This window comes from Dipodomys merriami, unplaced genomic scaffold, assembly GCF_024711535.1.
Source record: "Dipodomys merriami isolate MVZ:Mamm:240054 unplaced genomic scaffold, mDipMer1.0.p SCAF_7, whole genome shotgun sequence".
NCBI lineage: Eukaryota > Metazoa > Chordata > Mammalia > Rodentia > Heteromyidae > Dipodomys > Dipodomys merriami.
In genome coordinates, this window is record NW_027206290.1 from 60182757 (window position 1) to 60254845 (window position 72089).

The following is a 72089-nucleotide window of genomic DNA, read 5'->3' on the forward strand; positions in this document are numbered from 1 at the left end:
TTGGCTACTGGTTAGCCCTGGGACCAACAGTTTTAATCACCTAGACAACTTGGTTCCAGAGTACTGGAGGTAGCCCTCTAGAGAAGAAAATAGTTGAGATCTGTTGATATCCAATACGCACAGCAGCTACAATGCCCCAAGCCACATTTCTGGAAAAAGGATCTAGGTAGAATCCTAAAAGTACCCACTAAATTTTTTGACAAGATGTAAACTTTTTGAAGATCCATTTACAGAACCATCTAAAAGTAAAATTCATATACAGTAAGTAAATCCACTTTTACTAAAATATAAACAATTGATATCAGATCTCAGGAAAAACTGAGTTCTATCATAGTTTAGATAGAAATGACAGAAACACCAATAGCCCCATGAATGACACGCAAAATGTCTAGGATGATGTCTTACACACTTAATTAGAATGAGAATTCAGACATAGGCATTTCCTCCTGTCTGGAGATCTTTGTGTTCTTTTTTTTTAAAGCATTTTTGAATTTTATTTTATTTTGTTGTACAGGTGCTATACAGAGGGGTTACAGCTACATAAATAAGGTAATGAGTACATTTCTTTTTTTTGTTCTATATATATATATATATATATTATTGTGAAGATACTGTACAGAGGGGTTACGTTACATGAGCAAGGTAATGATTCCATTTCCTATCCAGAATTGTTACACCCTTCTTTGATTTTCCCCTACCATCCATTTCCTCCCCATCTCCCCAACTCCTCCCTCTCCTCCTCCACTCCCCCCCCCACAAATTTGTGAAGTTCGTTTTCAACATACTCTCTTGTACATCTTATTGTTACAATGGGTCATCCTGTATCCTTATTTCAACATTTTGTTATTTCCCTTCCCCTCCCCAAATTAGAAAAATGTATATACATGATGCAAGACACTGGAATCAAATACTGTGACATTCACTTGGAAAAGATCACTTCTAATCAGGAAGTCAGATTTGAGATTTGGGAACACAAAGTACTATTCACTTTGGCATTTTTCTAGAGTTGCTAGCTGCATAGTTAGAAGGCTATGAGAAAGACCAAGAGCATGTGGAGAACTTGGATGATGCCGCTGGGGCTGCTGTGTTCACAGGAAGTGCTCAGGAGACATCACTGTGTCTCACCAACTTTGACTTGTGCTTTTGAGTTTGGTGGAGGCAGCTGTGCAACACTTAATCACATCCTTTCCTCTTTGATATACAACCAGATACCATTTCTCAGTCTCCCTTCCAGTCAGATGAGGTCATGTGTTCAGTTATCTCTTTCTATATAATTAATTATCCCAAACCATAGCAACTTAAATCACCACCCAGTCATTATCTCACACAGTTCCTAAGGATCAGGAATCAAACATGGATTAGCTCAGTGGTTCTGGCTCCCAGTCTCCTAACGAATTGTAGTCAGGCTGTTGGCTGGGGCCATTGGCAGCCCTCTCAAGGTTCCCCTGGGATTGGAGAATTGACTTCTAAGATCATTCACTCTCATGGAGTTTGTTATTCTTTTGCTGAATGTGACTGTAATGTCCTCAACTTGTGGGTTGTCTTCACACAATTGCTCACAACAGCTGGCTTTTCACAGGATGCCTGTCCAGGAGAGCAAGGCCAAGATGGAAAGAGAAATATTTTATAACCTACTCAGAAATTGTACCATCACATCTGTTATATGCATTGTGAAAGGGGACTAAACAAGGATACAAACATAGGAGGCAAAGATCATTGGTGTGATATTGGCACTAGGTGCTGGCCAGTGCAACCTGGAAGAAAAGATTTGTGTTATATCCCCAGTAGGACACATGGAAAACACTTTCTAGGATCTTGCATTCCCTCTCTCTTTCCCAATTATTCATGTGAATGGTAAAATCTTCAAGACTTCAAAGGGGAACATAAACAAAATAGGCAGTAAGAACCTGAATCCATGATTGACTACGTGGAGTAAAGCAACTGTGACACAGAAATAGCCTATTATTTGTAAGACAACTGACGGTCCTTCTTTCCTTCCTTCCTTCCTTCCTTTCTTCCTTTCTTCCTTCCTTCCTTCCTTCCTTCCTTCCTTCCTTCCTTCCTTCCTTCCTTCCTTCCTTCCCTTTCTTTATTTCCTTCCTCTTCCTTCCTTCCTTCTTTCCTTCTCTCCCTCTTTCCCTCCCTTCTTTTTTGTTCCTTTACAAGATGTAGCTTATCCTGTTGCATTTATCTTCATGTACATGTGCATGTATGTTTTTCCAGAAACCATACATTTTTTATTTCTCAAAAATTTTTAATAGGTGGCCTTTAATGTATTTGATTTGTTTAATTGTTTTCTACTGGTGCTTTAGTACTACTATTTTGTTTAATATGATTTTTGAGGTCAAGAACCCTTTGTTTCTGGTCTCTGTCTCCCTATAGCAGTCAAGTATTTATTCTGTACCTAGAACTACTGTTAAGCACTCGTTGACTGTGTGAAGCCACGTTTCAAGATCAGATGTTCCACAGAATGTTAGCATCCTCACCTACAAATTCTCATGTCAGGTCTTAATCTAAATTAAAGGTAAGACAAAGCCTTATAAACTTGGCCTGGAGGATAGAGCTTAATGTTAGAGTGCCTGTTTAGTGCTCAAGAGACACTGGGTTTGATTCCCAATACCATAAAACAACCAAGAGAAACATAACAACTAAATTTGCTTTACCCAAAACTCCAAATTTTAGAAAAACTGAAATGAGAATTTGTAGATGAGGATGCTAACATTGTGTGGAACATCTTCTCTTGAGTTGAAATGTGGCTTTACACAGTCAACCTGTACTAGTTCTAGGTGCAGAATAAATAGTTGACTACTATAAAGAGACAGGGACCAGAAACACAGGATTCTTGAGTATTTATTGCTATGAATGATGTAAATAAATTCATATTTGCAAACCAATCTATCTGTGGAGAGGAACACTAACTATTGGCCCTTTTTATACTTCAACCACCAATCATATTCAATTAGTACATCTGGTGCTGTCTTTTACACAATGCCATATCCTGAAAAAGTAATATATTAAAATTAGGATATATGCATATGTATGAACATATTATTATATATAGAGATTACATATTTATGAATATATCAGAATCTGTATATCCAGTCACTGGAGTTTTATTTTGTTAAAAATAATTTATACAGTAACCTTTCATGATGTAAGCAGTTAACAACATTGACATGTTCTTCATCCTTTAGTTGCTGGAAAAATAATGTAGAATACTTTTCCCATTTCCTTTATCATTTTTTCAGGCTAAGGACATAAATGAATTATAGTACCTAAGAGAAATGTTAACATCACTTACAAAATACTTTTCCTTGGAAAGGTTACCCTGATTTCAAAAATTTTGAAAGTTATGAATATAAACCTGCATGGGGATCTATTGAGCGCTGAGAGTTCACTTTTCAGCACTGTCTAGAAGACAGATGTGGCCAAGCATGAATACATGAAATTCCTGACAATTTAACTCCTGGGAAGACTTAGAACAAAAAAGAAACTACTGTTTCATTACCACAAAAGTGAAGAAATACATTTCTTTTTTTTTTACATATCACTAAAAATTATTTTTTTAAAAAAGAAAATGAAATTCACATTATATTTGGCTTGATCCAACAAAAACTCTGGGACGTTTGATAGAGTTCATTTGTAGCTTCTATTTAAATACCAAATTCAATTAAAACGAAGTATGTGAAGACGCCACTTTTGATTGGGTCCTATAATAAGAAATAGATGTAAGCCGGGCGCTGGTGGCTCATGCCTGTAATCCTAGCTACTCAGGAGGCTGAGATCTGAGGATCGCGGTTCAAAGCCAGCCCGGGCAGGAGAGACCGTGAGACTCCTATCTCCAATAAACCACCAGAAAACCGGAAGTGGCGCTGTAGCTCAAGTGGTAGAGTGCTCGCCTTGAGCTGAAGAGCTGAGGGACAGCACCCAGGCCCAGAGTTCAAGCCCCACGACCGACAAAATAAATAAATAAATAAATAAATAAGAAATAGATGTAAAACTTTTCAAGTATCAAACCATAAATAATAACCTCAACTGTAAGACACATTAGTTTGCCCTTGTCATTTTACCAATGACAAAACTTCTCAATTCTAATTACTACAAAAGCAGATAATAAGTTCTCCTTCCAATATTTATTGATTTCCTCTTTGTTCTATAGAGAACTCTTGCCCTCTTTTTCCTTGTTCAGCTACTAGTTTGATTTTATCCTTCATTTAATTTTGCTTAGTGAAACTTTTTCTGACTCTAACACAACAGAAACTTATGAAATAGAAAATGTAAGAGACACTATAACTCATGAATTTCAGACGATCTCTGAATTATCTATAACGATCTATCATGAGAAATCTAATAGAATAATGAATGTCATTCTTAACACCTCTACCCTCAACCCACTATTCTGAACCATTATTATTAGTTACTTTCAGAAAAACATCTGTGTTTCAATCAACATAGAATCAAGGATTGGAAGACAGAAGTTAAACTAATGGTGAGAAAATAAGGCTTGCTACCACAAAAACAGTAAACAAAAACCAAATGCTGAAGTTGCAGAGCTTCTGCAGGGCAAATGACATAGCTAGCAAGGTCAATAGAAAGCCCACGGATTGGGAGAAGATCTTTACTAGCCATACAACGGACAAGGGTCTCATATCTAAAATATACTTGGAACTCAAAAAATTAAACCCCCAACAACAAATCCTCAAAGAAACAACTGCCCAATAAATAAGTGGGTGAAAGACTTAAAGAGAAACTTCTCTGAAGAAGAAAGAAGGATGGCCAATAGACACATGAAGAAATGTTCAACATCCCTAGCCATAAAAGAAATGCAAATCAAAACAACATTGAGATATCACCTCACCCCAGTTAGAACGGCAAAAATCAAGAACTCTAACAACAACAGATGCTGGAGGGGATGTGGACAGAAAAGAACCTTACTTCATTGTTGGTGGGAATGTAAACTTGTTCAACCACTTTGGAAAGCAGTATGGAGGTTCCTCAAAAGACTTCACATAGAACTCTCCTATGACCCAGCAATCCCACTTTTGGGCATTTACCCAAATGTTTACAAACAAGACCACACTAAAGGTACCAGCACAACAATGTTTATTGCATCATTATTTACCATAGCTAAGATATGGAACCAACCCAGATGCCCCTCAGTAGATGAATGGATCAAGAAAATGTGGTATATATACACAATGGAATTCTATGCCTCCATCAGAAAGAATGACATTGCCCCATTTGTTAGGAAATGGAAAAACTTGGAAAAAATTATATTAAGTGAAGTAAGCCAGGCCCAAAGAAACACAGGTCCCATGGTTTCCCTTATTTGCAATATCTAGTATATGTATGAGTCAAGCGGAAAAGGTCAGATAATGTGATGTCAGGAAAATGAACCCTTAGATATGTATTTTAATGTTTTTTTCTTTCATGCATGTGTTTCTAACGCATTTATAAGATTATCTCTTTGTTGCTTTGTATGTCCCTCCCCCACAGTATAACCCCTGCTTTCACTATATTTGATGTCAGTATAACTTGTGGAGGAGATGGGGAAAAACCAGTTGTTTAAGGATACAGGTGGACCTGTTGGAACAATAGAAGTACAAGTTGTCATGTCCAAAACGAGCTTTACAACTTCGGTGCGGGGGTGGGGGGGGGAGAGGGAAGGGGGGGGAAGGAGAAGGATTGGGATTGGGGGGGAGGGGGGAAGCTGGGAAGGGATGTGAAGGGTAAACAAAGGAGGAGGCTGCAATGCTTGATAAGAAATGTATGCATTATCCTGCCTATGTAATTGTAACCCCTTTGTACAGTATGTTCACAAATTAAATTAAATTAAATTAAAAAAAAACACCAAATGCTGAACTCCACACATAAGTCACTTACATTCCTCAATGAGATGTATCAGTGAGGACTACAGGAAGCTGACGATGACTTAGTTGTGATAGAGATAGTCAGATCATAATCATCAATGTGGTACTACTCATATGGCTAATTACAGATTTTATGAAAAGAATCCCAAATGAATTTCAATTCCCACTATGATTTCAAAATGAATGACCGCTTTCAATAATCTGTTGAAACTCTATCCCCTACACTAATAACATTAAAAGGTGAGGATGGTGTTATATCATTTGTATGCTATAGTCCTCGCAGACAGTATTTGTGCCTTTATAAAGGAAAGTTTAGGAAGCTAATTAGCTCATCTAATTATTTGGAAATGTAGAGAGAATATACTCTCTATTAACTGTGGCCTTCATCAATTACCTAGTTCTCCAAAACTTTGAAGACCAAATATATAGAATAAATGTTGCTTATATAATATCTATGTCATATGTGAAGGGTAAACAAAGGAGGAGGCTGCAATGTTGGATAAGAAATGTACGCATTATCCTGCCCATGTAATTGTAACCCCTCTGTACAGCATGTTCACAAAAAAAATTAAAAATAATATCTATGTCATGCTATTTTGTTGTAGTAGCTCAATCAAACTATTACACTTACCGAGGTCCACATTCCTTTGTAATAAGTGTCTGTTAGTCCTCCTCTCAATAACTGGCTTTTCCCCTTATCTTTTAAATGTGTTATAGCTCTAGCATTTGTTTTTTCTCTACATGGAATCAAGTAGGACTGATATTGTACAATAGATAAGACAGATATTTAAGGTTTCCAGCTTGTGTTTTTACCTTTTGGACCTCTTTTGTGAGACTATCTTATGTAGAGGAAACCCAGAATAGAAAGCCTAGCCAGAGACATTTCCAGTGGTCCCATGTTCCAGCCAAACCAATAACTGAACAACCCACTGTGGAAATGGCACTGAAAATGGCATGTAAATGCCCAGGTGAAACACAGAAGAGTTAATAAGGGATGGCATAGAAGCGTGAAAAATAATGAATTATCATAGGTCTTTAAAGTTTCCCCTTGAACATAATTTTAGATTTCCCTAAAGTTTAAAAGAAGTTCTTATATATCACATACTGATACAATGCTAGTAGCTAAAATCTCTCCAAATCAGACTTGTTTCTCATTTATTTTATGTATATATGTTTTTATATTATTGTCTTCTTTCCTGTTCCAGGATCCAGTCCAGGGTTCTACATTATATTTGATTTTTGTTCTTTAATCTCCTTCAATCTATGAAATATTTGCAGTCCTTACTTTTTATGACTGACACTTTTGAGCAATAGCAGACAGGTATTTTAAAATGTTTGAGGTTTTGCTTGTTAGGAATCATGTAGTATCCTCCCCAGTGCATTGTATGTTTAGCCCATTGTTTTAAGATAATTAAACTAGGAGTGATGTATAATTGTGGAGATGATAGATTAGATAGATAGATAGATAGATAGATAGATAGATAGATAGATAGATAGATAGATAGATAGATAGATAAAATAATATAAAGCATGGACACTGAAATGCTAACTTTTGATGGGAAAGTAGCAATATGATAAAGGGAATGGAAGGATCTATCTCCATTCAGTATATGCCAATAGTTGCAGTGATATATTTGTGGTGGAAGAATTTAGAATTCTGGTGCAACAATGTATTTATCTGAAACCTAAAGAAGACTGGGAAAAAGGGTGTTTTGTGTTGTTTTTTGTTTTTATTGAAATAAAGATATAGTGAGGGTTTTGACCTAAGCTTTTTATAAAGAATAGAAATATTTTTCTATTCTTTTGGTTGTCATAACACAAACTCAAATTGGGACATGTAGCAACTCAGGATTTCTGAAGGATTTCAAATATGAGGGTTTTTTTCTTGATGAGCAGCAATAGAGTACTGAGGTAACAGGCAGAGCAAAATAGTCTTAAACAAATGGTTTTCCCCTTTTTGTGTAAGGTGATGAATTAAATCTACTTACTGGAAAGAGTTCTCTATAATATGATTAAAAAGAACATTGGGATATGTCAGTGTGTCCTTTCTGAAAAATGGAGACAGAAAGAGAGAGAGAGAGACAGAGGCAGAGACTAATCTTATTGGGTTTGTGATGGGCCTTGCTTGAGAGGTACCTGGATATGATATGGAAGTTCAGCTACTCTCTTTGCAACTAATGATAGGATGAACAGGCATCTAGGAAGTTGTAAAGCAGACCATATTTTCATTTTGTTTTGCTTTGTTTGCTTTTCTTTCAGTACAATTATTAGTTGATGTTACAGTTGCAGTAGTAATATAGGAGAAAGAAAGATAAACAAGGTCCTTTTGTTTATACATTTATTTTTCTAGTGAAATAATCAACACATACCTAATAGTAAATAGCTCCATACAGTTGCAAAGATCAAGCTGGGAAAACTGAAATATAGTGAGAGGAACAGGGCAGAGGGTGCTGTGGAAAGGATGCTGTGAGATTGACTTCATATATGAATGAAAGTCATCAGGACAGAACAGGGTACTAAGTCGATGGCTGTGACTCAACAGACAATTGGCGTCCTGCAAAAACAAGCAGACACATTAGCAATGCATAAAATGGCAACATAGAGAGTTACAAGGCAGATAACTCATGAAGGGGAAGACGTGGAAGATTATGGAGCTAGCTATGCGGATAAGACAAGTTGTCACAAATCTGAGTGCAAATCTATAGATTTGCACATAGACTTAGACCAGGTCATCAGTTTGGGAAAAAGCTTAAATTGAGTTAGATGTCAATTTGGTATAGTATAGAAAGGGATCAGACATATAATTTCACCAGAAGCATGTTTTCAGTTTGTTGAAACAGAAATCTTCTGAACAACTATTAATACTTTAAATATGGTGACTTCCTGATTGACGTGTCATGATTTCAATTGTGCTCCCTGTTGATTATACTTTGAAAGTCCAGTTCTTCGTACGGAACAATTTTCAACCACAAGATGATTGTTTCTTCCATTCATCTAAATAGTGGCCTTTTCCACAAGCCAGAACAGGAATACTTAAAACACTGGCCAGGTCATGCAGTTTGGTATCTTAACAGGTTTAGAGCTTTAAATACTGATTCTGATTGTTTCTCCCAAAATTTTTAGGTAATATGACCAATATCTCAACCTCATGATGATGATTTCTTCCATTTGTCTAAATAGTGGACGTTTCCACAAGTCAGAAAGAAAGAAAGAAAAGAAAAGAAAAGAAAAGCAGGAAGGAAAAGAGGGAGAAAGGGAATTGGGAAAGAAGGAATGAATGAAAGAAGGAAGGGAGGCAGGAAGAGAAAGACAGAAGAGGAGAGGAAAGAAGGAAGGAAGGAAAGAATTACTGATTTTGTAGCATAGCAAAATTTATTTAACTTAAATACGGTCTCAGACGACTATAAAATTATATTTCCCAGCTCTTTATGTAGTATGTTTCAGAAATGGTGATGGAGGAAAAAGTTAGTAGAGATGTCAAATACTTTTTTACTAGTGTTTGACTGCTATGATTTGCTTACTTAATTTACACTGAACTCAAATAATATTTTAGAACAGTGTCACCCAAAATCAGAATTTTCATAATATATTCCATTACTAGACATCACCTTTTGTCCCAAATGTTTTATTATCAACTTGAGATCTTTAAAAAGCCATCTCTATTTTTCAAATATATTACAGCAGCCATAAGTCACCTTCCTCTTTAGGTTTTTCAAGCAAAGAATTATTGAATCTGTATTTCTGAAAAGGGCATAAGTCATTACAGATCATTCAAGAAACTACAATAAGTTTTCCAATGGTAACTTTTAAAACAAGATGGGATTTAGCCAACCCCAGGAGAACTTTCTGACATGGTCAGACAGGCTAGTCGGTTTTAACACTGGTTTTGGAAAGTGGGAACTGAGGCTATTAAGAATTTATGACGTGAGGCTACAATGCTTGATAAGAAATGTACCCACTATCTTGCCCATGTAATTGTAACCCCTCTGTACAGTATTTTCACAATAAAAAAAGAATTTATGGCGTGATTTGGGGTTACTAAGAAATACAAGTGAAAATATTTCAAGCAAATTAGTAAGCAATCTCTCGGTTATAATATTTAAGTGATTTCCATTACTTACAATCTGATCTCCATGGGAAAAGTAGGTTCAGGAATAAGTAGCTCTTATTGTGCTGCTTTCCAAATACTATTTAATTCAAAAATTATATCTGACACAGGGAAAGGAAATAGTGTGGTTTCAGTTCTCATTTCCAACACGGTAATTCTGTATTTCTTTTCTTTGGTATCGTAACGTTTTCAGGAAGAATCGTAATGAGGATTGGTTTCCCTGTTGGGAAACCAACATCAAATGCACCTGTTGATTACTAATGGACAGTCAGTTAAACAAAACCGAAAGTTTTCCCTGGTTCTTTGTACCTGATTTTACGTACCTGTAAAACTCAACACAGATAAACATCCCAAGGAGACACTTATCATCTAGGAAAGCTGAGCAAGTCTCTCATTTGTATATTTCTTACAAGTACTATAAGCTGAGACTTAGGAAAACACCAAAATCTGGATACTCACACCTGCATATTTGATCCTCAGTTGGGAAGGATGTGGGGAAAATATCCAACCAGACATCTCACCAAAGATGATGTATCGGTCACAAATGATGGCCTTCAAAGAAAGATCTTTAGCATCAGTGATTATTACAGAATTTCAAAGTGAAAATGACACACACAAAATGAAACTGGATACAATGACATACCTCTCAAATTCCAGCCCTCAGGAAACTGAGGCAGAAAGATTACAAGTTTAATGTCAGCCTAGACTCGGGAGGATAGTCTGAGGTGGGCCACACAATTGCGGAAGGAAAAATAAAATGGCTACTATTGTTCAGGAAGGCTGAGCACATTCTATGATGTCAAGCCACTAGGATATTTGTTCTAAAATCTAGTGGGTCTCAGGTCATACCAAAGTACAGATACACACACTCACACATATATGTATATACACATATATACATACATATTTATACACATATATATGCATATACACATATATATATACATATATTTGTATATATTTGGCTTTCAGCTTGGTCACTTGATCACAGAGCAAATCTTTCGAAGTTTTTAATCCTGGATCTTCAGTTAAAAAGTAGGAATGAACTTCAAATAACCTTGAAACAGTGCTACCTGCTCATTTAGAGTGGATGTCTATTAATGCTGACATTTTCCTTTGAAAGTCCATTGTCATGCTTTGAAGAATAGGCTACAAAAAAAAAGACAAGAAAAAAGAGGCAGCTTTAAATTTATGACCTTATTGTGCTTATGAAATTACAAAAAGGAGCCAGCCTTGTCCACACTGGCCAGAGACAAGTGTAGCTATAACTAAAATTTACAGGGTGCATAAAAAGAATCACATCAGCTGAATGCTGTAAATCCTGGCTTCCCAGCCGCCCCAGCAAATTCCTAATGGATCATCATGCCTCTGAGTTTAAATGGTTGTTCCTAAGAAGCAAAGGTATGTGACAGGTTAGACACATAAGCAAACAATGATACCATTTCATTTCCTGAGTTTAGACGAGGTGGGAGGGAGAAATAGCCAACTCTGGGGAACTGAGTAGATGTCTGCAGGGAACTTTCCTTCTAGTCCTAAGTAAATGCCACACCATGAGCAAGGCTATAGGGATTCTGAGATAAAAAGGTATATCTATGGCACCAGAGAGGCTTACTCCATGTAAGGTGAACAGCTGATAACCTCTGGCAACACAATGAAATGACTCTTGAAGGATGAAAGTTGGTACTGAGTGAGTCAGGTAAGTGTCTAAAGGAATTTGAATGTTGTGCTGAAAGGCAGGCTTACAGGAGAGACTCTAAAGGATACATCTCAGTTTTCAATTTTAGAGTCTTATTATTAAGGTTGCCATCCAGGCACAAATAAGGAGACTGTTGTCATCCAGCTGAGAGATGGAAAGATGATGATGAAGTTGGAGATGAGAAATGAATGGAATCTTGTCATTCTAATATGTAAGCTAAAACTGGAGGGAAGAGTTTTAAAAATTCCTAATTGTCTAAGGAACTAGGGTAATACTGATACATTAAATAAGAAAGGAATAATAAAGACACGATCTTAAGTCATATTCCCTAGAAATAAGCTCTGAGATGGAGAGCTGCCTACAGGAGTTATATCTAGAAGTCATCTCAGGAGACAGGTGCGTGGGTAAAATGAAGAAGGCAGAATTGGGTACAGTGCATCTGATCCACAGTGGATTGAAACTGAAGCCTCAGCTGGTTCTGCAGGAGCTCTGAATCTGGAATGACCCCTTCAGAGAGGTCCCACATTGAAATAGGCATTAAGCACATTGTGGCTCAATGATGAGCTATAGCATGTTATAGCCATTAGTTTTACGCAGCTTAGGAGAATTCCCAGAGAGAAATGCAGCTGCAGATATACCCAGGAACATAGTATCTACAATAACATCCTATTTTCTGGTAGGAATGAGAGTTATAGGAGTTATTAATATGAGGAAATAGAAAAGGCCACAGAGTTCATATTGAAGAAAAAGTGAGAGTGATTATTGAAGAAAGAGTGAGTTTTATTTGACTATAGTGATCAGCAGCTACCTAAACTGATTGTGAGGTTCTACATTATAGAAAGGAACACTAGGTGTTACAAATTCCACTGATACACTGACACTTACTGTTACTGACCCATGTGTTATTTTTACTACAAAAGTTGAGAAAATGGAGAAAAGAGAAAATGAAATATGAAGAAAGAAAATGTAAGAACCCTGGAAGAATAAGACCGTGGTGACATTTGAAAGCTAAGATGATTCAGGTTCAGGGTGGAAGCAGTAGTTGGTCTGTCTTCAAAAACTCAGTTCTAAATAAAGAAGGTCCTAGTTATTTACACGTTTCTGATTAAACTACCCTCTTACCTTCTCAGGGGAATATGAAATACTTACTATGTTCTCCGTGTGATGTGAAAGCATGCGAGCCCTTTGACACACTACTTTACTAGTTAACAAAAGCCTTGTTATTGTGTGGAGGGAAAAGGCCTTTGACAGAGTAGGGAGCTGGTGATAGAGAGTTTATGCTGGTATGGGAGAAAAGAAAGGAAAATGCTGAAAGCAGAAAAATGGCATTAGCATGAAGAAGTCAGAACTAGAGCGAGGAATACATGATGAAACTCCAAGAAAAGAACATTACTCAGAAGAGAAAGCCTTCTGTAATGACAGAAAGGAAAAAGCAAAGACATTGCCCATAAGGTAGGTACTCCTGCCAAAGGAGTCCTAAATCCAAGAAGAACAGGAAAGCAGTGCATTTATGCAGAACAAGTGAATAACGAAAACTAGCTAACATCTCAAGTACACACATCCATGTATGTAGTGGTTGAGATAGGTAGGTGCTATTTTATTTGCAAGGTGCTACTATGCAGCAAAAAGAGTTAGACAGCAAACTAGAAAAGGCCCAAACAAGATCACAGCTATTGGCCATGGACTTCCTGGGTGTTCATCAACATGTCCACCAGTTCCTGGTGGGGGAGATCAGTTTTCTAAAGATATCAATCAATATGCTGTTGGCTTATATTTGCTGTGAGTTCAGAGATGGCCCTGATAAAACCAGGAAGCAAATACTATCATTCCTTGTTGGGCATTAGATGTCACTACCATAGATGACCTACTTTATCTAGAAATGTATATTATAAGCCTGTATGAAAACAGGCTTCATACATATACATGTATGAAGATATCATAATGAAACTTTTTGTAAGTTAATAAAAATAAATATAAGAGGTGATATGAGGGACTTGAAGCAAGTTGCTAAAGGGATGGTCCACGCAAAGATAAGGTTGCTAATGTGCTTGCAATTTTTTGACCCAGGCCAATTTTCAACTTTCAAGTCCAGAACGCTAACAGGAAGTAGTGTTAACTGTAGTTGCAGGGTAAGAACTGAGCAATCTAGAAGCTACAATCAGCTTGTTATCTCCATGCAAATAGATGGCTTGGTAAATACTTCCTTGGCAACGATGTTCTTCCTAATTAATCGGCCAAACTAAACCTTTATATGCAGCAGTACAAAAGGTAAGCTTCAGCTTAGTTCCTGCCAAAATCATCACAAATCCTGAATTAGTGGGATGTGAATTAATGAGCTTTTAGGGGAACTTGGTTTTTGTCAGACATATTGATCCTGGAGTGAAACAGCCCATTAGAGGTTATAATTAAGATGCAGTTTCTGTTTGAAGATGAAGTGCCTGGGCAAGGACAAATTGTAAGTTGCACCTTCCTGTGAGGCTGACAGGTGATCAGAGGGATGAGCTTGAATTTGGAGTTTCTCTTGTTTTCTGCCCGACAGGAAATGACAGGTACATTTTAGATGTAGCAAATGGGAGTTTACACAATTATTTAGGCCCTAAAAGTGAGAGGAGCTATGCATCACAAATTACTGGGAGAAAGTGAGTTTTTATTCCAAGCAAAAGGATCTTTTTTGTATGAAACTCGCCCTGACTTCTTCTAGTCTGCTTTCTGACAGTAATGGAGGTAAGTGGTATTAATCAGATCTCCTTTTAGTAGAGGATTGCATTTGTAGTAATAATAATATTTTTTAATGAGGGTAATAATGTGTTTGGAGTGTTAGCATAACAGAGACCACATGCCCACTCTTGGCTCTGGCTGGGAGGAGACTTTGAAAATCCCTGGTAGGGGATAGGGGTTAGAAGTAGGGAGTAGAAACACAAAGTAGACGGGGCTGTGTTTTCATTTTGGAGGATTCAGAAGTACCTACCTTCCCATGCACCACATATGGCTTAGGTGGAATGTCATTTTTGTTTGTGAGGAACATGAGAGGAGCCAGAGTTTACAAACTCTTTGAAGCAACCCTGATCTTCTAAGAGCTTCAACCTGCCCACTATCTCCTAGTCACAGTCCGAGAACTTACGATGCTATGCTAGATGGCTACTGGGGTCCTGTCATTCCTCCACAAATTATTATTATCAAACAAGTATAAAAAAGCATCATACAGGGGGCACTTCTTCAGACTTTACTCTTTTGTGAAGATCTCTGTGTAGATGTAGAACTAACACAACACAATGTTTATGCTTTTTTCTTGTTAATTAGCTCTCATATTAATAGAATTTCTAGACCCAGCCTGAGTTCACATAAAAACAAAAAGCCAAAAGGTGCTCTCTTCCCCCCCCTCCCCCCCCCCCCCCCCCCCGCTGTGTGACTCTCTGCCTCTCTTGCAGCTGGAGGTAATTGTTCTTTATGGCCAACCTCCAATCTTGCTATACTGAGAGCAGCCTATAGGAGATGCATGCCTAAAGTGTTGGTAACAAAAGCTCAACCTCCTTGTCTTACAGAAACTGCTTTGGTGTCAAATTCCCAGCTCAGCGCTGCACAGAAGTTAAACCCATGTCTTCCCTGGCCACTTTCCTTTCCTTGCTGTATTCATAACTCTCTTGAAAATGTTTTTCAGAGACCTCATCCTCTGAAAGTGCCATGGGCAACTGTCTCTGTCTCCACATCCTCCTACTTGGAACATGGACCAAAATAAGCATCCTGGTACTTGCTTCATAGATTGACAGAGAACCCCATGGACTTCAAAAAATATTTTAATAGCATAGTAGCATAAAATTATTTTAAAGAGAAATAAAGCCCTTCATTCTGAATTTAGATTTACAATTTTTAAAATTTTTTGGTCAAACTAGGATTTAAATTCAGAGCTTTGTACTAGATACATGGGATCTCTGCCACTTGAACTAAATCCTCAACTTCCTTTTTCCTGATTTAGTTTATTTTTCAGGTAGAGTCTATAAGTTTTTACCCAGACTAGTCTCCGATCACAATCCTAATTCTGCCTCTATATAGCTGGGATATTGTATAAAACAGTTCTTGATGTCAAACTTCTTTGTCTTGGGATGTCTTAGAATTATGTATCTGTTTTCTGCATAGCTGGTTTTACTGGCATGTGTTACTATGCCTGGCCCAAATTTAAGATTTAAATGTAAAAAGTTCAAGGATATATAGTATTTTTAAAGGAATGCACTCCTGTGAAATCAAATGAGTTTGGAAAGAGAAAAGTGGCAGAATGTATGAAAGTTTTGGGTTACAGGATATTTGAAGTGGTAACTCTGATGTAGCCATCTGGAAATGGGGGCTTTCATGTGGCTATTTTGTAATCCAGATCCTTTGGAGTCTGATAAGTCAAGAATACTCCCCTCATCACTGCCTCATCGTTTTGTTGTCATCCCTCACTACAGTGGGGAAAAATTGCTTATGGTGTTTATCTATATCTGCCCCTTCACAGCTTTGATTCCATTACATAAAAACATCCTTCTCATTCTCCAATTTTAAATGAAATTCCCTTTTGATATCTACTTCTTCCTTCAATTATTCCTTTGCTTTTTGCTCACCATCAGCACAACTTGCGTTGTACCTGTCCCTAGTAACCCACACCATAGCCTTCGACATTTCTTTTAGAGCACTCCAGTCAGACATTTCTGTCAAGATCAGCATTCATTTTAAATACTTCTACCCATTCCCTGAATTAAGTCAGGTTCAAAAAGACAAATAGTACATGTTTTCTCCCACATATGGGAGCTACACATAAAATACAAACATACATGATAACATACATAGAATATTATGCATATAGATACAAATACACGGTATAAAGAATGGCATATTTAGAGGAGCAGCTCAAAGCTGTAACTCCTCTGAACAACTGATGAATTGATTAACAGAATAAATATCAGGGAACAGAAACTTGTTTTTGAGAAGAGGGCACTGAGAGAGGACCCACAAACAGAGGGAATAGGGTGAGTAAATTGCAGTCATTAAATTCCATGTGCATTGTGTATAAAATGAACTATGTAATTATTTTGCCAGTCCTGCTGCTTGAACTCAAGGCCTAGGCACTGTCCCTGAGCTTCGTTTTCTCAAGACAAGCATTCTACTACTCTACACTGCCACTTCTGGCTTTTTCTGTTTATGTGGTACTAAGGAATTCAACCCAGACCTTCATGCACACTAGGTAAGCTCTCTACCACTAAATCACATTCCCAGCCCCTCAACTACATAATTTGAGAGTAGGAATGGAAGGGGCAAAGTAGGGTAGAGTAATGGAAACAGTGATGCTGATCAAATACATCATATACATAATCTGACTTTTGGGATTCTAACATCCTTGTTCAATTATTTAATAATAAAAAATTTAAGATGGGCTGGGAATATGGCTTAATGGTAGAGTGCTTGTCTAGCATTCATGAAGCCCTAGATTGAATCCCTTAGTACCATATAAACAGAAAAGGCCAGAAGTGGTGTTGTAGCTCAAGTGGTAGAGTGCCTGAGCAAAATAGCTCAAGGATAATGACTAGGCCCTGAGTTCAAGCCCCAGGACAGAAGAGAGAGAGAGAGAGAGAGAGAGAGAGAGAGAGAGAGAGAGAGAGAGAGAGAGAGAGAGAGAGAGAGAGAGAGAGAGAGAGAGAGAGAGAGAGAGAGAGAGAGAGAGAGAGAGAGAGAGAACGCTGGGCACAGTGGCTCACACCTGTAATCCTAGCTACTCAGAAGACAGATCTGAGGATCATGGCTAAAGCCCAGCCCAGGCAAGAAAGTCCATGAGACTCTCATCTTCAATTAACCACCAGAAAACCAGAAGTGGTTCTGTGGCTCAAGTGGTAGAACATTAGTCTTGAGCTGAAGAGCCGAGGGAACAGAGCCCAGGCCCAGAGTTCAAGACCCATGACTGACAAGAAAGGAAGGAAGGAAGGAAGGAAGGAAGGAAGGAAGGAAGGAAGGAAGGAAGGAAGGAAGGAAGGAAGAAAGGGAGGAAGGGAGGAAGGAAAGAAGGAAGGAAAAGAGTCTGAGATTGGAAAGAGTCTGAGATTTAATTCACTGAGCTTTCCTTTGAGTTACTTTGATGAATAGATTTGAGTACTTAAAATATATTTTCCATTTCTGAATGGTGATAATTAGTACAGTCAGTTATTCTGACTGTTCATTAAATCTTCTTCATTGTGTTTATTTTTGATTTGATTGGATCTTATTTGTTAGAATGTCATCACCAATGTTTTTGACATTGATAGACCATTTAATGATTGTTCTGAGTTTATATGACCATGAATCTTGAGTAGGATTTTATAAATCCTAATAAGTTTAGCATAAAGAAAGCACATTTATAAATGAAACTCACTGGAAATGAATATTTTTCAATTTGAAAACAATTGTTTCATATTGTTCAGGGTAAAACAATTATTGTTAGACTTATACCAGAGTTTTATAATTGGCTTACTGTGCAAAACTTGCATTATCTTAGACAATCAACTGTGAAAAAAATTGTCATCATACTTGATATAGTTAAAAGAGCACATAGAATGGCATAGACAGCAATGAACAATAAAATACACCAAGAGGATCAGTGCTTCAGGAACATTCTAAAACAAACAGACATAGCTGAGTGAAGAAAATTGCCATTTGCTTAAAATTCAGAATATAAGCACAAAGGACAAGAAAGGTCAGCTTATCTTGGAGATAAACGTTTTAAAGAAAAGAAGCATATACATTTCCATAGTTTTTATCACAAACATCTAATCTGATTTAAATTTACTTGAAAAAAATCTACTAACATTTACTCTAGCTCCAAAGAATGATTCAATTGGTGAAAACAAATTTATCCAGGAAAATTCATCACCTGTTTCCTATAGGATAGTGACTTCATGGTGCCAGGAGAGAAATGAGTATGGAAAATGTGCTGTAGATGTCATCCATGAGGATAGGACTCATTTTAGTCAGCTTTCTGCTTCTGTAGAACAACTCTAGAGTCAATCAACTTATGATGAGAAAATGTCTCACTCGAACTCACAACCTTAGAGATGTTCATTCATTTTTAGTTGGTGCTATTGCTTTCTTAATATGGTACACACTACAGTGAAACCATGCAGTCAAGCAAAACTTTACTACATGGCTACGGAAAGGAAAAACAGAGGAAGGAGCTTTCAAGATCTTACAAAGCCCTTCCACAGATCAGATAAATTTATATACAAGATAAAGGGTATGGAAAACAAAAACAGAAAGAAAATAATAGAAATAACTCACACAGGACATAAAAAGAACCTCTTGTTTCCAATTCTTGGAGTTCATTTTGATATACTTCATTATATATGGTCCTATGCACTTAGCAATTGGGCTATTGTGATTACTTGCTAAGGATATCATAGACCTATTCTAGTTATTACAAATGAGGGAAATCATGCAAAACCTATATTCCTTTCGGTCTGGCTTGCTTTGTTTAATATAAATTTTTCCAGATCTTTCCATTTCCTTATGAATGGGACAATTTCATTTTTTTCTGATGGAGGCATAGAACTCCATTATGTATATATACCACATATTCTTGTTCCATTCATCTACTGAGGAGCATCTGCACTGGTTCCATATCTTAGCTATGGTAAATAACACTGCAATGAGCATGGTTGTTCTGGTATCTTTAGTATGGCTTTGTTTGTTGGATTGCTGGGTCATAGAGGAGTTCTATGTTTAGTCTTTTGCGGAACCTCTATATTTCTTTCCAGAGTAGTTGAACAAGTTTACACTCCCACCAACAGTGTAGTAGTTTCCCCTTTTGGCCACATCACCACTAGCATCTATCGTTATTAGGTTTCTTGATAGTGGCCATTCTAACTGGAGTAAGGTGGAATCTCCATGTTGTTTTGATTTGCATTTCTTTTATGGCCACAGATGTTGAATATTTCTTCATGTATCTATTGGCCATTCTTATTAACTCTTCAGAGAAGTTTCTCTTTAAGTCTTTAGCTCATTTGTTAATTTTAAGTTATTTTATTTGGTCAAATTTTTGAGACAAGTTCTTCTTATATAGCCCAGGCTATTGTTGAACTCACAATCCTCCAACCTCAGCTTTGAGTGCTGGGATTATAGACCTGTGCCATAGGATTCCTTTGACAGTAACTTGGAGTAATTTGAGACTATTAATAATAGCATCCTATTGCTCTAAAGAAATATTCAACAATAATAGGGATGATACCTTTTTGGTGATAGCTTGCTCAGAATTCTCTCTGTGTATTGTACTTGTCATTAATTTTATTGGTGATTTTATAACCATTTTGGCAAAAATATATTAATTTTTACTATAAAGGGAAAACTTTTAATTATACTGCTCTCATTTTTAAATCTTCCCTTCCTTTAAAGATAATTTCATTTGGTTATGGCCCATCAATTTACATTTGTTATAAAAATACTTGCAGGTTTCATTTATATATTTTAAAATACTATTTAAAGATTACAAGGTTTTGGCTGGCCACAAGTGACTTACACATGGAATCTTAGCTATTCAGGAGACTGAGATCTGAAGATCACAGTTCAAAGCCAGCTTGAACAGGAAAGTCTGTGAGTCTTATCTTCAATTAACCACCAAAAAGCTAGCAGTGGGTCTAGTTCAAGGGGTAGAGCTGTAGTCTTGAGCAAAAACACTCAGATACAGCACCCAAGCCCTGAGATCAAGCACCAGGAATAGAATAAACAACAAGATTACAAAGCATGAATATTCATGCTTTGAAAGCCTCAGCAATCCAATAAAAACTTATTTATGAGGTTTGTATTTCTACTTTATCTTTTTAACTTTTAGCAATAATAAATAAAACTGTCAGAACATATAGATTCACATTTTACTTTCACACTGGAAACCTGCTACTTATGTCATGATATTATCTGAAACTAATCCTCTTATTTATTTTACTAATACTTTCACCTTCAATGGAATATTTCTGAATCATTCATCCATTTTCTCAATTGAAAATGTAATGGTATACATTAGGAAGAAATTATATACATTAGTAAGAGACAATTTTACAAGTGAAAACAATTCATAAATAAGTAACTGAATTTATTGTTCAAATATTGAAAATAGCATTGGAACACAACCCACTCCTATTAGTATAGCATTATTCACATTGAAGAGAACCACCTAATCTTCAAAAATATGCAAAAACATTGTGAAAAATATTAAACACATAGGATTTCTGTAAAAATCAAAAACATTTTTATGTAGGAGCTTTACAGGTACTAAGCAACTATGTCACTTTTGTCTTGTGACTTTAATAAAGTTCCTTTGGATCATTTGTTAGGTGCTCTATTTTCTTTGTTTCCTTCCCTCCCTCATTCCATCCTTTCTCTCCTTCCCTCATTCCTACCTTCTTTCCACCCTTCCTCCCTCCCTCCCTCCCTCCCTCCCTCCCTCCCTCCCTTACTCCCTCCCTTCCTTCCTTCCTTCCTTCCTTCCTTCCTTCCTTCCTTCCTTCCTTCCTTCCTTCCTTCCTTCCTTCCTTCCTTCCATCCTTTCTTTCTCCCTCCCTTGTTCCCTCCCTCCTTCTTTCCCTCCCTCCCTTTTTCCCTTCCCTCTCCCTCTTTTTTCCATTCTGTTTGCACCCAAACACATATAAACAACAAGAAAAGAAATTAAACGGAGGTCTTAATATTTCTTTTCTCCATTGCTTTAATATATACTACAGACAAGCAGCAGCTATACTTTTTATTGATAAGTAAACATTTTCAAAAATATTTCTATAATGCTTAGCAAAGAGAAGCCCTGCTTCTTTGTTTTTTACCAAAGGTTGTTTGGTTCTTCTGACCTTCTTAAGAGGTCTCAGTGATGAACTTGACAACAGAGCAATTCTACCTCACCTAAGTCTCAGTATTTCCTTCAGGCAGGTCTAATCATATAGATGGAGGCTTGTTACAAGCCAATCACAATATATTACCATAGTTCATTATCCTAAGCCAAATAATACATTATCCTGATTCAATGTGGGTTTTTAGTGTTAAATAAAATTTGGGGCTTTTTTCAAAAAACATACTTTTTTCCTCCTCTCAATGATGTTACATCCCTCTGATGATGTTTAAAGAAGAAAGAAATTACTAATGTTTTTTGGAACATGCTCTTGGCATCACTGGCCTCCTGTGAACTCAGTAACTAATGCATTCAGGAGGCTCCAAATTTATGTGAGAGGTCTTCTCCCTTCTTAGCTCACCCTAAACAATAACAATACCATCATTTTAATGGTCCTTTTAGTTTGTCTAATGGCTATTCTTCTCTGAATTAGGGTAACAAAGAGAATATAATTCACTTTTGTAGTAGTGAAAAATTATTTAAGTGTCCACAAAACACATGCGTATGTTCTCAGTCATTTTAACACAGTTGAGAATGAGGTTGTCTGCAATTTTCTAAGCTTCTCTTATTTTCTTCTTTCTTCCTCCCTGTCTGTGTCTCTGCTTCTCTCCCACACCCCCTCCCTGTTTTTGTTTTTTTTTTCCCAAAGTAGTTCTGTTTTTGTTTTGGGAACATTAGAATTAGTGGTTTCAAATACCTACAGGAAGTTAGCATATGCTTTTATTCCAAACAAACCTCAGTGGATGAATAATAGATATTACATAAGAAAATGGCTCCAGGAAAGGTTTTCATAAATCAGGAAAACCAGGTATGAAATTATGAATCCCCTCACTTCCTGACACTACGGGCTGTTAGTCATAGAGCTGGATGGGGGCAGATTTTCCTGATCTGCCTTCTCCCAGGATACTGGCATAGCTACTGTTAGTATCAGGACCTGCATACCACATGGTTTCTTGCTAGGATCCAGGGATCTGAAGAAAGTGTCTACCCTTTACCCTTTCACAGGAAGAATGCTCATGTACTGAGCTAAAGCAGGCTTGCCTATAGTGCTCAACACACATTATTTCCCTACATTTTCTTCAGAGGCATTAGAATCTTCGTATAAAAGGTAGTGAGTAGTAGTAATGTTCAGAGTGGTAAAATCATTTTCCAAAAGCATGCTGCAACACTAAGGAGCAGAGACAGAATTTGAGCCTCTGACTTTCGGATAACAAATCCAAGGCTCATTCTACTATTAAAAAATTGTTTTAGAACACTACAAATGTTCTAACAAGAAAAACTTTCTCGTTTTAAAATTTATTCTACCATTACCACTTTTCCTGTAGCAAATAGTAATTGATTTTTTAGAAATCTGTTCTTATTTGACTTGATTCTTCAGGATCCTGGGCATTCTTTGAAGACCTAAGAGCTTATGTTTAAAGATAATTTTGTTGGGCACAAACAGTAATTCATGCTAGTAAAAATTTTTTATTGTGAATATACATTATATGACAGCAGAGAATTTGGTTTTTTTTCCAATATATTCCCAGTATTTAGAAAGGTGCCTGGCATGTAGAAGTTGGATAATTAATGGTTACTTAATGAATTAATGGTTAGCAGAGATCATGCTATCATGATGATGATATCAGTGTGGTATGAGAATGACAGGAGAAGTTTCTATTTCTCTGTGCTGTCAGTGATACTGAATATAAACCATGCAGGGATAGTGTTAAGAAACCTATTACAAGATTTAGTCATCCCATGCTTCCTGAGTGCCTTCACTTCTCACACAGCCCCTCTCAAATCTAACCCTCCAAAGGCAGAGGTTCTAACCCAGGAGCTTGCTGGAAATGCACACTCTCAGGCCCTGCCCAGGCCTCTGGCACTCTATAGTATGGGATGATTCTGTGGCAGCTGCCCAGGCTGCTGACAAGTCTGGGAGAGGGGTTGTCATCTGGGAGCTGAAAAAGTGCTACTGGCTGTGTACTATTCCTATTCATAAGGATTCCCAAATTGTTTGGTCTGGGAAGAGGCAGGGCTAAAGGAGAATCAAAATCTCTCCAGTGATTCTACAGGGAGTAGAATTCCTTGTGCTTTTAACAGGGCAGGGGCCAGCCACTTGTTTATAAGATCCAATAAAAATTGCTGCCAGACACTGATGGTTCTTGTATGTAATCCTAGCTACTTAAGAGGCTGAGATTTGAGGATCACAGTTCAAAGCCAGCCCAGGCAGGAAAGTTCCTGAGACTAATATCAATTAACCACCAAGAAAGCTGGAAGTGGAGCTGTGGCTCAAAGGATAGAGCACCAGACTGATTTTTAAAAACACAAAATCCAACCAAAAAAACCCTCAGAGACAGTACCCATGCCCTGAGTTCAAGCTCCAGGTTGGATGAAATAATACTAGTAATAATAAAAAGAAAAAAAGAAATGAACCTACTACAGATACAGCTACAGAAAGCAAAACAAAACAAAAATGTAAGAGATTCAAGGCTACTTTAGAATAAGTACTGGGCAGTACAAGAAGAAATTCAAAGGCTGGGAACAGAAAATGGGACTGAAATTCTTCGCTGGAATTTCAATGAAAAAAAATCACCTTCAAGCAACACTGTGACTAGCCATGTTTCAGGATTCCTCAAATGGAAACAGAGTTTCAAGGACAACTACCCCATGATATTGGATCATGGGTATATCTTTGGTTGCAATTGCTGAAGAAAAATGTCACAATGGAGCCTGGTTTAGACAACAAAATGTTTTTCCTTATCCCAAACTACGTGAAACATATGAGCACATATGAGCTTCTCTCAAATTGCCCCAAATTTGGATGCGTCAGTGCAAGCTATCTGCCTAGGCTACAGACTTCTTTGAAATTCTAGCTCATCTTCCCAGCATATGTTTACAAAGCAAATACTTAAAGTAGATGCAAGCAAATCCATCCTTTCTGGAGTCAATAGCTAAACTAGAAACCACCAAGTGAGGCGACTGAAAGTTTATTCTTTTGATGCTGTGTGGTATGGTAAAAGGATTGTCATAGAAGACACAAGTAGCATTATGATATATGAAGTAAAGTCCAGCTCACATTTAAATCTTTCATCACAGTCCAGCTTTGCAATAGAGAATATAAGGATGGGTAGTCACATCAGTTAGTAGAACTCATTACAGAGATACTAAATTATGCATTGGAGAGCTGCTTTAGAATGCAGAGGGGCATTAAGTTGTTTGATGAAACCTGAGTTCTGTCTGGGCCTTTGCTGACATCAGGGTATTCCTTTCTATAATGCTGCATGAGTATAATTGGTCAAAGGTCAAAATGTTCATCCAATTAACGACTTCCCTTCCACATCTTCTCTTCCTCCATCTCATTATTATTAATATCATTATAAAAGTAATATATGCACATTATAAAAGATTAAAATAGTATTAAAGGACACAAAACAAAAAGCTAAAGACCCTCTCACTTCACCAGCTTCTACATCCAATTGGATTTCACTATTACTCATTTTCTGTGTTTCTATAATTATAAAGTGAGAGAAAAGGAAAACCTCAAAGTAAATCCTATATTTACAATATTCTTCAGAATGTTAGAAGGAAGAAAGGCATCACAAAAGGAGGAACAAAATACTATTTAAGAAGAAAAGTCAAGACAGGTACTGGTGGCCCATGCCTGTAATTCTCACTATAAAAAGGCTAATATCTGAGAATCCCTGTTTGGAGCCAGCCTAGAAATGAAAGTCTGTGAGACTCTGAACTCCCATTAACCACTAAAAAGCCAGAAGCATATTTGTAGCTCACGTAGTAGAGTGCTATCTTTGAGCAAAAAACTAAGGTACAATTTCAAGGCTCTCTGCTCAAGTTCCAAAACCAACACACACACACACACACACACACACACACACACACACACACACACACACACACACACACACACAACACACACACACACACACACACACACACACACACAAAGATGTTATAGAATTCTTGAAAATTAAAAAAATTATTGCAGAAAAACTGAAACTCAAAGACTATGGGAGGAAGTTGTTCCAGGATAATTCTGGAAAGTAAAACACAAAGAAAAGTATGAAAAATACGTTTTTACAATACAAAGGTTTGAATTCAGGGCCTTGCATGTGCCTTGCAATCACTCTACCACTTGAGTCTACTCTGCTTCCTCCTCCAGTTATTTTTAAAATTGGGTCAAACATTTATGTCCAGCTGGTCTGAGCTGCAGTTTACCTATTTGTATTTTCCACATTGCTAGGATGAAAGGCCTCCCTGCCACACTCCTCTGGCTTTATTGGTTGAGCTAGGTGCTCACAAACTTTTTGCCAGGCTGAGATCAGACTCTAATTCTCTGGATCTCCACTTTTCAAATAGCTAGGGTTACACACATGATCCATCACACCTGGCCACAAAAATTGTTTTGTTAAGAAAATTACTGGATCACACTAGAAAGTGGAAAAACTAAACAGAAACGGTGGGACAAAGGGTGAACCAATTCAACAGTGAAACCCACTAGACCTTATTGTGATACATACAATTTTGCAGAGAAGAAAGTCAGGAGGGGAAAAACTGGGAAAAGAATGAAGAAGGGGGTAACACTGTTCAAAAGGAAATATACTCATTACCTGACTCATGTAACTGTAACACCTCTGTACATCACCTTTACAATAAAATTAAACAAAAAAACTAGCTTTAACAAAGGAGGAGGCAACAATGCTTGATAAGAAATGTACACATTATCTTGCCCATGTAATTGTAACCCCTCTGTACAGTATTTTCACAATAAAAAATAAAAGAACAAACAATATAAGAAAAAATTTAAAGAAATAATCAACTAATTAAAAATGGGTACAGTCATGAGCTGCATAACAAGGTTAGGTCAATAATGATCAGATAAGAAGTTGGTATCACAAGATTGTATTGATGTTGATGCCATAGTCATCTTGCCTTCGTAAGTACAACCTACAATTTTTATACAATAAAAAAAATCAGGAAAGTATACATTTCTCAGAAAATATTCCTGATAAAATGACACATGAACATCTTGAGAGCTTACCATGCACTAGACATTATTTCTTGGTACTTGGAATATATCAGCAAGTAAAACTGATCAAAATGACTGTTTTTCCAGCTATTTCAATTCTTGTAGATGAAAACAAACCATAAGTCATTTACTTATGGTAAAAGTTGCCAAACACTACCTGACTTTGTGATGTATATGTGTTAAAAATAAAAGGGCGAGGGATATATCTCAAGTTGCAGGCCAGTGAGGCTTGGGTTCCATCCTTTGTACCAGAAAAAAATAATTCAATGCAGTGGATGTGAAATCCAGAAAATGTGTAAATGCTTGATAGCATAGAGCAGGGATGATTATTTCATGCCTCATTGACAAATCCTGAGATTTGACAGATTTGAAGGAGAACATTATCCTTTCGGATATCTGTAGGGAATAAAATCTTCCATTTTTTTACAAAGAAAACAATGGAGGGTGAAAAGTCCTAAGATCTGAGGATATGTTCATTTAGCTATAAGGGGGTTAGCAGATCACAGGAGTCACTGTAACACTTTGGATTTCATAGTAATAATTTGGGAGAACTGGGAAGGTTTATAGGATGTAACCTGTGATCTGCTTATACAAAATATATTAAAATTATGAAATTTAGCCATTGACTACTGAACTATTTGAGTTTTCAGTTTCTATTTTCTGTTTATCATGAGTCTTTTTTGCGGAGGGGCTGGAGGTGAGGCTTGAACTGTCACTACCAATGCTCTACCACTTGAGACATAGATCCACTCTTTGATTTTTTGGTAGTTAATTGAAAATAAGGGTCTCATTAAATTTCCTACCTGGGCTAGCTTCACACCATGATCTTCAGATCTCGGTCTCTTGAGTAGATAGGATTACAGGCATGAGTTACCAGTGTCTCAATTTGTAATAATTCTTATTTCCCATTTCAACTACACTTTCAAATTCATTTGTATATTTCAGAAAGATATTCTTTTATAATCTTCTCAATGTCTTCTGATTTTGGTCAGTTCCTTTTCTATTTTTAATGTGAGTTACATTTGTTTGGTTTGGTGTTTTATTTCCCCCCAATTTATGGATTAGTATTTCATATATTGAGTGGATCTGTCAAAAACAACATAATCGCTGGGTGCTGGTGGTTCATGCCTGTAATCTTAGCTACTCAGGAGGCTGAGATCTAAGGATCAAGGTTCAGAGAGAGCACAGGTTGAAAAGTCCCAATGAGACTCTTATCTCCAATTAACCACTAGAAAACCAGAAGTGGTGCTATCGCTCAAAGTGGTAGAGCACTAGTCTTGAGCAAGAGTTCAAGGATAGCTCTCAGACCCTGCGTTCAATCCCCATGACTGACCAAAAAACCCCATATATATATTTCCTCCCTTTGGATATATAACTACACCTCAAGAATCATAAAGGATTGGCTCCAATATCCCTTGCAGATAGCAAACTGTACCAATTCTTATACATTTAAATATTTAACAATGTATTTACATATAAAATAGGCATATTTTCCCATGTATGTTAAATCATCTCTATTTTACATATAATACCTAACATTATGTAGATATTATATGAATAACTATTATATTGCTTTATTTAGAGAATAACACAAAGACAAATTCTCCATATATTTAGTCTAGACATTTCTTTTCCAAATATTTTTCTTCTGATAAGACATAGAGAAATGCAGAGGGCCAACTATGTAGATTTTGTACGCTTTCTATTTCTTCATACATTCATTTACTGTCTTGTTTCAGCCTCCTATTTTTTGAATTTTATTTAGGAGGTTTACATGATCAAGGAAATCATAGACTTTAAAGTTTAGCAGCCTAGAGTCAAATATTGTTTTATCCTACTAATAAGCATGTTATTTTAAATGCATAAATATTTATCATATTTTTCCTGATTGCCAAATTAATTATTCCTTTGATGTACATTCTTAGAGTTGCTTCTTTTTTCTTTTTTCATCACCTATTTTCTTTTTCAATGTATTCATTTTTTGTTACCATGGTTGTCCTTATTTATAGATACCCTTTTCGGAAACATCACTTGCTTCAACACAATTTTGAGAATGTTTGAAATATGAAGTTGGTAATACAACAATGACACTCTTCAACATTCATCAACACCCTCTTCTGGGCAAGAAAACCACAAAGCTCCATACCTCAACAAAAAGTTCCATCGCTTAGAATGTTGAATCACTAATTGATTTTTGTTCAATATCCTCTCTTAAATAGGTAGAGAGGAGGTTTTTTGGCATGTTTTTGGTTGTTCTTTTTGTTTTTTCTCTGTTTTGGCCATTCTATATTGAATCTAGGGGTTCTTATTAGGAACTTTTTTAAAGGTACTGGCAATCTAGTAGAAATCTTCACATTAGCATCTGCCATTGTGGGGTTTTTGTTTCTGTTTTTAACAAATTGCACTCTTTATGTGAATTCTATTTTCTCCAGTATTCTTAGATGATCTCTATCCCTTCTCCTCTGTCTCTTTGACTCTGTCTCTGTCTCTCAATCTCTTCTCTGTCTCTCTCTTTTATCTTCTCTCTTCTTCCCCTTTCTTGTCTACAATGGACTAAACAGCTCTTTTCCATTGCCATGATATTCTACCAAGAGCACGAGGCCAACCTACCACAGACTGAAACCTCTAAACCATGAACCAAAATAAATTCTTTACTTTTTACTTGATTCTGTCTGCCATTTTGACACATAAATGAGAGGGAAAAAAAACCCAACTCCTAGAGACTAATTTGAGCCACTTGTAACTTCTCAAATATCAGAAGAAGGAATGAAACAAACTTCTTGAATGGTTTATTTTCTTTTTCCTCACACTCGAGTAACAGTGAACACATCAAGGAGAAGTTGACCTGCAAGGCCACCAGAGCATAAGGCTCTGTCAGCCATTTTACACTCGAGGAGATTTTGTTTATCATTCCTACTCAATGGAAGAATGAGGCAAGCACATCACTCAGTGGTTTTGACTTTGAAATTCTTTTTTAACAGAGGGTTTTTTTTCTTATAAAAATCTGATGACTTTGTGACTCTTATAAGACACAATTTCTACTGGTCAAAATATAAATTAATCTGTATGACAGGAAGCAATTAAAACATAAGCCTGTCTCTATCTAGGCCCTCTGCATTTCTTTTCCATGTTTAGAATGAGTATTCTTTCTTTGGTCAATGGGGAAAAACATGCCTTTCTGGATAAATACAGATCTTCGTTGTCTATTTATAGTAGGTGTTCCATATTTTCTTATACTCACCCAGTCTGCCCAACGGTGCCTTGCAACCTACTTTGTGATTTGAAAACAAACAAACAAACAAACAATGTTAGCATCCCAAATTTAGGTATACATCCCAGGAAAATGTTTTTGGCTTTTCTTTCAATCTCAAGACTTGCAGTATTGCAAACCTGATGGTTTTATAATTCTCTGGACAATTTCTCTTGTTTGATTTCTTTCCATTTTCCATTTATCTTATATGTTAATGCTGTTCATATTTACTTCCATTCTTAGATATAGGCATCTATATCTTCCCAGATTGCCTCCTGAGTCATACGCCATAAAGGTCATATCTACCAGGTGTGCATTTTCCTACCTCATTTTCAACTACTACTAGCAGAATTGGAAACCACATCTGTGAATCTAAAAGATAAAGCACACTTTTGAGTGCAACTTATAAATTTATTTATTTATGGCTACATCTTTTAAATCTTCAAAATCATTTTCCACAGTGTTTCCCTGTGTTTTTATTAGTCAATGAAAATTATATAATATGTGCACTCCTATTGTTCCCCTGGGTTCCAGCTTAGAGCTAATTTAATGTTCTACCACAATTAATATTTCATCCAAGAAGAATGTTGTATTTCCTTCATCTCCTATCTATAATTCCTTTCACTTTTTCTAACTTTAATTTTTAATTTTATTTTAAGGTTTTTTTGTACCTCACCTCCAATGCCATTCAAAATATTAAGAATCTAAATATATTTTAAATATATTTTGGTGGAGAGTGACTTTCCATGCAAGGCTCTTTGTGAAGCTTCAATTTAGAGTCCAGGGATGAATGGCACCAGATCTATGGCTAACCCAGAAATGGGCCCACCTAACTTAGCATTACCCCCTGTTTACCACATTCTGCTTTTTATTAAGAAGTTTCTCACTTCTCACAAATCACAGGTCGCAAATGCAATCACAATCTGTGGCTGGCTGGACTGTTGGCTCCTGTTCCTGTGACCCAGCAATCCTACTCTTGGGCACTTACCTAAATGACCACAAACCAGCCTCACTAAAGCCTCCAGCACAACCATGTTCACTGCAGCATTATTTACCATAGCTAAGATATAATCAACCCAGATGCCCCTCAGTGAATGAATAGATTGAGAAAATATGGTATGTATATATATATATATATATATATAAATATATAAATATATAAATACACACACACACACACACACACACACACACACACACACACACACACACACACACACAAAATGGAATTCTACCCAATCATCAGAAAGAATGATACTGTACCATTCATAAGGAAATGGAAAGACTTGGAAAAAATTGTATCAAACAAAGTAAGCTAGACCCAAAGAAACAGGATGTGTGGTTTCCCTCATTTGTAGTAACTAGAATATGTCTATAAATCTACAAGTTAATCCAACAGATAGTAAACTACAAATAACTACACTTGGACATGATTAATTAAACAGCACTCTAACAACCATTTGCACAGTGAGAACAAAGGAGGATATTCTTAGAGAGGATCACAATGGCTCAGTAGCTATGTGCATATGACCATATAAAATGAGCTCCAAGAAATGGAAACAAGAGGTTTTTTTATTGCACTGTTTTCAGTTATTTATTTTTTCTTTCTTGGTTTCCTTTGGTTTAGTCCCTTTTGCCACTGTTTATTTATTTCTGAACCTTTGTCTTGTATATAAGTTTATCTGACTTGTGGAGGGAAAGGAATCTCAGAAATGGTGAGAGAAAGAGTAAACCATTTCAGCAGTCATACTCACTAGATATTATGTTGGAAATGAACTTTACAACTGGGGATAGGGGCTCAGAAGAGGGAAAAGTCAGGAAAAATAGGAGGGAGTAACTGTTCAAAATAAATGTACTCATTACCTAACTTTTGTAATCATAACCCCTCTGTACATCACATTTACAATAAAATTTAAATTAAAAATGCTATCCAAGGAGTCTGATACATGTCAGTATTTAAGAAAATCCATCCAATCTGCTCACACATTTGAGTCTTTGCCTTTACAGTGTGTGTGGCCTTAGGAATGAAGAACAATAATGAATAAGTAACAAGTCATCTGAGTACTTACTGCATGGGAGATATTGTATACATATCACTTCTCACTTTCTAGACTGTAGACAGACATCTTGTTGGATTTCTCACAGAGGGTCTTGACTCACTGATTCCATCCCATGTGTACTAAGAGGCCAAGAAAAAGACAGAGGCTAGAACTAAGATTGCCTGGATCAGGTTCAGTTTTCTTAAAATTTACCAGATCATCTTTTCACATTGTCCTCACTTCATCTCTCAAACCATCCTACATTTTATTTAAAAAAATTAACTAGGAAGCTTTAATGGCTGAACTTTTGTTTAACTTTTTTAAAAAGTTTTATTTTATTATAAAGATGCTGTACAGAAGGGTTACAGTTACATGAGAAAGGCAATGAGTACATTTCTTGTCAACAATTGTTACCTTTTTAATAAAAGAAACCTTTTATTTTGTTGTAGATTGTATATTGAAGGAAATGGAAACCTGTGTCACACTTTCCTAAGTCTTTCAAATTATATGTCTCTCTAGGTAAATGACGAATCAATAATTCAGAGGTAAACACCAAATGGTTTTATGTTTTGTTTGTTTGATAATTGAAAGGGTACTGGGATTGAACCTAAGGCCTTAAACATGGTAAGTATGTAGTCTACCAATGATCTACACTCTTAATCTCTGTACAGATGTTTAAAAAGTTATTGAGAATGTGACTCTCTCTTCAAAATTGCTATTCTTCCCAGGCTGGCTCTGTTCAGAGAGCATAACAATGGCATTCAATCCTGAAATATCTCCATGTAAGTCTGCCTGACTGCAGACTAGTTCTAGCTTTTTAGAGGATTTCTTTCAAATGAGAACAAAACAGAAGGACAGGATGAAATTATCTATTGGTGCCATTTTCCTCATCAGTAGATTCTAGGAGTCTGGATAGCAATGAGCATTTACAATAAATCATATAAATGCAGAATTTCCTGAGATAATTAAAAACCTGTTTTCCTGCTGCTGTGACCAGAGCCTGGTCCACAGAAGAGGACAGGTTTTACAACACCAGAGCATTCCCCTGGAATTTTACGTCATCTAATCTTAAGCTGCAGCCTTTGGATCCTGTAAGAACTTAAAGTAGAGTTGGATTGTGTTCCAAAAGAAATGACTGAGGAAATTGGCCCTCTTGCTGTATTCTATATGATTTTTGTAGCTCTTGCCAGGATGCTGTCTTGCACTGACATGGTTGTCCATGATGGGCAATGATATTCAAAGAAGAGAGAACAAAATCAAATAGTAGCTCACAAAACAGTGTTGCTGGCTTGGCATATTTTGTTTTCTTGAAAGAGCATCCACACCTTGATGAATGTTTCTTTTAGTGGCTTTGCCTCTACCTAGCAACCCTGTTTTATTACTGAAGGGTGAGAGGGAATCTTTTCTCTAGCAAATCTAAAGCTGAATTACCACAAGACAACAGCCTTTCATCAGTCTTTAGAGAAATAAACAACTGTTCCCTGCAGTTGGCCTCTGCAGCTCTCTGAAGATGCAAGAGATTTATGGCAGTTCAGATGCAAGAGAGTTCAAAGGTTGTTTGCTTTTCTGTAGGAAGGAAACAGCCAAGCCACACAGCATCTTTGCACAGAATAAACAGTCTGAGATGGACTGGGCACTGGGGTGAGAAATTGAGTTTTATGTACATAAAGACATTTCTATGCAGCAAGAGAAAATCCTGCAGAAGGAAAATAGGTGTAAACTGGTCTCATTTATTTTTCTGATTTGCTGTCAGATCATCATGAGTATGTCTATTGTCATTGAACAGAACAGCTTCCCTAAACTTACCTTTCCTTTTCTTCAGATTGAGAAAGAGGGATGATTCTGGTTTAAGATGCCACAGGAGGGCTGGGAAGGTGGCTCAGTGGTAGAGTGCTTGCCTTGCATGCATGAGGCCCTGGGTTCGATTCCCCAGCACCACATAAGCAAAAAGAAAAAAGCCGGAAGTAGCGCTGTGGCTCAAATGGTAGAGAGCTAGCCTTGAGCTGAAGAGCTGAGGGACAGCGCCCAGGCCCAGAGTTCAGGCCCCACGACCGGACCCCCCCCACAAAAAAAAAAGATGCCACAGGAATTGCTAGAAACAGGAATATTTTCGTAAGAGTTGCTTTTATAACATAGTTCTTTTCTCCCTCAGGCCCAATCAAACCACACCTATTCAGCCCTTTCTGTGGATAGGCCACTCATCAAAGTATCACTGAGACCCTGTCTATATAGAGCTTGTACCTATAATGGCTCTATTTGTTTCCTATAGATGCTGGAATAAATGACAACAATCTCTGGGGATTAAAATATGAGACATTTAGTCTCACAGGCCTGGAGGCAAGCTGTTTAAAATCAAGGTGTGGACAAGGATGATGGAATTATTTTTTACATTTCCTCCTATGACTTCTGGGGGCTGTGAACATTCCTAGACCTGTGGGTGCTTGTGCAACCCAAGGCCACATTGCCTCCTCATCTCAGACTCTCTTATAGGGATATCTGACATGGGATTTAAGGCTCATATGAACAAGGTAATTTCCTCTTGAAACTTTATCTTCATTACTTCAACAAAGACCATTATTGTCTTTTTTCCACTTTTTTACTGTCTTTCCGTCCTTTTTTGCTTTTGTCTTCTTTCCTTCCCTCATTCTTTCCTCCCTTCCCATACTCTTTCTGTTTCTCCTCTCTCTGTGTTTCTGTTTTGTTCAGAATCTTATTGCATACCAGAGGCTGGCCTTAAACATAAAAGGGTGGTCCTCCTGTCTCTGTGCAGGGATTGCAAACATGAAGTACTATACCTGGGTCTAAGAATTGTCTTGCCTTTTTGTTTCCAAAACTTCATAGTCACAGGTTGTAAGGACTAAGAATACGAATGTACCTTTGGGGGTGGCCATAGTCAACCAACTTCAACAACTAATGTGTTAATGAAAACAATGGAAATACAGTGTCAAATGTTTCCTTAATTGACACATTTTTTACTTATTGCTTTGGGTGAGAGCTGAACTGAAGGATCAGAGTTGGAACAAACCCTCAATAATGCAGCATGTAGGTGAAGTATAAAGAAACAAGCTGTTGTATGGATATGTCTAGAGATTTTATAAGAAAGAAAACTACATGAAGAATGAAGAAACAATTTAGACAATTACTTCCTACCAGTTGTGGGAGGAGAAAATTCTATTAGGATTACAAAGAAATTGAGGTGGGTGGGTAGCTAAAGGAGACCATCCCAAGGTTGGGCCAACTTACACAGCTATTGACAATGACTTTATCCTAGCTCTTGAATAGAGTCATTCATGATTAGAAACAGGAAGCCCTTTTCTAATTTTCCCATTTTTTGGGGGGGAATCTTTGTAAATTCTTTTTTAGACTAGGCCAAATATAGTGAACCAAAAACAACTCAAATAGCACCCACCCTAGTATTCCTATAGCATCTGCTCTGCTTCCAGGTGAGAGAAAAATGAGGGAAGGGAGGGTTAGATGCCAGGAAACTGCAGAAATTTCTCCTGAGAGAATTCTATTATACTTCCCTGAAGTCTTTTCCAGATCTCTGCCTACAGACTACAAAGTTTCTTCGTGTTCCACATATGTTGCCTACTGAGTGCTTGGATTCAATGTGAGATGTTTTCTGAGAAGTCGCTGTTAAAAGATGCTAAAGTACATGGCACTCAAATCCACTTGACATATTCTGTTTGAATTTATTGGATCACATGTTTACAATATGTGTCTGAGCCTACGAGTAAAATGACCCTTCTGTATTGTTTATTACTGAGTCCCCCAGGAGCCAGCACAGAGTTTGACACTCACATAGGTCTTTGATAGACATATATTTAGGAGCAAGTATATTGGGCATCAACATACAAGTATGTGTACTCAGATCACCTTCAAATGTCATTGCTTAAAATTCAATGCCAATATTATAGAAATAAGTTAAATTTGTAGGTGCTTCTTTGAATATAGTTAGAATATATATCAGCAGTGAAACTGTTTTCATCTGTAAATGTGCTCTGTGAGAATGAGATATGGAAAAGTATATTCCTTCTTCTAATTCTGCCATGGGTATTTATTTATTTTTGTTCCTGCTGGTTCAGAATAACTGGTGCCAAGTAATCAGACAGTTGTGCAAAACTTCCAAATAAGTGAAGGAGCTGGGAAGTAAGGTTGTGTTAACAATGCTACTTTCCTCAGGGGTAGTGTTGGAGATATGGTGATATGCTGAAAATATTTCCCTCTTCAAGTTTGTGTCCTAATGGGATGTTTTTCTCCTAATTGGAAAGAATAGACTTGTTGAAGAGGGATTTTATTATTTTAAAATAAACATCACTATCCCCATTCAATTATTAAATTGGCAGAATCCCATATCCCATGACACAGCTCACATTAAAATACTTTTGGGTACCTCAAACATATTTAATGTAATGGCCAAACCTAAGTGCCACATCTCCCTGGTGTAAGCAAATGTCTCACTTGCCAAAGCAGGATTATATATCTACTTATATTATACACACACACACACACACACACACACACACACACACACACACACACACACACACACACACACACACACACACAACTATCCAATATGGAAGTGTTAGATCAAGACAAAGACATAGAAATGACTGCCTCTGCCATTGACATTCCACTAAATCTTTCTCAGTACATCATGGCTAATATGTTTCCCAAACTCTTCTCTGCTCCTTGTCAAAGTGGCCCAGACTGAGCCAAAATTGGGGTTCGTACATTCGTGCTGTGTAGACGTAGGCAAAACTACCTCAGAGTATATTTGCAAGGAGGCACTGCATTGTGTGTTGGCTGTGAGGCCCTTTGGAAAACAGAAGAAAGAAGCTCTTCCCCTTCTGTGCTCACAGCAGTGTCTGTAACTAGTGGGCTGGAGGGTTGAGGTGGGCAGTAGGCTGAAATGTGGAATACAGGGTTGACTTGGAACTGAAGAGTGGAGATAAGGCAGGTGTCATTAGGCAACCATTAGCACACTCATCCTGATGAAATGTCAATGGTGAATGAATGGTGGAGTCTGAGGAGCCCACCAAATTATTGTGGCCTGAATGAGACCACAAAAGAGAAAGTGGTTCTGGTCAAAGGACAATCTGAATAAGCCTGGGAGATACAAGAGTCCATGCAGAATTGAACCCAAGGTGAGAAGAATAAGTTCTCAAGCCAGTTTCCAGAGGAAAGAGGGGATAGAAGCTGCTCAGACAGAGCCATATTCATGATAGAGACAGTTCACCCCAGAGCAGAAATGAGTAAGAAGGGAAGTGATGAACGTAAGTGGAGAGAATCTGTGACCCAAAGCTTATCCTCTGAATATATGTGACATATTCCCTAGGGTTTCAATACTTATGGAAAGTAGGGCAATATTCTGACATGCTATAAGTAGACACTTGAGTTGGTAAAACATAGCTGCATATATTAATATGACCTCATATATTGCTTACCTCCCAGATTTCTTGTATAATCGACTTAGTGGTCCTTCTAAAACAATGCTCTTAACTTTGAATAGACAAATATATGAACATTTTTATGGAAACTAGGGTGAATAGACGTATATAAATAAAGTACCACCAAACTTTGACCTAAATCATTTAACACAATGAAATTATTTGAGAAAACTCGGACATATAAAAATAAAATAGTAGGGAAAAATTAAGCTGTTCTTCAACCTAATGAAGTTTTTCTTCTCTCTTCATCACTTTTACATGTGCTTGTCTCAAAGAAGAGTTTTTAATTAACTTAATTCTATCTCAATAACCATGCTATTAAAATAAGCTTCCCAGCCTTTAGGGTCCAAATAAAATTTTATCAATATATTAAGCTTGCTATCATCCATCAATTTAGGTGCATATGAATCTCCAAATAAATCACTGGCAGTTTTACTCTAGGGAGAATTAGAGCCTTGGTATTTTGAACCTCTCATCATCTACAGAGTGAGTAAAATATGACCATATTCTGGAATGAGGACAAATGGCTATGTACCCCAAGATTAAATGACCTTTTTAGTTCTAAAATTAAATGATATTTGAAAGGTAAAGTTATGTTAATTTACCACTCCATGAATTTACTAAAACCACTGAATTGTAACCTTTGAATGAGTAAATCTGAAGATATAGGAATTACATTACAATAAAACTGTATTTGGAAGCAATGAATGACATTGATGAAGATGCTTTGTACTTCTAAACTGATTTGTTAACCTGAATCCCCTCTGTATAAGATTATTTAAATTTTTTATAAAACAAAGAAAAACTGTATTAGGAAAGAAAGAACCTAATTCAAGATGTAATAATGCTACTAAGTTGCTCCACAGAATCACCATTATTAAAAACATATTTGTTTTAAGCTCCTGAATAGTCAAATTAAAAAAAAACTAATATTAACTCAATGGAAGTTTATAGAGTATCAAAAAGAATTAAATAAAGGATACTTTCCATTTTCTTGTTAATTCTAATGTTACCAGTGGTGTTTGAATATGCAGTCCTAAAACAATGAATTATTGTTTTAAATTTTGTCAGATTGGAAATATTTAAAAAAAACAATATTTAATTACTATTATTATCCTTAGAATAGGAGCATATGAATGGACTTTAAGGCTTTCACACTGCGAGTTACAGGTCTCTGATAATTTCATGAGCTCCATTACCTAACAAATGACAAAAGAATTTGTACAGCCGTGATATGATTTCAGTGAGGACAAGGTAATTAGAAGTTTCCTTTGTGTAAGTGACAATTTGTGTAAGTGTGCTTCGATTCAATTACTTGCCTGGAGAATTTGACTCTCACTGGTGTGTGTGTGTGTGTGTGTGTGTGTGTGTGTGTGTGTGTGTGTGTGTGTGTGTGTGTGTGTGTGTGTGTGTGTGTGTGTATAGATCAATCTCTCCCTCTCCTCAGAATTCAAAATATAGCTCTCAGGCTTTGGTGCACTTGTCCACTGAACTTTGGGGTTAACATTTTCTCATATAACATAGTGAGTACCTGCTTTGTGTCTCCACACTATGGTAATTTCTTTTACTCATATGTTCTTTTGACTCTTCTCACTTCCTGACCCCAAATCATGGGAGGGGCACATGTCTCCTTTTAGGGACCACAGGAGGATGTCCCTGGTTCAACTCCAACTTGGGTGGAGGTAGGTTTTCTTTATACATTTTGCCCCAAATCCTATACATTGTACATTGTAACAGATTGAACTCAAAGGTATGTGAGAATATCTGGCTGTTTCATAGAAAGCCATACATGAATGATATTTGGATACTTGCAAAATAATGCCAATCATTTCACTAAACTATTTTTTGGAATTAATGGCTACTGTTCTTAAGAAATAAATTATCCACACACACAAAGCAAAAGTATAATAAATTTAAAACAAATTGGTAAGTATATGTATTGGTTTCAATATGTTTAATATCAGGAAATATAATGCATAGCCAACAAAGGGGAAAAATCCCTTTTGAGTTTCCAAACATTTTTAAAATTATATTTAAGTACTTGTACAAAGGGATTTCAATTCAATGTGTCAGTATATGAGTACAATGTTTTATATTGGTTTTGTTCTTTTATTTAATGCCATTCCCAGTGTTCCTGGGGCTTAACTGAGGGCCTGTGCTGTCTTGGCTTTTATGCTTCAGGCTGACACTCTACCACTTGAGCTACAGCTCTACTTTTGTCCTTTTGGTGGTAAATTAGAGATAAGTCTCACAAACTTTCTTTCTCTGGTTGGCTTTGAATAATGATCCCCCTAAGTAGCTGGAATTACAGACATGAGTTGTTATTACCTAGTAAGTACAGTGTATTTTGGTAAATGTCAGTCCTTCTATCATTACCCCATCTGTCTCAACCCCAGATTCCATTTCACATATGTACTTTGAAGGTTACAACTGTGTGCGTCCCACATTTCCTTTCTCTATTAAATTTTAATCGTGAAATATATGCCCAATGACAAATGAAAAAACAATAGTGTATTGTATACATGTTTATCTGAATTAGGGAAGGGAAGGGGAACAACAAAATGGTGAGACAAAGGACAAAGATTGAACCAATGCAACAGTGATACTCTCGAGACACTATGTTGGAAATGAAATTTATAATTTGGGGACATTAGGTGAAGGGAAATGGGAGAAAAAAAGAGAGGGGGTAACAATGTTCAACAATAATGTACTCACTACCTTACATATGTAACTGTAACCCCTCTGTACATCATCTTGACAATAAAATTAAAAAAAAAGAATACATGATAGATTGCTAGATAGATATTCTGAGGTACTAAATCAGAAAAATCTTACAATGAGTATGATCTTCTACATTTTCTGGTATTCAGTATCTCACAAATAGAAAGTAACAAAGCTCCCTGACTTCAAAACCCGTGTTTCTTCCCTTCTGACATTTTGTGTTGTTAATTAGGGTCATTTGGAAATGGCGTTTCTTTTCTAAAGGGCACATGTGCCTTTGAGATCCTCTACCCACTGCAACCTGCTTGTGGTAGGGTAGTACTTGTACTGTGCAAAAACTAGTTCCACCCTGTCCACTCTCCTCTTTCCTGTTGTTTCCCTAGGAACCATTAGCGACATTGCCTAATTTTTCTACTAGAGGAAAGGATAATGAGAGAAGAACACATTGTCAGGGGATTTGTGAGCAGATGAGACTCCTACCTCTACCCAGAATACTTCATTTCTCATATTCGTGTGGAATTTAGTACCTGCTTCTACTCATGAAGCCAGTTGTGTATCATGCTGGAAGAAGCCAAACTTTAGAGTTAGCTAGCCCTATCTGTGAGTTTACCAGTTAGGTTCTTTCATTTGGATCAAGCTACATTTCAGCCTCAACTCCCTCCTATATGAACTCTTCATGACAAAAGGGTTGTGAGGATTTAATAAACTAACAAACTCAGCAGCATAAAAGCCAAAAAAAAAGGTAGACACCATTTGCATTTCCCTTTATTGTTCCTCTTCTAAATCCTGTTTGGCTCTCTTTTGAGGTTTTGTATTTTTTTTGTATATTCTATTCAGTGAGAGGTAGAGAAAAGAGAAGAGGTTTATCATTATTTTACGAATGTCTTTTACACTATCCAAGATATGTTCTGATTCCTTGATGTATAAAGTATAAAATCCTGCTTGGTCACTCTATTTTTCTCCCAAGAGAACTCCTAACCAGGAAGAGTTTATTGTTACTTCATTATTTGGAAGCTGCAATCTCTTGGAACAGAGAGATCTGGTTTGCAGTAGGAGCACTTCTTTTCCTTTGCTTTTCTTTCCCATGATGTTGGGCTTGAGGTAGAACCTGGAAGTGGTGATTGCTATATGCTGAACAGGAACTTCCTGTCTTTTCTATATACTCCTTTCTATGGATGGGCACGTTTGCAGGAAATCAACATGAAATTCAATGGCAAAAAGAGCAACTGATTTACATATATTAAGCAATTCTTTAAATCTCCATTTAAATCTCTAGGCACAGAAAATTAAAAAATGAAACCCTGCAAATATTTTAATATTCAACCTTGGATGACTTACAAAAAATGACAATTTTAACATAATGTTTATCAGGTATAAGATTTCATAATAAGTTAAGATAGACTGGAAATCTCAAGATACCTTCTCATGTTAGTTAGTGTGGAAAAGATAAGAGAAAATAATGTCTTTAGGTAAACAGGCCCAGGCCCAGAGTTCAAGGCCCACAACCAACAAATTTGTTTAAATAAAGAAAAAAAGGAGAACAGAATAGAGAGAGCAGAAACACTGTTGAAAAAAATGAGTATCAGTCATAGGTAATATCTCTAGAGCAGCAATGATAGAACAGAGTCATTTCAATAGTCATTTTTATTGCATTTATTTATTTTTGGTGGTATTCAGGTTTGAATTCAAGGCCTTGTACTTGCTGGATAAGTGCTTTACCACCTGACGCTCCCTCTACTAGCTTCTTCTGCTTTAGTGCTATAGGGGATTTTTGATTGTTGTTGTTGTTGTTTTGTTTTGCCAGGGCCAACCTAAGACCATCCTCCTCCTATCTATCCCCTTCTCGTAGTTCTGGGATCACTATGAACCCATGCTTAGCTACTGTGATCAAATAGGATCTGAGTCTCTAACTTTTGCCCCATCTGACCCCCAACACTGATCATCGTTATCTTTACCTACTGAATATCAGTAATTTTCAAATCAGATACAAATCAAAGGTTAATTATAACTCTTTGAATCAATCTTTCTAAAGGAATTCAAACCAAGAAAGAAATAAAGGAGTAAAATTCTTTACCCCTCTCTATAATATGGACTTTGTAAAAAGAAAATAGTAAAACAAAAGACCCTCCAGGGCATCCATTTTCCTACTTATCAGGAATAAATGACGCTATTAAAAACTGCATTTGGGATAATTTACTCCGTTAGCCTTCACAGAACATTAGCAAGACATCTCTGCTTTGTCTCTCTTCCCACTTTACAACCCAATTGCTCTTTAAGTCAAAAGCATCAAGTTTTAGGGCACTGAATCTACTTCAAAGGGAAGAATTCCTTGTCATGGAAAACAAAATGTCCTAGAACTTTCACGGTGGAGGACTAGATTTTGTACTGCAGCTATACTTTAAAGATTCTTTTTATTCTAAGGGAGGGATTTATGGTGCAAAACCCCGACAGACAATCCTCCAGCCCATCTCATTCAAAAAAATAAAAGACTTAAAAATATATATAGGGACTGTAAATTTGAGTGAACATAGGAAATTTCATAGATAGAAATTAAGCCATGAGTCAGAGCAGAGGGATCATGTTAATCATTACAAGTAAATGATGCCACTTGGGCTCACAGAAGAAAGGATAGATAACCAGGACCAGCATCTTGCCTGCTTGGTCTGGGGTTCTTCAACTGAAAGAGTGGCCTCAAGATAGATAAAGAAGGTGGTAATCAGTACGACAGCACAGCAGCATGTCAGAAGACCTCTCTTTAGGAGAGAAAGAACGTTGGAACATTCATTAAAGAAAGAAGGAACTTATTGATGACATTGAGTGGCCAAAATACAAAATTGCAGAAATGATGTCAGAGGCTGATAATCTTACTTCTGTGGAGGAGAGGAAAACTACTCACAAGAAGAAACAAATAGCCATGGGAAGAAAGAAATGCAACATTGACCCCAAAAGGGAATTCAGTTGCTGATAATATCTTGCCCATGTAATTGTAACTCCTCTGTACGATATTCTCACAATAAAAAGAAAAAGAAAAAAGAAAAAAAGAATGCAATATAGATCCTACAAAATTAAGAAGAGTGAGAGGAGGGGTGGATAAGGGAGGGATATGTGAGAACAGTTGAAAATAGTGATGCTTTGTTAAATGGCAACTGCATTATACATGTGCTTGAAAATAATAGAAAATTACCAAAGAATAATGAACTATTAAGGGTTCTGGAAGATGACAGGAATGACTTGACACACATGTTCTTTAAATAGGACCGTGAGACATTTGAAGACTTAGAAGTTGAGATGGTTCATCCTGACCCATACTGCCTCCACTACTTCAAGTAACACAACAGACAAGGAGCCCAGAGGCATCATCCCATGGGAGAATCTCAGCCTCAAGAAGGCAGAAGAACTTTGGAAACCTAACTGCTTTGAGCTGTACAACCTCAGACACAGGAGGGCAGGTCAGCAAGACCTGCAAGACCCGAAGCAGAAGGCAAAGGGTAGAGATGAAACATGTGGAATACTAGAACTTGACTCAGGCCTGGAGGAGAAGGAAAAGTGAAGTCCACCAAAGCCAGTATCAGAAGGGATCCCTTCTATGACATGCTGGCAGCAAGGAAATGGAGTATTGCCAATAAGAAGTAGAGCTTTCTTGGCACAGCAGGTAAATGTCTGAATCCAGGCCCTACAGCAGGATATAACTGAAGGCCTACCCAACACCCCAATGCCCTTGCAGGCTGCCAGGCCAGGAGTTGAGGATCCTATGTGGCACCCATGACCTCGAAAACAGCTAGCTGTGGATGTGTATGGGGACCCCAAAGGCTCATACTGTGGTTTGGGATGCAGTCAGCTGCCAGCCTTCTGCTAGTGTCCTAGGGACCACTACTGTGTCCAGAGCACTTCTCCCTGCTTAGGAACAGCAGCAGCAGTGTCTGCAGTGGTCACCAGCCACAGAAACCTGCACAGCATATGCAGATTCCTTCCATATCCAAGATTTGTTTGCACCAGGCCTGCCATGAGGGGGAGGGGCTGCCCATTGGGCAGTGCTGGCCACTCCAGAAGCCACTGTTTTATCTCAAATGGGAAGGGCAAAGTTACCACTTTATTTTATCCAGATTTTTTTCTTATATAGGATTATAGCTTTTATATGCCTTATAATTTGAAATTATAAGAAAAGATACTTTCTAAGAATAGTATTTTTAGAATGACAGCTATAAATTTAACTCCTGGACAAAAGTATATATTGTGCACTGATGAAATTACATATTCAGAGTCCAGAGGGAACACGTGGACCTGGGCACTTGGGATGAGTTTCTGCTTGGCTTGGCCCCAGTAGGTAAGTAGGAGGCACTGGGTGCTTTGGAGAACCTGTCCACTGGAGAGGCTACAGGTGTGACTCGCCCTACCAGCTCCTCTCACGTGCTTCTCAAAAGCTAAATAAGGCAATGGCTTTTGTGGTGTTTTCCTGTAACTGCTGAGTCTTGGGAAATGGAGCTCTTGCCCTGGTCATAGTCTATCCATATTAATCTGCACGGCAATACTGACTTCTACCTGTCTCCACCCTCTGTTTCCTGTGCTCCACTGAACTCAGGGGTGAAATTGGATTTTGAAGGCTTTTGTCACTATTTAAAAACCTTCAGCGAGAGGCTCACATATGGCAATTTGATCCGGTGTCCTAATGGAATGAAGACACATTTAGGTAGCTGGAAAAAAGCCCACCCTCTGGTAGAGCCATGTTGCCAGATTTGGTCTCTCTTATGAGGCAGGAAAGAGCAGGCTGTGGCTGGAGGGATGGCATTAAGTAGCACATCTGTGCCAGGATAGACTTGTGAAGCTCCACATCCAGGAACTTGCCAGGGCCTCCATGTACAGACCTCGTTCAGGACTTGTGCTGAAGGATGACACAGCCATCTGTAAGTGACCTGTGGGTGAGGCCCAAGACCATTGTATGTTTGGACCAAGGCAGGATGGGAGAGGTTTTTTGGCACCTCTCAGCACCTGTGTGCAAACACTCCTGGAACTCATTCCCCCTGTATTCTTGTGCAAAAAACAAATGCAGGAAAGAAGTCCTCAGCCCCAGTGCATTTAGGAAGTTCCTGCTGTTCTTTAGAAAAAAAATCTTTTAACCATGTTGGGATAGATATGACACAGAGAAAGGGGCCTGAGTGGCTGAGCTGGTCTAGTTTTGCCGCGCTAGACCACAAGAGGCCCAAAGCTGAAGCACTATCTTGCATCCCACTGATTATTCCTTATCTTACCCTCAAGCCGGGAAGCTTGACTCTACTGATACCTCAAATCTAAAACCCATGTTTGGGCAAAGCAATATGGCTTCCTCGAGTGGCCTGATGGCTGTGTGTGCAACTAGGCCTCCAGTTCTGTACATGCCAGCACTGCCCTGACAAGACCAGGGCCACACACTGCGTTTTCCTCTTCTGCCTTGCGGGGTGGAGCTCTTGTCTGTCAGGTGTAAGAGCAATGAATGTGAGTCACTGGATGGTGAATCTTTAAGGCCTCATCATGTGTGAGCAAGCCTTGTTTAATGTTATTCATCCAGGAGCAATTCAGAAGGCCTCATAATCTAAGGAACTTGACCTCCAGGGTCTCATGTGAAGTCTCTCAATTCAGGTTTTGTTGTGACAGTATTAACCCCAGGAGCACCTGGCCTTTTCCAGAGCTGCAAGGAAAGGCCAGCAGTTTCACCTCCTGTAGGGACAGGGTTGGTGGGGCCTATCCTCCTTTCCAGCCCTGTGTCTAACTTCGTGCTTGAATTACCAACCCACCCCTGACCAAAGAAAAATGGCAACAGCAGTAAGAAACAGTCCCAGGCAGTGACGGTGATGTCTACAGCCCTACCAGCCAGTCTTGCCGGGTTCTGGACCTTGACAAGCAGCTGTCTTTAGGGGCCACAACACTTTGAGCATTTTAAAGTAGTTCTACAGATTCAAAAATAGATGGTCACAGGGCAAGCCATAGCCTTCATGTGTCCTGTACAGCAAAGCCTAAGTACAAGTGTATACACACACACACACACACACACACACACACACACACACACACACACACACACACACACACACACACACACACACACACACACACACACACACACACAGATGTAGTCTGCTAAGAAGTTAGGTCTGTTATAGACCAGAAACTTCAATTGTGATTTCTCATTTTCTTATTTTTTTTGTCTTAGAAAACATTTCTGTTTGCAATATAGTTAACACACAGATAATGCACATATGTATTGATTTCTGGAGTGTTTTCTATTCAAAGTATATACTCCTTTCACTTACATGAAGAAACAGTTACTAATATCAAAGAATCCACTGATATCCAAGTGTCTATTGATACCAAAATATCTATTGATACTTTGTTGTTAAGTGGAGAATTAGTCAAATAAGGGAGCATATGGCTGTGGAAACCACTGCAAATAATGTGTTCATGAGATAAAGGTGAAAGCTATTATAAAAACTGAAGGAAGAAAAAGGAAAAGATTTGCCTTTTCTTTTCCAACATTCACCATTCATAGTCACAAGACTCCTAAGAGAAGAGAAATATTCTGGAAGTCTGATCTCATACCTGCAGTTTATGAAATTAACTATTTATGGAAGATGTACTTGAACAGATTTTGCTGAAAAGCATTGACTTCTTATTTGGGTCCACAAAGTAACTAAAAATGGGAAAATCTTGACATCCTTATCTCCATTTGTTTAATCTGTCATTTCTCTAAGCCATTCTTTCTGGAGTCACTTTGCAATCATCCTGGATTCCAAGGACAGGCTCTATTGATTACACTTGTACAAAAAGAAAAGGACAGTAGAATTCTTTCTCAGGATTGACCATCTGGCAGGCAATAAGGGTTTGTTTATCCTGACCAAAATTACTCTCCTCAAGTGATGATTGTGATAAAAATTTCAGAACCCCTTAATATTGATCAACTTTGCAATACTTGATAGGACCAGTTATTTTTTAAAATAATTTTTATTGAGATTAAGTGATTACATAAATTGCACAGATTTCATCATATTGCGAGATAGTGATACTTAAAATCACAAATACATTTTAAACTTCACAAGGAAAATGATCATTACCATTGTCTATAATGTTTGTGAATTCTATGAGCTTTGACAATACAATTATTTCTTCCACACCAGGTTATATGTACATTTCTTTCCTTTTGCTTAGAGTAAGCTGTTCCCTCTTACCCCCTCATTTCCTCCTTCCCATCGCTGCCTTTGAGTTGCTTAGTCCATTTTCACCAATGTCCAGTGCAGCTGATGGGCCCCTCTGAGGTATATTTTCCCGTTTCCCTCTGATTCTGTGCCTTCCTCCTAGCTGATAGGATGTGTTATTGATCTACCTAACCCTCTCCTCCTGTCTCTGGTTGTTTATTTATTTAAACTTAATGCTCACTATTGGACTGTGAAGATGGCTGACTTTTCCTTTTCCTATGGACTACCCATGCCATGTAATATATCTCCTTTCTTGCCTTTCATCATATCTCTTTCTTTGGTATATAGGGATAGATGACCAGTCTTGACATGTGGAACTTCAGGAGCTTGGGTCTGGGGCCTTAAACCTTGGTTTCATTACTATCAAGGTTATCCTTATAAGCTTTATGAGTGTGGAAGTGAAGGTCCAAAAGCAATCAATAAACACTAGTTAAAAGATGCATTCTTTTCTCAACAGTCAAAGCAGAAATCCCAAGAGAACCTTGTGCTAAACCTCATTTTGATTATATTATATATGGCTCCTCTCCATTAATTAAAGAAATTCCTGGAGCATACACTTGTCTGCTCCTGGCAGATCAACATCTGGACCTGCCAGCTCATAATTTTCCAAGTGTCAGTGAATTTCATAAAGTAACTCAGAAATAATGACATACAGGACTTAATAAGAACCTCTTGTACCTTTTTTTCTTTCTATTTTAGTTTTCTGTACCCTTTGTTTTGTATATAAGCTTATCTAATCCATGGAAGGGAAAGGGAATCAGAGACATGATAGGACAAAGGATGAACTAATGCAACAATGATACTCACTAGACACTAAGTTGGAAATGAACTTTACAACTTGGGCCAGGGAGGAGAGTGGGGAATGGTAAGTGGGAGAAGATGAGGGAGGAGCTAACAGTGTTTAAAAAGAAATGTAAGCTGGGTGCTGGTGGCTCACACCTGTAATCCTATCTACTCAGGCAGCTGAGATCTGAGGATCGAAGTTCAAAGCCAGACCAGGCAGGAAAATCCGTGAGACTCTTATCTCCAATTACCCATCAGGAAACTGGAAGTGGCTCAAGTGGTAGAATGCTAGCCTTGAGCTGAAGAGCTCAGGGACAACACCCAGGCCCGGGGTTCAAGTCCCACAACTGACAAAAAAAATGTACTCACTTCTTCACTTATGTACTGTTACCCCCACTCATTACCTTTACAATAAATTAAAAATAAACAAAGTAGCAGTGTTTTCACCAAGCATAATCAAGATAAATGACAGGGAAATAATTAGTGGCTCTAAAGGGTATCATCCAGAGCTTTCAAACATGGAGCTGTTTGAATAACATTAGGTAAGATCGTTATAGTAGAGCCAACACCAAACTTTTAGTAGTTTTACACCATACAAAGGCATTTCTCCATTATCTTAAATTAGCCACGAGTCAGGACAACTCTCCTTTCTGGTAGTAAACAATCATATGGTCCTTCTTTGCTGACTTCTCCTGTAGTCATCTTGCAAGGGAAACAAAACAAAACTTGGAGTCAACTATCAAAAATTAAGTGTTATAATTTGAAAGTCACTTCCTTAGTTAATCATGCCACATGTCACAGTGAGCCTGAAGGGCACAGGAAAATGTGATCATGCCATAGCTTCAGAAGGAGGAGAAGCTTGCCAGGCTGAGGCTGAGGCACCATCATAGCAAACTGAGGAGAAGGAGTGAGGATATCACCTGCACTTAAACTCAGAAGATAAAAGTACTTCTAGAACCAATCTATTAGCAGAAAAAAGATTAACTTCACCAAAATGTAAAGTCTTCTTCAATAAAAACATCTTACTGCTGTTCCTCACACAATATATTTCATTATGAATCAGTTAACTTGCTAATTACATTAAAACTGCGTTTCTATGACAAGAGATCCACTGAGAAGGGACGAACCATCCCACTCATTCGGCAGTAGGACTATGTATTTGTCAACCTCATTCATGGTTCTTCATTGATGGCACTGAAAAACATGCACTCAAATTTTTTAACTTCCTAATGCTTTCCTCCAAGGGCATAATACATAGCTCAACAGTATGACTTTATTAAGAATAATATAAGCTTCCTTCCCCACACCTCCTCAAGTACAGGTCTATAAAATATTGGCCTTGGAATATTTAGCAAATTCTCCTACCTCCACAATTCCCTTTCTAACTAATACCTGTACATCCCATGTTGACTTAGTTCAAGGACATGCACCTAATAGATTTAAGTTGATTCAATTTATTTAAAATGAGCTGCATGAGTAGCCTGAATGAACAGGATGTCCTACTTAATAATGGAGAGCTTTGTTACAGTCTACAAAACTGCACATAGAGCAGGTGTCAGCAGGTGCAGTGGGCAGGATAGGAGAAAAAAATGAGTTCATACCATAGACATTGATACTGGACCAAGCTTCTGGACTGAAACTGATAACATGAGGAGAGAGCACACTTGAAGTATTTCCATTGACTGTGGAAGGGGTCAGTGAAAAGAGGTCAAGCTAAAGCAATCAGTAGAATTTACTCAAACATCTGTAGCTTTTCCAGGCATTTAACGAGAATTTCCATATTAGCATTTGATTTTTACCAGGGTATGCATAATTTTCTACTCAATTTACCCCTGACAGGTTACAGACATAAAGACATTCTTTTCAAATTGACTTTCCATAATGTAGAAAGGCATAGAAGTTTGATGTTGTTCTTTGTAGGCTAAGAGAAAGAGGATCAGAGAGGGAATATCTTTAAGGCATGGAAACCCAAACCAGAATCCTTTCAATATTTATCATACTTTTTATTTTTTCATAAATTTTTAATAATCATCAAAAATGCATTAACGGTTCTGTTTCACTTCAGCTTTGGGGATCGTTTACAAATAGTGATATTGAGATCAAAATAGTGGAACATCTCTACCTTAATGACAGAATTTAATTGGGTTTAGGAAAGAAATCCACTAGCTCATTTAGGAACAAAAGTTAAGGCTTTTGCTTCTGAGATTTTTTTCTTACCAAGGGTAATACAGAGGAATTTCAAGAATCTCCTGAAGAGTATTGTTACCCCCTCCTTTGTTTTCCCCCTACTATCCCTTCCCTCCCCACAATGCTCAATAGTAAATGTACTCATTACCCTACTCAAGTAACTGTAACACTTCTGAACAATATCTTTAATATATATATATATATATATGAATATATATATGAATCTCCTGAAAAATGAAGCATTATGACATTGAACAACATGGAGAAGCCCACATTCTGTTCCTACCAAGTAAACACTATTGCTTTGAATTATCAAATAATTTACTTTAAAACATGATGAACCTCTGTAATAGAACCAAAGGTTGTTATTTGTACCTACTTCTGTAAAGAAAACGGAACTAGGCTGATGGCTAGGTGTGTATCACATGTTCAACCTCTATCACTGAAGATGGACTTATACTCAAAACATCCATTTGAAAACTGTTCAGATAATCACCCCTAAACATCTGCTCTACTGAACCCCTTAATTCCTAGAACTGAGAAATGTGTTTTACATAGAATCCCTACCAGCAATGGCTGCCCTCGCCACCTCAGGTAGATCTAAAACAGCTGTGTCTCTACTTAGAAATACTTTGGTTTGAAATAATCCTATGCTAGGATTCCATCCAGGGAAACCTTTATTTCATTGATTACTTGAGACTCTTTGAAATTAGAGGCCAAGGCCATGTTATTCTTACTCAAGGAAACCAAATGAAGTCCAAATAACTGAGAAATTAAGGAAACCTAAAATATATATATCATACATGAAGGATTGACTCCTTCCTTATTCTCCCAGATCAAGACCAAGACCCAGGGTTCACAGGAACAGGCTTGACCACATACCTGTCCCACAGACAAGTTATTCCAATCTAGGTCTGGCCAAGGATGCCACCCTTGGTTCCCAGGGGACAATAGTCCTTCACCCCCAGGTGGAACATTCCACCAAGGAACATTCCTGGCCAAGGACATCAAGATACCGTATTTATTTTCTGCATCCTTGTTAAGCCTCATAGAAGTCCACCCCCAAATCCAGTCCCTCTCACAACCTCCAAACCTGCAGGAAGGTCTATGCCCCTTGCCATTCCTCAATAAACAGCCCTAGCCTGTTGAGGATCGAGTCTGGCCTTTTCTATTCTCCTCCATTTTGCTAACAATATACATAATTAATCAAAGAAAAGAAAATTTAAAAGTAAGTTTAATCAGTTGGTGACGTGAACAGTATAAAGAATTCTTTGACCTAGACAGGTGGCCCTTCTCTCTTCATGTGATCAGTTCTGTGGACCCAGGTATGCCTTAACTAACTTCAACCATCAAAATATTATTATATTGTTTTATGTTATAGTATATGTAAACACATATATATTTACATACCTTCATGATTACAGTTAGGTTTAAAAAACTTTTTACTAATGCTCAACTCTTAAAATTAATCTTTAGTAAAAGTCTAGAAGATTTGATTTTGGTTTAAGAACAGAAACTAAGTTAGTGAAATGACAATATGAAGGCAAATAAATATATATCTGACAAAAAATGAAACATAAAAGAAAAAGTACAGTAGGCAGCTGCCATGCAAATGTTGATATAAATAGAGGCAGGCGAAAGGCAAGCAACAGAGCTACAGCAATAAAACATCCATGAGAATCAGGATAAAGTGAGTTAAATCCTCCTCTTTCATAACAGCAAGTCAACAGACCTCTTGTAAAGTTCATAAATCAAGAAATGATAGACATGCAAAGTTAAGGAGGTAACCAGCACAGGAAAAGAAAATAAAACAGGAATTGGAACCAACAAGGGAAGAATTGTATTACAAACTCTTAAGTCCCACTGGAAATTTAAAGCCACACACTTAAAAAATAAAGAATATAGAAAAAAAACATAAAAAAAGAATTGATTCACAGCACAGCCTAATGCAAAAGATTCATAACGCAGACAATTCAGAGTGTCAGGGAGAGAGACAATGATGTAAATAAGCATGATTCTACAGCCCAGTCTGGACATAGAAAAGAAAAGGAATGTGGGATGGGCAGATGGGGAGTATTAGGAGGGTCTGAGCCTGATATCTTAGTGTTTAGAACCTGGGTCTTTTGGATAACAACATTTGCAGCAGACATTTTCAAACCTAGACAAATACACCCAGAGTTTACCTTGGAGCAGCTGTGTTCTGTTCAGGTTAATTCTGCATAATCAAAAAGACATGAATCACACATGCAAATCAAGTAATTCATGTAATTAAAAAAGTGAACTTGGGATAAACAAGAAGAGGGTGGGCACTCTAGAGGGTGCAAGAGTCCAATGTCATTAGCTCCCCTTAAAAGAACCCACCCAGGATTGCTCAGAAGAGTGAAACCAGCAGAGAAGTTGGGAGTTGAAAGAAGTCTAAGAAATACCTTACGTGTTTGGGGAGTCGGGGGGAGCGGTTAACCTCTACAATGGTGGCTTGTGTAGGTTGGAAGATGATATGGTTCGAATGGAGTTTGGGTCTTGTCTGTGGTTGGAAATGGGGATGTGTGAAAGGAGTCTGGAAGAACAGCTCCTAGCCTTCCTTCTTTGACACCAGAAGCTCATCTTGCCACTTGTCTCTTAGCCTCTACCAACTGGCAGGTATCCCCTGTGAAGGGCACATCACCCTGTAAGCTGTGTGTGAAGAGTATACAGCTACTGAGGAGGGCTAAGACAGAAAGCTTGAGGAAGAAGTAAGCTGAAGGCTTTGAGAACTTGAAAAAGAGAAGTGGGGTTTCTAGAGGCAGACGTCACCTACTTAGGTTGCGCCTGAGGCCTGTCCTTAACTCTGGCCTGTCTCTCCAAATCTGCTTGGTGAAAATTTGAGAGCCTCGAGGCTGATTTTTTATTGGATTTGGCTCCTCCACACTCTGATGACTCAGGAACTGAAACAGCGGGATTCAGATGACACAGGCAGAACTGCAGGAGAACTGGGTACCAATGTGACAGCTGGTGGGCTGAGTTGGGTGACAGCATCCCTACCCTCAAAGTAAATGACACCACCCCCATTCCCTCAAATCGGTTGGGTATCCAAGGGAAAAGACAACGTTTTTTCTCTTCCGCAAATCTTATTTAGACTTAAATTTAACTGTCATTGCTGCAGTAATAAAATGGAATTCAGACTGGGAAAGCTAAAAATACAATCGCATTAAAGCTCCACTAACGAATCAAGTGCATCCAACCCTCCTGCTTGTTAATGTCATCCTAAGTAGGGCGAGTGTCCTTCCAAACTCCACAGTGTGCTCAGTGTGCTTGTTTTAGCTTTGCCCCAGCCAGGAGCAAATAGAGTAAGTTCAAGTTGATGCTAATTGATGTTCTATCAGTAGATGGCCAATACTTTAAATTGGCTGCTGTCCTTCTGAAGAAAGTGGAAGGTGATGCTATGTTTAGTAACTTTCCTGAAGATTCAGGATGAACCATGAAGCCAAAGAAAAACCTGACGTTTTTAGAAACTTAGTAACCAGATTTTAGGTTACACGTATGTAAAAAAAATCTCACCCTCATCCTAAATTACATTGGCTCCTTTTTTTTTTAAGCATCAACCCAGATGTAATTGAGCTTTCTTATCTAAAATAGTTTGCTGAGTTTTAAATATCATGGAGCTGGGGTTGGGGGTGGGGAGGGAGTTGTTTAGCAAACAGCTCACATTCCCAGCTAGGCCTTGCTCAGGAAAAAGAGATAAAAGGACTTGAGCTGTGGTCAGACAGGATATGAGAACAAAATATAATATTAAGGAGAAAAAAATAAGGTATTAATAAGTAATAGGTGAAGTTTATTAAATTCTTAGCCTTCCTCGTCCTTTCTATTCTGATGACAACCTGATGAACCCTTACGTAAGTGTTTTCAAATGAATAAGGTGAAATGCATGTTAGTGAAACCTAGTAATAGAACCATTAACAAGCACAAATTTGTGATACTATAAAGTCTGTGCTCTTTATTAAAGTCCTAAATAATGCTAATCATATTGTACTTGTTTGTTGTATATACAATTAAAGAGAATGCTGAGTTCCAGTGAAATTAAAGTATTTTTGGCAGGTCAGAGTGCCTCCTGCCTGTAGTCTCAGACACTCAGACACTGAATATTAGAAGACTGTAGTTGAGGCTATCCTGGGCAAAAGTTAGTGAGGCTTCCATCTCAACAAATATGCTTAGATGTAGTGGTAATGCATGCTTGTTATCCCAGCTGTGGTCGATGGGGGTATGCGAGGTGAAAAGCATGAGATTCAATTCAAAGATTAACTATAACAAAAAGGAGCTGGGGTAAGGCTCAGGTACTAAAGTGCCTATTTGAGGCCCTGAGTTAATACTCTGACTTGTTTCCCTATCAATTGCATGGTGCCTCCGATCAGCTGCACCATTTGTGTGTGTGGAACCAGTGAAAATGATATTATTATTATAAAGTAAACAATTCATATTGAGACAGTGCATTGTTCATTGAATTACTTCAATAATTGTCCAGTACCACTATCATTTTTGCAATTCAAAGAATTTGAGAACAATGGAAGTGAGTGGAATTTTTTCTTATAGAATTATGTAACCATATGAGATTAGTGGAAGTGTAAAGAACCCATTAGAATTGCAATTCTGCCTCTATGGAGTCAAGAGTATGTACAATATGCAAATATATGCAAGTAGTTTTTGAATTAGCATACTGACCCAGGAGCATTGGCACTAAAAACAAAACATATAAAAATCAGAGCATAATTTTAAACATCAGGAAATGAGGATGTTGGCTTGCTGCCTAGAGCTCAGGGTACATCTCCTGTAATTTTGCCTATAATATGGGGATAGAGTTGTTGCTCTCATCCATTGTGGCTTGCCAAGAAAAATTGCTTTCTCAAGAGGGAAATTCAAAGCCAATACACCTGTGGAAAGGACCCAGGTAATACTTTCCTCTAGTATGAAGTCTATTTCATCTTAATGTGCTTAAGAAAGTTACGCAACACAACAACACACTTTTCATTACAGTTGAAACTGAGATGATCATTTCCATTGAAGAAGATGCCTGGCTTTGTGCTATGATTTCCAATAGGTTTTATCCATTGATTCAATGAGTGGCTACTTTACTACTCAAAGAGTGGCAAGATACTCTTGGTACACATATACAAATACAAATATAAAAGCTACCTTGTCCTTGAGGGGCTAGAAATGCCTTGAATATACAGTTCCTCTGTGCTCTTTATCTTTTTAAAATTCATTAAACCTCAATAGTAAGGCCATGTTCATGATGAAAAACTTGACAGTTGTGCTTCAAAAGTCCTTATTAGTTGAAGAAAGTAGTCAGACATTTATTCCATGATCTAAAGGAAGAAAAACCTTTTAGCCATCAGTGAAAGCAGGCAGCTGCAAGAGACAGGAAGGGTGACAAGAGCATTGGAAATTATATCTTTGTCCCTGTGTTTTTAATGTACTATGTGTTTTTTTGTTTCTTTTGTATGTTCTTCCCCCATGGTATAACCCCTGTTGTCACTGTATTTGATTCTGGTGCCCTTCATCTCATATATATATATATATATATATATATATATATATATATATATATATATATATAAATACATTTTTCTAATTTGGGGAGGGGAAAGAAAATAACAAAATGATGAAACAAGGATTCAGGTTTACCTATTGCAACAATAAGATGTACAAGACACTATGTTAAAAACAAACTTTACAACTTTGGAAGAGGAGGGAGGAGTTGGGGAAGTGGGAAAGGAATGGATCGTAGGGGGCACACAAAGGAGGGGGTAGCAATGCTTGGTAGGAAATGTTCTCATTACCTTACTTATGTAACTGTAACCCCTCTGTACAGTCTCTTTACAATAATATATATATATATATATATATATAATATATAGATAGATAGATATTGTTAGAAAAAAAAGATAGAAAATAAAGCCAAGAAAGAAGATGGTGGATGTACCCTTTATTCTTTCCAGGACAGCAAGTCTACATCCTCAACGCATTTTTCTTAGAAACTAGAGAAAGAATCACATTTTGTATCCAGACGATGGTGAGCCAGGCTGATGAAGCAACTACAGGAAGGGAAATACAGTAACTCACTCCAAGGTGAGAAATGTACAGAAGCCATAGGCTTTGCAAAGTCAGAACCAGAACTTTGGAAGACAGAGAAGTTTCAGAAAATGTCAGGGTCCAAACAATAATAAATAAATAAGTAAATAAATAAAATAAAGCAAGGCAGACACATCTTTTCAGAAACACTCCTCTTGTGTAACATGAAGTGTATTTAGGATGAAGATATGAAATCTATGACTACAGAAATAGATTCAACAAAAGTATTAAAACCATAGAATTGACATTTGTGCAACAGGCCATGAAAGACTGAAAGTGGTCTGTGAATGAGTCTAGTATTCTTAGACTGTCAGGGTGGGCCCAGTGTCAGCTATTTTCCTCTGATAATATGAATCATCATCCTTCCAACTGGTTTCCAATGAGACGGCACTGAATGGTTGGCAGTATCTCTCCAAAGAAAACTTGCTTTGGGGTTTTGTGCCCATAGCAATCAGGAGAAGGTGGGCTCTCAATCTGTGATCAAGCCCCAAGTTTATAGCCCCAGAGAATTGTGATCCTGTATTCTGAGAGTGTCAAATTCCTAGGTAAGTGGCCCCTTGCCAGAAATAGCTAGATAGTTGATAATATGAAGGGGGCTTGGGGATGGAGGATACAAGAAAACAGGATGGTTAACCATGTTGCAAGCTTTGTCTGCCTTGTGCTGTGATGTCAAGATGAATACATTTTCTATACAATGTCAAGTTGTGCATATACTCACTCACACAGACTCACAGACACACTACTCTCACACCCTATGCACACAAACACACACACTTGTACACGTGTTTCTGACTTTTTCTTACACCATTCCAGTTAGAGAAAAAACTTGTGTGAGAACAAAATGATGGCGTGTGATTTATACTCTGCCTCGCAAAGAAGGAAGATCTATTTTAAGAACTTGAATTAGCATTAACAGAAGGCAGAGGGGGAGAAAATGTAGGAACAGGAGCAGCAGCAGATAAGAAAGCCATGGGGGTGCTTCACAGCTCCTGGGAGCCTCATTCCTAGTTCTCTCCCCTACCTGTCAGAGTGAGGAGCCTGTCTGGAAGGAAGTCTTGGGAGATGGGAAATGAGGGCTAAAGGATTTGCCTTGAAATGGCACATTCCTAGCACAAATGTTTTCTTTAGAGTGTATGTCTTGGATTGTCATTCTTCACAGCTCCTGGGGAAAGATTTAAGTTGAGGGTGGGTGCCCTCAGGGTTTTCTATACTATGAGGAATTCCATCTATCAGGAACTAGGAAGGGCAGTAGAGGGCACCGAGAAAGAGTGCACACAGCTTTCTTATCCTGTTAGAGGCAGAAGCCTGAGCCAGTTCTGCTCTGGGGCCAGTTGTCTTAATTGCCTTTTCATTGTTCTAAGTGGAGTCAAGGGGCTAGGCTTGTGTCCTTGGGAGCATAGTATTGATCATGGGTAATTTTCTGAAGCTAAGAGAAATATCTAGGTAGGAGCCCTGCTGTGAACCATTAGGAGCTTCAGAGAATTGTTGGGATTGCTCTGAAGAGCAGATACAGTTGGTATCCCATAATATCTACAAGGGGGATTCATGATGATGGAGATTACAAAGGCCTAAAACTCCTGCATTCACCAGCCCTGGTTGCTGCCATGGGATACGGCAGACTGGCAAGCTTAAACCACAAAAATCTACTGCTCACAGTTCTGAAGGGTAGCAGGATGGACAAGTAGGATACCAGCACAGTTTGGGTGTGAGTGGACTCTTCCTGATTTACACATGGCTCTCTTTAGTTGTGTCCTCCTATGGCAAAGAGAACAGTAGGTCTATTCTTTCCTCTTCTGTAGAAATGAATCCTATTTATGTGGGGTGCACCTTTGTAATTACATCACCACCTCTCAACAGCCTTCATCTCCAGATACCATCGTAATGGTGAGGGGGAACGATTTCAACATATAAACTTTTAGGGCACACAAATATACTTAGTTTCCTCTTCCCCTTCCTCAGATTTTTCAGTCAGGATTTTCCAGGGAGTGAGGCTGCAAGCAGTGAGTGCCTGGTTTAGCTTGAACCATCTACAATGGGCCAGTAGTCATTCACATGGCTCAGTGCCTTACTCCTGGACTCCAACTCTTGAATCTTTTCATCCCTTAGAGTCGTAGAATAATCTATTCCTAGTTTTTCAGATGAGAGCTGAAGGCATCCATAAAGCCACATAGCAAGGATTGAAGGAGACCTTCCCATCACTTTGAAAATGAGTAGAGAAGGCTAAGCAGGAAAGAACTTTAAGAATGTGAAACTAAGCCATTCAGGAATTCTGAGTGTTCTGAGGGCTTGGGGAAGAAAGCAATACAGAAGAAATATAAGAAAGCAATACAGAGGAAATAGAAGAAACAATACAAAAGAAAGCAAGACAAAAGTAGAATGTAGACATTCTACTTTTCCCATTTCTGCTAGCCTTTAACACACTTCTGTGTCTTATACTCCAGCAGGGAGAAGTTTGAAATATTACTACAAATGTGAATCAGCTATTTCTTGTTTTTGTATGAGTCAGCTACAGCCAGAGTAACTCTGTATCCTGTTTGTGTGAATCACTCTCTTCTTACTCAGGGTTCCTGATTAGTCATTAAAATTCTACCATTTTATTTTCCAGATGCCTGGTTTGGTCAGTATGGTTACCTCAGCAAATGGGTTTATCTGCACACACGTTTTTAATATATTGCAGCCAGCACCATAACCCCACTTCCATAAATGGTCTCTCCTACATCCTAGGTTTCATCTTCTAAGTACTCTTCTCCTGTTGAACACAAACCTTGGCTGTCTACATTGTGCATGTTGTCTGAATCTAATTAATGAAATATGAGTGTAACTAAGGCTAGTACTTCAAAGTCTGGCCCATAATATTGTCCTAGTACAAACTTCACTGATATACTCAAGTAAATATGGATTTGGTTCATCCTCCTGGAAAAGGCTCTGGGCAAGCTATCCCTACTTCTCATTCAACTGTATTAAAACTTTTTTGTTTCTAGGCAGTGGTGACTTATACTTGCAATCCTAGCTGAGACTTGAAGGATTGTATTTCACGGGCAGAAAGCTCTTCAAAACTCCATCTCCAATTAACCAACAAAAGGAAGGGGCTATGAGGTGGCTCAAGTGGTAGAGAGGCAGTTGTATTCAAGAAAATTGAGAGTGTGGTATCTGAGTTTAAGCTCACATGAGTCCCCCCCTCTTACACACACACACACACACACACACACACACACACACACACACACACACACACACACACACACACACACACCTTTTTTAGTAAACCTATCTCAACTTGGTTTTAATTTCTAACTTGGTTTCCAAAGTCCAAATATTTGGAGTAAGAATTAGAAAAGCCTGAGGAGATTTGCTTTAGATGATCGAATAGAGTGCCACTCACTAGCTTCCTCTTCTATAAAGGAACAGAGTAACAAATAAGCAGCTGCATTTGGGGGAAAGAGGTACTGGTACTTAGCAAGGGAGAGATGGAAATCCTGTAAAGCACAGAGATTTGAGATAGTTTAGACTAAAGACTATCTATCAACAAAACCTCAGTTCCCTGGCAGGGGCAATTTTCTACCACCGGGTAAAAGTCAGCAGGAGCATCCTAGTAGGCACCACTGTGGTACAGACACCCACAACCCTAGTGTCAGGAGAGACAAGCTTAGTATCCATCAGGGGCAGCTTCTGGCATCCCACACCATATCTTTGTTCAAGACAGGGAATTTAGAGTGTCTCTTTCTCTCTCAGCACATAGATACCATGATGCTGTAACATGGGCAAAAATATTGAGGCTACAGCTACTGTGCTTGCCAGGAGCCTGCCCTAATCAACCAAAGCCTTGTGGTAGCCTGAACTACTTTAATTTACCCAAGTTTCTGACATGCCCTTACCAAACCATAGACAGACAAACTTCGGACAATATCAGCCTAGGTGAGCTCTATAATCAACCTGGCATACCACCCTACCACCCTAAGTGTCCTGAGCTGTTTACTTGCCCCACCCACTGCTTTCCTCAGGATGCATTCCATGCTGCCTGTAGTGCTACTCACTGGAGCCACTGCTAGGCTAAAGGGTTTGATGCCACTACTAAGAAAACGTCTGCCATGCTTCTGGAGCTGCAACTTCCATTTCTGATGGTCTACACTAATACACTCCTACTATGGGGTGCACACACACACACACACACACACACACACACACACACACACACACACACACACACACACACACACACACACACTAGAGTACCCTTTCTCTACATGGCTCCCAGAGATAGAGTGGCTTGCTGACCCTTCCACCAAACACATTTTTTTCCAAACCTATTGACCTTAACCAAAGAAACTGTAGGGAGATGGTACCATGACACCTGTAACTACAATAAACCCAACATGGCTTACCAAAACAATCTCCAAGGCACAGATTCAGAAGAAAGCTGTTCCTATGAAATCCATCTTGTAAAAGCAATAGAGACAATTGATCTAAAAATATCCTGTCTAACATGGCAGAAGAAAATGTTTATTAGCAAAGCAGACTTCTATGTTTTGAATATGGCTCATCCCCTCTGAAATCCTTATCAAAATTTATTGACATTATTGCATATTGGAAGGTGAAGGCTATAACACTTAATGAGGTTATTGAAAGTGATTAGTGCTTTATCCGCAAGAGTGGATTAATTCTTATCGTAGATAGTGAGGTTTTGTTCTCATGGGGCTGGATTAGTTACCACAGAGCAGTAGTTGTAAAGAAAGATTGACTCTGTGTTCTGTCTTTTCTATATATTCCTGCTTGTCCTTCTGTTTTCTACCATATTATGTTAAAGTGTGAATTCCTCAGCAAATACAATGGCCTGAACTTGGACTTTCAGGTCCCAGTATCATGAACTTAGTAAACATGTATCCTTTATAAATTACCCCAGCTATGGTATTTTGCTCTGGCAAAAGAAAACAAACGTAAAAAGAATATCATCAGAGCTATTTTGTCATCATCTAACTCTACAAACTGCTCACAAGCATGGAATATCCAGCTTGCAATAAATGACAGGAATCAAAGAATGATGGGGAAACAGAAACACACAGTCCAAAATATCTAACAATAGCTATCTCCATCAGTAATGGGTATTCTATAACCATCATCTCTAGTATTATTCTTTATTTTATATAATGAGAAATACTAGGCAAAGCATTAGCTCATATGATTATTTTTTCACTGAATAAGATAGTTCTATTCTCAGGGGAAAACAAGCAGAATATTATCCAAGAGCTAGGTACCACACACTGCTCAGATATATGAACAATTCTGCTGCTTTTGTACCATCATAATTTTTTTTTGACTCTTGTAGGCTCCAGAACATCAACAGACCCCTAGAAAAATGGAAATACTCTTGACATTTTTTTCTGAACAATTCTTTGGTTGTTGTTGTTGTTAGCTGTGGGGCTTGAATTCAGGGCCTGGGTTCTATCCATGAGCCTGTTTGTGCTCAAGGCTAGTGCTCTACCACTTCCGGTTTTGAATGGTTAATTGGAGATAAGAATCTCATGGAGATTTTTCTGCCTGGCTTTGAACAGTGACCCTCAGATCTCAGTCCCCTGAGTAGCTAGGATTACAGGCATGAGTCACTGGTGCCTGGCGTGAACAATTCTTTAGCAAGTATCACAATTATGACTATGTTTAAATGTTTATGACAGAAGATAAGCAAGTGATTGATTTGGGTTATCACATGTTTGGAAGGAATAAGAAAAGCTGATTGAGGATGAGACGCATGAGTCTACTCACAATCTTTGCATTTATTGACCATACTGGTTTTCTCTCCTTAAGCTTGAATTGTCTCCAGACTGATAGAAAAATTTAACAGATAAAGATTCATTTTGGAAGCAATGGCCCATAATCCCAGTCCAAAAATCAATGCAATTTATCCCTCCCCTCCATGCCCCTTCCCAAGGTCCTCCTGACTCCGTAAAAAGTCTATATTGATTTTCCTGGAGATTCAACAGATAGACTTGTTTACTGAATGTATCAGTTCTAAAATAAGTTAGATTTTTGTGAGCATTGCAAAAATGACTTCCATGTATCTTAGCAATCTTGCAATTATTTTTTGTAGTGTTACTTTCAAACTTCTCTGATCAAGACATGAACTCTACCCCTTTCACCCTTCTGGATCTTTCAGGTTCTGAGAGTTTATTTGATCAACAGGATGGGATACCATTAGCGGCATGTCAGTTCTGAGTCTTGGCCTTAAATAGATCTTATATTTCTGTTATTTCTTAGCAATCTAACCTCCTAGTCTATTGGATAAAGGAAGTAACATTCGAGCAGAAAGAAACCATCTCACTAAAGGACATTTTAAAATAACCAGGCCCCAGCCAACCTGGCTGATCACTACAGACAAATAAATGGACTCAGCCAGGACTGAGAGAAGTACCTTGCTGAGCTGAGTCCAGATTGCCTGCTCTATTCCTCAAGAATCTTGAGCTATTTGTTATTTTAGGCCACTTAAACAAAGAAGTGCTTTGTTGAGTGAATAAAATTTAAGTGTTTCAGAGAGTGAATTAGCTGTTACCAGATGCCCAAGGACATAAAATACAGATATCAGAGTCACATCTGCCTAGACACTTTTTTTCCTGTTAAACATACCTTCTTTACCAAGGCTGTTAAAGGCATGTAAACCTCAGCCATTTGACAGGCACTAATTATTTGACCACTGCCTTTGCTAAGAGAACTTGGTAATACTCAACAGCTGTTTACTTGCAATTCCCAAAGACATAGAACAGAAAAAAAAGAAAAAAAAAAGAAAGAAACAGCCCTAGTACTCATTGCCTGTACAATTAAAATAGAAACCTGTCATCTGCATCCAGGGATAAGCCAGGTAAAATTAAACATAAACTGCCATAAAAATAATTAAAATCCAGACTTTTAAATTAAAAGTTGTCTTTTCCTAATTAGTTAACATTTGCTATTGTTTTAAATAGACATGTTGTTAACCTGTGACACTCTGCTTATGAACTTCCTTATTTGCCAAAATTTTAATTATGCCTAGGGGAAAGTTAAAAAAATTCACTCATTAATTTATTAAGTGTCTATTTTATATAAAGTGGACCTTGAATGGATTTGAAAGAAAGAGAATGGCCTTGCTTTCACCATTTTCAATGATATGACAAAATACAAGAGAGATAAATGCTCCAAAATATTGCTTGATGGTTGATTTTTTAATTAACTGGCATAAAAACAACACTGAATCTACAAGCTGGATCTGAGCTACTTGGAGATGAAAGCACCAGATTATCAAGCTATAGGGAACAGGTTGAATATAGAACACAAAAGGGGCACACAGAGCCACCCATCAATTCACTGAAGGGAATGTTTTGATGTACATTCTCAATCATACATCGGTTCTAGAACCCTCAGGAAGAAAATGACTTGAGACTGGGCAGATGTATTAACCTATATTCTTACCCATTCTAGTCAGTTTCCTCAAGGAAATAAATTTTCGTCCTCAAGTGAGAGATTTCCAGCCACAGAGGAATGAAAACGGGCATCAGTGATTCCAGTGTGAAAGAGCATTGGCAAGAAGAGCAGGAATTTGCTTTATTATAATCCCGCTTGTTCCAACTTCCCAAGACAGCGGCAGTTTCTATGAGTGTCCTTCCTATGGGTGTCCTGGATATGGACATTGATTTCTGTCTATATTATTAAATATTTTGAATGCAGACACAGCTTGAAGGAATTGCTGCTTCTGATTGTATGTGAGAGATAATAGATACGTTTCCTGCCCTAACAAAGAGTAGGAACACCAGAAGAGATTTCCATTAGCTCCCACTCATACCTCTCCCACCTAACTGTCTTGCTTCATGATCACTGGGATCAAAGGTCCATGTTCCTAGATAAATCATACTCTTCCTTTTCTGCACAGAATCTACCCTTTCACACCTAACACCTAACTTCTTCTTTTGGAGTGTTAACCCTTTTCATGCTCTACAAAGTCTTAAGATGATGTTTTCTCATCCCTAAGAAAATGAACCCTGAGCAGTGCTTAGTGGTATATACCTATAATCCTAGCTACTGGGGAGAGAGAGAGAGAGGCAGAAGTTCAAGGCCAACCTGACAATATTGATTTCAAAGTCAAAATACAGGAAAAAGTCTGAGAGCCTGGACCAAGAGATAAAATGCCAAAAATAATTTCTCAACAGACTCTAGAAAACAATGGGAGTTTTAATTTCTTCTTTCACAATTCTTGAAAGCATGAGCCATATCCACTGTCACCTGTTTTTCCTGTTCTGTTCCATACTGAATCCATTCTGACAAACCTTCACTTCATTCCAAGACTTCGCTCAAGGCTGTCAGTGACTCCATGGTGTTTAACCTAACTGTTATCCATCCTTTACCTTTCAGTCTTTGGCCAAGGTGTGAATGCCCACCTCCTTTAGAACACTGCTTCACTTGATTTCTATCACATTATGTTCTCAGCTTTCTCTCCAATACTCCATAACCATTTATTTTAAATTCCTATGTACTTCATTGTCTTCTTTGAAATAAAAATTAGATGCTCTTGGGTTCAATCTTCAGCCTTTGTCACCATTTTATCTAAACTCATTTCTTGGCTGATCTCATTTAGTCTCATGGCCACAGTCATCTGCAGCCACACAGCTGGCAAGCACACCAAATGTCATGACTTCCAAATTTGTGTTTCCAGCCTAGACCTCTCCTTTCAACTTACCCATCTGACATCTTGTTTGACCTTTCCACTTGAGTAACTAATACGCAGCTTGAAATAACAAATCCCAAACTGAATTCTGGGTATTCTTTTCTGACACATTCCTCACAGTATTTCTCATTGCAGGGAGTTATCATTCTTTCTTTTTCCCAGAGGATGAGGCCAAAGCCTTTGCCATCTTCCCTAAAGCCATCGTTTCAATATATTTTTCCCAAGTTGTAGATCTTATTTATCAGAAAAGACAATTGTCTGAACTTTAGTCTTAGCATTCAAATTTAAGAAACATAATTGCCTTAACTCTATTTAAAATGCAACAAATCCAATGATTTACCACTATCATACTGTTATCATCCTATTTTAAGCTGCCATTGGCTCTTACCACTCATATTTTGATGGCTTTTTAATTTTGTCCTTTCTCCACACCCCAGGAGTTGGTACACAATGGGCTAGTCCACATCAACTAGTAAAAAGTATATTATGTCATAACTTTTTTTCACCTTGGAAACACTTCTATTGGCATATATCTCATTCTGAGGTAAGATACATAGTATTTCACTGGCCCGAAAATAACGTCATCTCACATTTTAATCTTTTTCCTTTACTCACCTACTTCAGCCACATAAACCTTTCTGCCATTCAAGCCAGCCAAGTAGATGCCACCATCTTCCTTTGCAGTTGCTTATTCTGATTTTCCTCAGACATCTCTATCAGCATCCCTTCCATCTTTTTTAAGAAATTTACTGAGTTATTATCTTACATTTAAGTTGTTTTTTTTTTTCTTCCTGGAAATTCTCCCCAAATTTCAATTAGTATTTTATGTCATTTTTTTCAGTCGTGGGACTTGAACTTTGGGCCTGGGCACTGTCCTTCAGCTCTTCAGCTCCAGGCTGGCTCTACCACTTGAGCCACAGCATCACTTCCAGTTTTCTGCTGGTTTACTGGAGATAAGAGTCTCACAGACTTTCTCGTCTGGGCTGGCTTTGAAACGCCATCCTCAGATCTCAGCCATGCTGAGTAGCTAGAGTTACAAGCAGGAGCCACCAGTGCCTGGCTCAATCAGTATTTTATCATCCTTTTTCACCTCTGTCCTTCTCCTTTTAACAGTAATATCCATCTAAAATTTAAAGTATTTTATTTATAAACACTTTTCCACAGAATACAAAGTACACAAAACTGAAGATTTCAGTCTGATTATTGTTTATATGGCTGCAGCATCTCCATATGGAGTTTATTTTGTCTTGAGAGAGGTAGATTTTCATTGGCCCATTTTGCTCTTAGGTTTGTCCAAGAGACTTGCTTTAATTAATGGAGTATAAAAAGAGGTGAAAATGTAGAGGTTCCAAGCCTAGGCTTTAAAAGGCATTGTATGTTTAAGTTTGTCCTTCTGGTACTACTGCCATTGGGATCATATGCCTTATACAGCCATCGGTCCCAGGACGAATGGGATGGCTGTATGTCATAGTTTCATGCAATCTATACAATTCATAGTTTAGAGACTTCTTCAGTTGAGCCTGAGATAGATCAGCCTGACTCTGGAAATATGCACACTGGACATATGCACACACACATACACACACACACATACACAGATGCTTATTGTTGTCACTGTTATTAATGGCATTAATAGCTAACTGATATTCTGTTATAACCAGACTCTAGTAAAATGTAATTTATCAGTAATTAAGGAATTACATAATGGGTAAAATAAATATAAATTATTGTATTTCTGGATGACATTAGTAGTTGCCAACTATTCTATTTACCTCCAGCAGAGAGGATTGGGGTGTATCACTAATTCTAGCCAAAGAGTAAATAGCTTGAAGTGTCACTGTGTTACTGCCAGGCTTGAGTGCTTAAGGGTAAGATACTCTAATGCTCTATTTGCCTCTTTTGCATGATGACATCAATGTTTGCACCTGTAGTTGCTCCATGTATAACAGCAATGAGAAGAGTTTTCTACTGATTGGAAATAGATGTATAACACATGGGAGAAACAAACTATGGATGCTTGAAATCATTTGGCATTTGAGGTTTGTTTGTTACTGCTCCATAGCCTAACCTATATCTTCTCCCTCTAACTCTATATAGCAAACCAAACATTTGCTTAGTGCCATATTACACAATATAAAATAGAATTGGATGTTAGCCTTAAGTTCTTTTCTTACAAATGAGAAGAAAGGAGGTTTTCAATGGTCTGGGTATAGGCACATATTAGAAGCATTATTACATTAGAGAAATAATTAAACCACTCTAACCATGTTTCCTTTTTAATAAGCAGGAACATTAATACCCCTTTTGGAGCTATTATTGTTACTCATTTGTACAATAGCATTTACTGAGCATATACTGATCTAGATATTAGTTTCAAGGGCTGCATATTTAGGCAGAGACAAACCACAGGACCACACTTCTATACAACAAGGTGCTAGATATGGCAAGGAACAGGAAAGCCTCAGAATAAGAGTGAAAGAGGCTGAGGAAAACACGATAACACAACTAAATAGCAGCTCTTCACACAAGAGAAAATCATACATTGTAGAACATTATTACTGAAGTTCTGTCAACCATTAAGCTGCTATCACCACTAGATAAGAATATCTGTTCTAGTTTTCTGTGCCTGATATCATGATAGCCCTAGAAAAGTACATTTTTGGTGGTATTCACATTCTTACAGGCTCTTTTAGGGACATCCTAGCTCCTTGCCCAGCTCTTTCACTGAGGTTACTACGACTCTCCAGTTATTCATTGTCATTGTTTAAATACCACGTCCATAAGGTGTATGTTCTACACAGAAGCATTCTGTGTTATATATTCTGTAGGATAGCACTAAGAGCTCAATAAACAATTAGTAATTGAAGGAGTGAATGGCCTTCCATTTCTAGTTCTGCCTAGTGAACTTTTCTGAACAGGCTGTCCTTGATTGGCTTTCCTCCAGATCTCAGCCTCCTGAGTAGCTAGGATTACTGGTTAAAGGTAAGATTTCTGACAAGAGTGAAAAATAGAAAAGGAAAAGCACTTATTTTAAAACATTTTTACATTCATTATCATGCTCCTTTTCAGATCACACAATCTGTGTAATTGTTTACTAACAAGACCAAGCAGTATTAAGAGATGAGAGACAAAGGAGCATTTGAAAAGAAATACATAATTTTTTCTAAGTTAGGATAATTTTCATTTATTCCACTCTCATTAAAAGTGTGTAACTAACTGAATTAAGGGCAGCTTAAAAATTGCAGTAACTATCCTTTGAAATGTAAATGTTAGAATGCAGGGAAAATCAAAAAACATAAAAACCAAAGAAGTAGCCAGGAGAAAAATCCTTAGTATATTGTAATGTAGCCAAACATTTTAAATTGTGCTTTTTGTGTCTTTTTATTTGGAAATACTTCACCATAATGTGAAATACCAGAATAACTTAAGCTAGAATATCTTCTTTTTTTAGAGAATAAATGGTAAAATATGTGCTTGGATACAAAATTGAAATAATAGAACTCAAGAAATAATTCCTCATCATAAACGCTAACTCTATAAAGGGTAAAAGAATAACAAGTCTTGTAAAGAGAGTCAGTTTCTATCTGAATGTTGGGCTGCTAAATCAAATTATATAAATACTTGGTTCGGATTAAAAAACCAACTCATTTAGCACTGTGTCAATGGCGCTGAAAACTGCATGTTTCTTATTTTATACATATCATCTGCTCAATTTGCCTTTAATTTACTGTATAAGCAGTGTGACCTCATTTCATGGTGATGAAGAAAACCTCAGACTCATTCAGAAGCAATAATTACGGATTGCAGAAGGATAACATAATGAGAAGATCCCGTTTGCATAAAATTGCTATTTGCATGTTAGATGCTAGTGTTGGCTTTATCGAGGTTCGACACATCTGCCAGATTTAGCTTTGGCTCCAGTGGGAAACAAAAAAATTAATGTGAATGCTGACAACATTGAAACTGTAAGATTCACAGCAGTGGGCATCTTAGCTGGTTTAAATTTTCTTTCCACTTATATTATCAATATTATGGGTGAGCAACTTGGTAAATATTTGAGAGAATTATTGCATTTCTGACTTAAAAACAACCCTCTAAAGACAGTATTCTTATTGTCAAACTCATACGACAGATGAAGGAAACAATCTTGTCCAAGGACAAGCAATTAAAATATGGCAGAACCTAAATCATCAGGTCTGAATACAAAGCCCAAATGCATAATCTGATTTCTTTTTCTTTGTCTTGAATGAGCTTTTTATCCATAAATTTGTATATATTCATTGGCTCATTTCTCTTACTCTGGTCATTCTTCATCTTTCTCTATCTATTCCTCTATTTATGTTCCTTCTCTGCATTGCCACCTCCCTCTGTCCTTCTTTCTCTGTTTATATAGTTCAGTGCTTGGGTCATTCACTAGCTCTACCTCAGTCACTCTTACTTGCTATCTGTCCCTCTAGGATTACTTCTATCTTAATTCTTCAATGTTTGTAGAAAATAGTACCTAGATCAAAGACTATCTGAATTTCCTATTGCAATAGGTAGCATTTCCCATGCAAAGTAGCATACTGGAAAGGTTTGGTTAAAACATTCTGCTCAAGATGTAAGTGACTTGCAATGGCCAGCAATGTATTGACATAAGACAGGACACACAAGGGCACTGTGTAGGGTGCTGATGCTGTGAAGACTGGGCTAAATACTGGAGACTGGATCCAAATCAATATTCTCCACAACACCTGGCACAATAAGTATTACTCACCTTTTTCCATCTTAAATGAAGAGACTAAAGCTCAGAAGGCTTAAGAAATTTGTTCCAAATCTTCTAGATACAAAGTGGCATAACTGTTATAGTGACCTAAGTCTGTATGATTCCAGAGGTCTTTGTATTACACCATTGGATTAGCTTGAATTCCATCCCAAGTAGAACTGGAAGCAAAAGCTGTGTACAAGTATATTTATCCAGCTGTGACTTTCTGTCTGTATTTCTCCACCTACCTCATCCATCAACCATCCATCTATGCACTAACCCATGCTTCACATGTAGTCAAATCCTTGCTTTGAATATGTCCTACACTTTCCACCTTTCTCTTTGGGTTTTCCCCTTTTTGTTAGCTGTGTCTCTTCCTCTCACTTTCTCTCCATTATCCCTCCCCAACCACTTTTCCAATCTCTGAATTAAAAGCTTCTGCTAGTCCAGTTATTCCAGAAATTTCCTTCCTCCTTCATTAAAACATCTACTTTTAGGTAGATGTCAATACTGACACTACTCTGCATCTTGTATATACATTTTTCTAATTTGGGGAGGGGAAGGAAAATAACAAAATGCTGAAACAAGGATACAGGTTGACCCACTGTAAAAATAAGATGTACAAGATGTAGAAAATGAACTTTACAGGCTGGGAAGGTGGCTCAGTGGTAAAGAGCTTGCCTCGAATGCATGAAGTCATGGGTTCAATTCCTCAACACCACATAAGCAGAAAAAGCCAGAAGTGGTGCTGTGGCTCAAGTTGTAGAGCACTAGCCTTGAGCTGAAGGGCTGAGGGACATGCTTAGGCCCAGAGTTCAGGCTCCATGACCAACAACAACAACAAAAAGAAAACGAACTTTACAACTTTGGGGGAGGTGGGGAGTAAGGGGATATGTGGGTAGGTGGAGGGGGAGGGAAGGGATGATAGGGGAAAAACAAAGGAGAACATAACAATGCTTGATAGGAAATGTACTCATTACTTACTCATGTAACTGTAACCCCTCTGTACACTATTTTTACAATAAAAATATAAAAAAGAAACATCAAAATTACTGACACCACTTGATGAAAGAAAAGAAAATATATTCAAAGATAATTCTTTTCTTACATTTCTATATTAACTGCCCTTTGTCCTAGACTAGCTTTCCAAAAATAATGTAAATGGAGAAAAAAAATCTTAGAAGATAACGATAGTGACTTGATTCGAAGCCAATGGCAGGTTTGCTTATACCTTTGAAAACAGTATTGCCTTCTGCCATAAATGATAGGTGCCCTTACTATCTAGGATAGAAAAGGGCGGGGACTCACCTGGACAAACTGCATCACTCAAATTTCTTTCCTGTAATCACCCTGCTGCTTACATAGACATCCATTTGTATCCTCTGTGTTGTTCCTGTTGAACTTGAAGAAAAACAGACACAAATAGGCCAAGGCTCACATGACTTACTGTGTTCTGGGTAATAAATTCTTTGTCTCTGACTCGGACTCTCCTATACCCTGCTGGTATCCCTGAAACTGTTGCAGACCAGCTCATTAGCGTGCAAGGAGGGAGAGCTCAGCCCTTTCACACTTCCCCACTCAAAGCTGTGCCTTTGTGTTTCCTAACTCATGTCAATATATTGCTGGCTATCACAATTCACTTACATCTTCAGCAGAATATATGTATGTATATATATATATATATATATTTCAACCAAACCTTTCCAGCATGCTACTTTGCATTGGAAAATGGTACCTATTTGCAACAGGAAATCAGATACTGTTTGATTTGGGGCTATTTTCTTTTCAGTGAAGAAATAAAATCCTTCCCATCTACGTTCTTCACAAAACCTTTTCTCCTCAAAGTGAATTTGGTGGACATGTTTGCCACTTGAGGAGAACTGTTCAAGCTTTCTTGTCTTGATAAAGCCAAGAGTGGCCTGGCATGGGTGAATGTAGAAGGGATGGATGTGGGGGATTGTGATTGCTTTAGAGGGAGGTTCCCAGTGTCCCAGCTTACATGCTCTCAGATCACCTCTGATCCCAAGTATGATTGCTGCAGGAAGGTTTAGACTGATTTACATTCACTGTATTTTATATGCACTCACTCTCCCTTTCTATTCTGAGGCTTTCCTGCTTCTTCAAAAGCAAGCAATCATCTGGCTTGAATGTACTTTCTAAAAGCACAGACACAACCTTCAAACATGGCAGGATGGATAATTATTTTCCCTCGTTTATTCTGAAGTAGACAATTTTGAGAAACATCTATAAGCTATTTAGAAAGCTCTGGAAAGATCAAATCTGTGCTTCCCACCGTGGTGTCCTCTATAAAATGTCCTCATGTTGGTTTTTACTCCCTT